The sequence below is a fragment of the Micropterus dolomieu genome, linkage group LG16 (genome assembly GCF_021292245.1).
Source record: "Micropterus dolomieu isolate WLL.071019.BEF.003 ecotype Adirondacks linkage group LG16, ASM2129224v1, whole genome shotgun sequence".
Classification (NCBI taxonomy): Eukaryota; Metazoa; Chordata; class Actinopteri; order Centrarchiformes; family Centrarchidae; genus Micropterus; species Micropterus dolomieu.
The window spans coordinates 9,169,594-9,236,301 of record NC_060165.1 but is presented as its reverse complement, the minus strand read 5'-3'; the positions used below and the strand labels follow the sequence as shown (position 1 = coordinate 9,236,301).

The 66,708-nt window shown below is 41.1% G+C and overlaps 4 protein-coding genes and 1 non-coding gene across 12 annotated transcripts; 3 read left to right on the top strand and 2 right to left on the bottom strand.

Moving 5' to 3' along the window:
• Positions 1-28,694: 28,694 nt before the first annotated feature.
• On the bottom strand, positions 28,695-33,294 carry creld2 (cysteine-rich with EGF-like domains 2). Its single transcript, XM_046071589.1, has 10 exons — positions 32,983-33,294; positions 32,723-32,805; positions 32,215-32,325; positions 31,899-31,990; positions 31,552-31,728; positions 31,291-31,389; positions 30,512-30,595; positions 30,254-30,349; positions 29,314-29,454; positions 28,695-29,061 (listed from the first exon to the last, which is right to left on the bottom strand). The coding sequence occupies exons 1-10, from the start codon at positions 33,121-33,123 to the stop codon at positions 28,988-28,990; spliced, it is 1,098 nt and encodes a 365-aa protein (XP_045927545.1). The 5' UTR covers positions 33,124-33,294; the 3' UTR covers positions 28,695-28,987.
• A 218-nt stretch (positions 33,295-33,512) lies between these two features.
• On the top strand, positions 33,513-37,392 carry alg12 (ALG12 alpha-1,6-mannosyltransferase). The gene is made up of 9 exons (XM_046071588.1): positions 33,513-33,813; positions 34,690-34,822; positions 34,933-35,106; positions 35,229-35,423; positions 35,516-35,619; positions 35,746-35,969; positions 36,362-36,531; positions 36,804-36,879; positions 36,977-37,392. The coding sequence occupies exons 1-9, from the start codon at positions 33,655-33,657 to the stop codon at positions 37,218-37,220; spliced, it is 1,479 nt and encodes a 492-aa protein (XP_045927544.1). The 5' UTR covers positions 33,513-33,654; the 3' UTR covers positions 37,221-37,392.
• Positions 37,393-37,520: 128 nt separating this feature from the next.
• zbed4 (zinc finger, BED-type containing 4) lies at positions 37,521-45,897 on the bottom strand. 3 transcript variants are annotated; one of them, XM_046071587.1, is made up of 3 exons: positions 44,807-45,135; positions 42,061-42,293; positions 37,521-41,862 (listed from the first exon to the last, which is right to left on the bottom strand). In XM_046071587.1, the coding sequence occupies exons 2-3, from the start codon at positions 42,100-42,102 to the stop codon at positions 38,332-38,334; spliced, it is 3,573 nt and encodes a 1,190-aa protein (XP_045927543.1). In that variant the 5' UTR covers positions 42,103-42,293; positions 44,807-45,135; the 3' UTR covers positions 37,521-38,331. The 3 variants fall into 3 exon arrangements, with proteins under 3 accessions (XP_045927543.1, XP_045927542.1, XP_045927541.1); XM_046071586.1 differs by lacking the exon at positions 44,807-45,135 and adding an exon at positions 45,805-45,897 and having other exon boundaries at positions 37,521-42,293; XM_046071585.1 differs by having other exon boundaries at positions 37,521-42,293; positions 44,807-45,136.
• brd1a (bromodomain containing 1a) lies at positions 44,691-64,348 on the top strand. Of its 6 annotated transcripts, none has more exons than XM_046071579.1 (14): positions 44,691-44,812; positions 44,921-45,019; positions 47,422-48,826; positions 49,214-49,382; positions 51,228-51,359; positions 51,485-51,613; positions 53,631-53,943; positions 54,085-54,405; positions 55,538-56,140; positions 56,593-56,734; positions 56,924-57,057; positions 60,663-60,772; positions 61,213-61,367; positions 62,656-64,348. In XM_046071579.1, the coding sequence occupies exons 3-14, from the start codon at positions 47,439-47,441 to the stop codon at positions 62,837-62,839; spliced, it is 3,780 nt and encodes a 1,259-aa protein (XP_045927535.1). In that variant the 5' UTR covers positions 44,691-44,812; positions 44,921-45,019; positions 47,422-47,438; the 3' UTR covers positions 62,840-64,348. The 6 variants fall into 6 exon arrangements, with proteins under 6 accessions (XP_045927535.1, XP_045927536.1, XP_045927537.1 ...); XM_046071580.1 differs by having other exon boundaries at positions 44,716-44,812; positions 44,924-45,019; XM_046071581.1 differs by lacking the exons at positions 44,691-44,812; positions 44,921-45,019 and adding an exon at positions 45,507-45,734.
• trnak-cuu lies at positions 52,803-52,875 on the top strand. Its single transcript has one exon. It is a non-coding gene; the product is annotated as a tRNA-Lys (tRNA).
• Positions 64,349-66,708: the final 2,360 nt, after the last annotated feature.

The window sequence follows — 66,708 nt, the reverse complement described above, 5'->3', positions numbered from 1 at the left end:
CCAGCATTTTGTTTTTATGCTGTCTCCGGTCTGTCTGCCTCACTGCCCCATTAACACCAACTTGGACTTGACTTGGGACTTGTTGGTATTGACCTGAAGCTTGATTTTCCAAGACCTGAGACTTAGTTGTGACATGCACAGTTCAAATGACTTTGTCCCAACTCTGGTATTTACCATTTACCCGGTACTTCATTTTCGTAAAATCTTTGACATTACAAACTGACAACCACTGACCACCTGAACGCACCATTAGCTTTATGCTCTATAAGGTTTGGCCAAGAAGCCAACTGGGAAAAAACGTTCATGTCCCTTGTTGTAATTCCGAGTTGGAGACAGTGTTAACAAACCTGTGGCAAAATGGCTGCAAGGCCAATATTGTTGGCAGTTACATCTAAATAAAATCCAAATTTTGCACAATTATACAGTTGATTCAGCTAAATAAAATTGAGCTATAGCTTATTTTGTTTTGCCAGTCAGTACCAAGTTACATACCCATCCCGCTGATGTCATTTTCCAATGACACAGAGGCAGTGGTAGCAATTAACATTTTTAAGGGTTGTTATTATTGAAAATCCATGTATAATGAATGTAGTTAACTAGCTAACTAGCCATATAGGAAGACGACATCCCCATTCTAAATCCACCAACTAAGCTTGGACTATTTGATTGTTTCTGTTATGGGCGCAGCACCATATCTATTCTGTCTACATGGCATAAATGCAGTGTGAAGACCAATCAACATAGAAGCCCATTTTGAAGCATTTTTGACGCCGAGGTCAGTGCTGAGCGGTGGAGTTTCACTCACACTGCTGCATAGAAGCCTCAGCCATTCCTCCAGCTCCACTGCAGCCGAGCACAAATTCCCACAGGCTGTTTTTCCTGCAACCCCAGTGTACCACAGGAAGCCGAGCTGGGTTGCAAATGCTGTAGTTTTATAGGAAGCCAGTGAGTGCAATGCAGAATAACCTGCAGCAGGGAACTCAGATGCTGGCCAAACAGAACTAGGTCACATCCAGCGTCATAACACACAACAGCAAAGTGGAAATATGGTTGAGCAGCAAGGCCACTGATTATGGCCTACTTTCTGCCTCTTTCTGCAACCTTGCTGTTTTTGAAAGTTATATAGCACACAAAAGAGGTTTTACACAGAAAATATAGTTCAATTACATTTTGAACAATCCCTTTTGATGCACAAATGATGTTTTATATGTGGGCTTTTACCAAATCCCTCACTGACACGCACACATTTACAGACCAGAATGCTATGTTTTACAATGTCTTACAGTTCATATTTGTATTTCTTTCATAAAATAGTTATATAAAAAGGATTCTCCTCTAAAATCCAGAAGGTTTTAAGTACACAATGAAAAACAGAAGGGGTCAGCGGATCAATATAGCCTCCTCGAACACGAGGGCGCGTTTTTTTTTTCATGCGATCCTTGTATTCTGTTTGGAGGTCAAGTGAGAGCGCATAAACTCAAAATACATTTCTACAAACCACCTTCCTCTCCTGTTCTCTGCCAAACAGGAGAGAAAAAAACACACAGAGAGACAAAAAGAGCCAGAGTATTACAGGAAAACTCTGGAAGTCAACCAGAGAGAGATACTAATGTGGGTGTTCAGGTGGATGGCATAGGTCCCGGGACACTTTGTTACTCAACAAGCGATGATGCTGCCAGGGCTGTGGACACTTCCAGAACTTTTTGTTTTTAAGGGAGATGAGGAAGCAGGCCAATAGCTTAGTAGCTAAAAGAGTGCTTCAAGCGAATGGTGAGCATTGTTTCTGCTCCACTGACTGTCATGCTAGAGTCCAGCATCACGACAACGTCCCAGTTTGGAGGAGGAGGGAGTTCAGTTATTTAACAGTACAGTTTAAACCCCTAATAAATCTACTGCAAGTGTAGTGGGTATAAATGAGATTGGCACCCCCTCCACAACCGTGTACAATGTTTCTATGTCAGTTCATTCATGCCCTTGTTTGCATTCTTTCTATTTGCCCCCGATTATCACTGAGGCCGTTGTGATGTCACCAACACAGCTCACCCGCCAGTCTGTCAATATAAAAAGGTTATACGTATCAAGTGTTCCGTTTGTTTTTGTGCTGGGGCTTTCCGCTGTGCATAAACAATGTATTTAAACTAGACCTGCGCAGGTCTGTGTTGACAGAGATACGTGATACAGGTCAAATTCACAGAAAGATGACAATTATGTTTCTGTGACATTTAGGCTGAAACCTGAAGAGCCGAAACTCTCCATGATATCATACACCACACAGATCCAGCATTGACTTTACAAAAATGTATTTTTTTGTGGGCATGTGCACATTAATACTGCTTTTATGACTATTATTACTAAAGCAAAACAGAACAAATTTAATAGGAAAGCTTATACAGGTCAACTAAATGTCCAATTCAAAGTCAGTACAGTAGCTGTTCAGCTTGGTCTCTTTACCTGTTATATCAATTTTTTTAAATCCCCTTTGTTTTGGATTTTTTGGGATTTTACACCTTACCATGGCTGATTGTGTGCACATAAGATTGCAGACGGTGCAATTCACACCCTGCCATTGGCTTCACACTGTTTCAGTGATCAGTTGTTGCAAAAAAAACGTAGCAACAAAAGCCGCCAAGAAGAAGACTGCTAGCTAGCAAACATGGATGTAAGCAATGCACAATTTAAAAAAATCATCTTTGCTAATGTATTATGAGACCTCAAGGAGACACACAGTAGTCACAGTTGGTGAGAAACACAGAATGTAAAAGTGACTTTTTGTTGAATACAGGATGAAGGCTGAATTAAAGAAGGTCACTGTTTAAGACTTGTGCAATAGCCCAACAAAAAAAGAGAAACATGTCAGTGACAACTACTTATACAACGTGATGAGTGAAATACTCAGCCGCTTGCCTGGCAACCCTACAATGATGACAATACTTACAGTAATGCGCAGATAAGAGAGTGGTATTGAACTTGTCATCTAACTCAGCAAGAAAAACCAACATGCTTATTTCCCAAAATGTCAAACTATGTCTTTAGATGCATCTGCATTAGGCAAAGCAAACATAACTGTTGCCTTTTTGGTGATGGTGGTGCAAAGATTAGGTTTATTGGCTTGATGTCATGGATCAAGGAAATGATTTTCCTTATCAAATATAATTACCACTGTTGGCGAGGTAATAGGGCAGCTGGTGAACTTGCTAATGTGTTCTCAACCTGTTCATTATTTCAGATGTCCGAAAATAATGAGTGGGTATTGCAGCTTAAAGTAAGGAGAAACTGTAAACAGGTTGGGAATAAAGGGTGTAGTTGATGAATATAGAATATATATTTGTGTCTTCAGAGTGAACTAGATGAGAGGTCGCTATCTCATGTCCTTTTATTTGCTTTGCCGTCTGGCTCCAAGTGAGTGACATCATTCCTGGTAATTTTTCCGATGGTGACTTTGGTATGCAAAGAGCCAGCTCTCAGACCTGGTGTCACGGAGCATACTGATGACGTCACGGAGAGGCAAATTTTATGGGTGTGTGTGTATTTAAGACGTTTGAGTGTGTCAACATTCCCTGTCACATTTTCTTACATTCCCATGTCTACCTAAAGCACACACACACACACACACACACACGCACACACACACATGCACTTTTAACCGCCCACGCAACATGCTTGCACGACCGCATACGCACTCCCTCTGTCTCTGTGTCTCTCTCTTTTATCCTGAGACTCTCCTGAATGTGATATTCCACATGAACTGAAACCTCCACAGCAGGATGATAAGACATGATACGACATAGATTGTGCTGGTTACTGAAGCGGAGAGGACAAAAGCAAGGCAAGGTTGGGTGGGGTGGCGGGGGTTTACACTGAGCCAGGACTTGCTAAGAAATCTATATATTTTTAAAACCTATTTATACATATATATATGTATCCATCCTGTGAAGTCAGCCAATCCCAGCCTGCCTGGCTGCTGGGAAGGATGCTTACCCAGCAGGCTTTGGGGGTTCACTAGTAGGCCAGAGCACAAATGCAGGTCACAAGAAGCTTGAGGGATAAGAATATCTACTTTGACCATATATTATGCACAGTCCTATAGTTCACAGTACATGCAACATTATCTTTATGATAAAGTGATTTCCAACCTGTTATGGTTAAATGTATTTCTTTGAACATTGTGCATACAACAATGAATTAATCCCCATGACATTGTGCAGTGTTCTTCAGCGGAAAGAAGAATATTTAAAGTGCATACTTCGGTTAATGTGTATGGAGGAATTCACTGCATAGGGAAAAGGCTGTGACCATGTTGTGGCCTTCATCAAAAGCTGTGTCGCAGTCGTCTTTTATATATATATATGTATATATACAAGGTATGTTTCATATGTTCTGTGTTGCATTGTATTAACTGGAAATTGTGTCTTAGGCCTTTAAAAGTAGGCATTGTCTTGCAAATGTAAAACATTCTGCATTCGTACAAAAAACAACACGCGATTACATTAGCAAATGGACTTGCAAGTAAATGAGCCTTTTTATAATGTGCCTTTTTCAAGGAAGATATTTTGTTTTGATGCAGTTAGATGCGAAGATCAATACGACTCTCACGAAGCTCTATTAAAAGTTAGACAATCTGCCTAACCGTCACATATCTCGTAATATGTACAAAAAACAAAATGTAAAAATTATCATTTGCTGTTTTGTTACCTTTGGACAATGCAAGGCTAGTTGTTTCCAGTCTTTATGCTAGGTTAAACTAGCTGCTAGCTGCAGCTTCATGTTTACCATCCAGATATGGTATCGATCTTCTCACGAGACTCTCGGCAAGAAAGCGAATTACAGTGTTTCCCCAAATTGTCCAACTACTCCTTTAATGTCGGCTGAATTCCATGTAGTGGCTTCAGTTTCAGGCTGCTAGTATTGTGCTTGCTGGCTCCCTGTCACACTGTCACGGCTTACTGGGATTTCCTGGATCAGGTATTAGCTTGCTGAGTGTGGGCTCCAACTGTTGAAGTGCGACCTCTCTTCTCATTACCCCGTCCCTGTTGACAGCTGGGTGGGGAAGGGGTTAAGAGAACACACAGTCGCCCAATGCAAGTTACACACTGAGATGTAAAATAATAGAGGTATTGTTAATAAAACAAATATCAATAAAATGAATAATAGTAATAATGATGATAAGAATAAGAATAATAATAGGACTATAATATTGCAAGCACATCGGGGCAGCAGGCAGCCCGCAACCACAGATCCAGACTCTACAGCTCCAGAGGCAGAAATACTTGCATAAAGTGACAGAATACGGTGGCCCTGAGAGGCCAACACACTGCAATTTAAGAAAATACATTCAAATTCATCACAACACAACACATTTAGACAACATAACACATTTAGACAACACAACATATTAAGACAACACAACACATTAAGACAACACAACACATTAAGACAACACAACACATTAAGACAACACAACACATTTAGACAACACAACAGAAGTGTTTCCAGGGGACCCTTTTAAGTGATGCACACAGCATGGTGTTTTGGTTGAACCTGTATGTGTACAAATGTGTTGCGTTGTCTAAATGTGTTGTATTGTCTTAATGTGTTGTGTTGTCTAAATGTGTTGTGTTGTGATGAATTTGAATGTTTTTTCTTAAATTGCAGTGCGTTGGCCTCTCAGGGCCACCGTAACAGAAGGAGGAGGGAGAGTACAAAACTAGGAGAGAAGAAGTCGAGTTGGTAACATGCATGTTGCAGATGAATTCTTTAAATGAACACCATAAACAAAATTACATTAACTGTTATTGCATTGGGGTGGGGGCAGAAATTTCGGCCCACATGCCAAACCTGGGCAAATACAATGTAAGTGAACCAACCCTTTACTCTAGGATCATCAATCTTTTGTTCAGCCTGGTATTTATTGATTTGGTGAAGCTTATTTCAGAACAAAGGGATATTTGATAAACTCATCCAGGAAGATTCATGACTTGTTCTTGTTATGTTTGATGTTAGGCTTTGGCATGTGTGGCTCTATGCACGCAGATATGATGCAGGGGAGAGAATCGGTGTGTGTGACCGGAAAACAAGATTAGATTTCCATGTGTAAGGGTATATGCTTGAATGCAAGTATCCATACGTATGCATGCTTGTCTGAGTGCTTGCGTGAGCTCCGCCTCTGATGTTTTGATGAGTCATGACCAGCCAGCGTTGCTCATGCTGATTAAAATTAGAGCTTTAGTGATCTGCTCAGTGAACTGCTCAGAACTGCTTAATTATTCAAAACCTGGAAAAGGCTGAGGACCGCCATTTTCTCCCTCTCTCTTCCTCCTCTGCTGCATTTCGTTTCCAGGACATGAAGTTGAAGACTGATGAAAGCCCCTGCGTCACTGCTGAGTGCGTGTCACTGTGTCATTCACTCGCCGCTGGATGATAATAATATCTTCGAGGCTTTTCCCCTCATCATGCTGTGTGCGAGCGTGCATCCACGTCCACGCTGTTCGTGAACAACATCCAACGTCATAGGAGTAGGAGGTGTACAGTGACATGCTCATTCACAGGAACTCTCTCTCTCTCTATCCCTTTCTCTCTTTCTCTCTCTCTCACACACACACACACACACGCACAGTTATTCCCTTGTTTACTTCTGTTATTCCTAAAATTGACACACTATTATGATACACTATTAAATACCTAACTTTTGTTCTTTTAAAAGCATTCATTTAATCATATTTCTGATTCTATCTGGAGGTCTAGTAGTAAAAAAAGCTACAACAAAATATCTTACTGGTAGATGCCCTCCATCACTGGCATTTTGTAATTGGGCTGCAATTTGACAGTTGTCTTGTTTACTGTACCTGATTTTCAAATAAAATGTTAGGCTGACAATATTCAAGATTTTAGTTATTATCAACAAATCCCATGTATTTACCCAATTACCAATTTGCATGTGTAGCCAAAAGCTCCACACTAAATATACGCTCCAAATATGTGGCTAATACATAAATTAGCCACATATTAGTGCTAATATGTGGCTAATACATAAATTAGCCAAATATTAGTGCTAATATGTGGCTAATACATAAATTAGCCACATATTAGCACGTGGTGACATGTTCCTTCATTACAAAGGACATTGAACTGTAGTTTAATTTGAGCCAATCTCACGTTATGACACATTTATACAAAATCTAACTTATTTGACCGCTTGAACCTGCATACTCTGTTGCCCTGTCAGTAAACAAGGCATTTGTTCCTCTCTGTTAATGCAACATGGAGGAGACTCTCGAGCCGTGGTGAAAGTGTAATCATGACACCACCAGCACTTTGTGAAAGAATTTTGGATTCAACACTGTGCATGGAAACGTTGTTGAATTTCTGTACAGCAATGTTAGCAACAAATCTGAAGTCTGTTTTTCACAGACAAGTCAGGGAATTCAGAAATGATTGAGAGTTTGAGAACATGTTAGTTTTGGTCTTTTTATTAGATTTGCTGACCAAAGAAACAACGTCATGCAGTTCATATACATCAATACACAAGGAGAATATCGAATGGCCCCTGAATGACGGAGCTCGATGTCACTAGCCTTCCCTCTTCATCTTCGGCAGGCACTAAGGTTAGAGGTCGCTGTCTGGGGTGACGATTGTGTGTGTTTCTGTTTGTGTGTGCACCTGCACGTCACATCCACTCACTCCATAACACCTTCTGTTCCCTGGCTGTCACCTCCTGTAAGTCAAACACTTCCTCCATCACTACACACTCGCGCTTTCTTGGTGTCCTTGTTTCCCTCTCTTGTCCTCTCTTTCATCCAGAGTCCAGCCCAATTTGACATCAGTCTTTACCATTTTATAAGTATGTAGTATGTCTCCTTTTCATCATTAGAATTATTTCCGCAGTACAAAAGAAAGTACAGATTAATATAATTCTTTCAGAAAATTATTATATTAAAAACACAACTGAAACTTTGTACTTCAGCTCTATTTTCCACCTATGACATTTTGTTTTTGTGGCCAGCTAGGAGTGTGTATGACTGTCAGTTTGTGTGACTGAAGCTACATGGTTGCTTGTTAAAAAAAACTAGTTCGTCTGGTGTGTTGTTTGACCATGTCTTAAGGAAAACATATTTATACCTAATCCAAATGGCCACAATCAAAGGCAGCATGAAAACCGGTCATCATGGCCAACTGCATCAGGCTGCTTCCTTAATCACCTTTTGACTCATGTGTGTCGTTTTTGTTTTGAGACCAAAATCTGTATGAATGGGGAAAGCACATTTAATATGACTTTGATGATGTTGTGTTTGGTTGTACACCCAATGGGGGACAGTTGTAGCTGTGTGAATGATAAAAACAGAGACTATTTCGAAAAGTTACAAAAATAGTTTCCTGAATTCCGCCATCAGAAAGGGTGCCGTGCCATTGTTCCGACGGCCCGTTGTTCTGAAAGCCCATTTGTCCAACAGCCTGTTACCCCGAAAATAAATGCCCACTGCTCCGAAAACACACACTCTCCCTGCAGTTGTTAGTTCAGTGACTGCCAGCCCTCTCCATGGTGCTGAATCAGTGAGGGTTTGGCCCTTAATAGACCCTTATCTTTAGCCTTACACGATACAAAATTTAAAGCAATTTTACTGTCACAGACAAATTTCCATTCCATAGCTTGTTCATTTGTTGAGTCCAAGAAAGCTTTTTCTGTTTTGTCAGAGAGAGAGAGAGAGGTGGGTGCTCACAAGCACCATGGACAGGGCCAGCAGTCACTGAACTCACAACTGCAAGGAGAGTGTTTAGTTTTGGAGGAATGGGTCTTCGGAGCAATGGATGTTTTTTTTCTTGATAAAGGGCTGTTAGACAAATGCGGTTTTGGTTTGTCGAGTGTTGTGGTGTCGGAATAATGGGCCGTTGGCATAATCCGCAGTCCCCTAAGAAAGACGGTTTAAGAAGCTGTTAGATTATCCAACAAGCACTTTGTTTGATGCATACCGACAACACTTGATTGGGTGGTGTTTTGTCATTTTACAGTGGTACAAAACGATTTTGTAAATGCAAATTCATATTTCAGCAATTTTAAAAGGTTCATTGTCAGAATATCTGTGAGGTTTGCACTGTGGATGGTTTTACTAGGTTACTAAATTGCATAACATAAAAAATGCAAATGCTTCCATACAGGGTACGAGGGGTCACTAAATTAGTTTAGCTTAGAAAAAGATGTAAGTCATTTGCTACAGCCTTCCCAATCACCAAATATCAAACAAATTAAACACCTATAGGACACTGACATGTTAAGACAGAGCTCTCTCCTACCACTATCAAACACTAAATCAGGTAATATCTTTTTGAAAGAATGGTGTTTTCCCCTCCAATACAGTTCCTGAAACGTGAGAATTGATGGTGTCTTGGACAGGGGCGCCACCAAAGTGGCGAGACAGCCATGCAGATCAATTTGATGCAGTATGGTCTGAGCATTGACAGCCTGACCCCCCACCCTGATGACACTGAGCTCGTGCACTCAACTTCTTTGGCTGACCATGGCAAGGCGTGTTCTGAGTGGAACCTGTCCTGTTGTACTGCTGTATGGTCTTGGCTACCGTGCTGTAGCTCAGTTTCAGGGTCATGAGGTGCCATGTTGAACTTCCAGTGACCAGTATGAGGTAGTGTGAGAGTGATAACACCAAATTTAACAAAACTGCTCCCAATTCACACCTGAGACCTTGTAACACTAACGCGTCACATGACACTGGGGAGGGAAAATGGTTAATTGGGCCCAATTTGGACATTTTCACTTAGGGGTGTACTCACTTTTGTTGCCAGCGGTTTAGACATTGATGGCTGTGTGATGTGTTATTTTAAGTGGACAGCAAATTTACACTGTTATACAAGCTGTACACTCACTACTTTACATTGTAAGTAGTGTCATTTCTTCAGTGTTGTCACATGAAAAGATATAATCAAATTATTATTTACACAAATGTGAGTGGTGTACTCATTTTTGTGAGATACTGTATAGTGGGTAGTGCAGTAACTTGTGTGAAAAGCAGTCATTGAGTTCACTCAGTCCATTCGCTGGCACTGTCCATACCTCAGTCACAAGCACACACACACAAATGCATGAACCCCCCTGAACCCCCTGCCATATAAACAGGCAGGCATGTTAGGAATGCCCACGTGCATTTACAGACATGTTTTGTGCCACCGGTGGCATTTGTTTGGTTAATCAGTCTGAGCAGGCAGCGGGGTCTTTTGTTATTGGCTGGGGCACAGGGCGGGGCCTGCTGGCTGAAAGAACCTATGAGCATCAGCAACATCCTGCTTTCAGCAGGGAATACACGATGCATTCCTGAAACATGGCAGCATTGTCATCTCATATAATACCAGAGAAAAGGGAGGAGAAGGAGGAGAGAGCCCTCATCTGTCACTGTCAGCTTCTCTCTCCTGCACAGACCTCGATATTCTATCTGAAAATGATCTGAGTAAATTTCCCTTTTAAGGTAAAAATGGAAATTCAGTTTTCCAAGGACATGAGAAAAGATAATGGGGATCATATCACATATAACAACAAGCAACATACAACACATTTCCAAGTAAATAATATTCACAGTTTATAGATTGGTGGGTGAACAAGCGCCAACTAAGACATTACACATTAATATCTGGCATTTCACTTCAAAAGTTATTTAATCATTATCAAAATCTTATACTGTAAGATCATGTTTGCTGCTTTTTACATTAATGTTAATTTATATGAACGATTTTCAAGGTCTTTAGATTGATTTCCTGCCTTCCAGGCTGCCACTTCACTCGCTTCACTCTGGAAAATCAGTTTAAAGAGACCTCAAGTTTAATCTAGATTTATGCATTTATTATTAATTTATCTCTGTAAAAAATGTGGTTGTCATTGCATAGTAATTTAGTTACGTAGTTAACGAAAACTGATTGGTGCATTCAAGTAAACTCTGAAATTTAAGATTTCAGTATTGGCTGTCAAAAAGCACTACATTCATAGAACATTTTGTTGGTAAACAGTAAAACAGTAAAGACCATTACCTTTGTAAAAAGAAAAATGCAGATTTGACAGCTATTTTGTTGCAGTTGGGCAACAACAAGCAAATGTTGGCCATTTTAACTTGACTCTTCTTACTATTACTCGGCTGATACACTCATGCTGACGCTGTAATGTTTACAGCTTGCCTCTCAGACAGGTTTGAAGACAGCAAGTTCAGAAGGCTGTAATACAAAAGGAAAGTTTGTAATCCCTTCATGCTACACACACAGAACGGAACAGGTAATTAAATGTGTAATAAAATATTGTTGTTTTTTTTTATGTAGCTATAGGCTGCTGCCTCTACATGCACTGCCGGTATTTTCTTACAAATCCTCCTAATCTACCTCTCTTCATTTGCATCTTCTTATTTGGGATTAACATACATTTAATGGAAATCAATAAGGGATAATGACAGGTCAAAACAACTGGACTTGTTTCCTCTGCTGTCTACAGGGGATTCCCGGACATTTTACCATCTGTTGGCCAACAACACTTTGATGTCACATGAGAGTCATTGAGGTCAGATCTGAATCCTTAGGGTCAGATGGCACTCATGTGAAAATCATCAGAGTGACAAAATGTCCTCACGACCAAACAAACCAGTGAAAGTCCAAGTTCAATTCAAATGGCTTTATTGGCATGATTGCATACAACACAACATTGCCAAAGCATACTATACAACACAAACTATAGGACCTGTTTTTTTCTTTTTACGGCAATGGCAAATCGTGGAGCTCTCTACATGGCTCTGGATTGCCCTTGGGAATGTAAAACGCATAATTACCGGTGCACCAGTGTGGGAATGTCGCCACAGACACCCGATTTAATAACTTTGGTATATGAATACAGAGAGATTTACTTGGCAGTTATAGGCTGTTAAGCATGGCATTGTGTGAACTTGTTTGGCAAGGGCATGAATCTAACAACGTTCATTTACATTTAAAAGTTCCCCACTCCAACTTTTATTAAAAGTAAAAGATGTAAATAAAGCTCCTGTCACTGATATATTATTATCTATTATATTTTGGGATTATTATTATTACTCAGGCATCAGTGTGTAAACAGCATTTTACAGTTGGATGAGGTGGAGCTAATTTGAACTATTGCTGCAGCAGTAATTAGCAGCTAATATTTTTTTTCATTATGGATTAATGTGCTGATTATTTTCTTAAACAATCAATCAATTATTTGTGACTTCCATCAAGTGACTTGCGTAATGTACTCAATTTTCCTAAATCTAACCAAGTCGTCTTGCTACCTAAACCAAACTACGACTGTTTCACAATGTTAACCACGTGTTTAACGTCACTTACGTAACGTTGTGTTGCTGGACTGGTACTTTCCAACGGTCCTATATGTTGTTTTGAGAACCGGTCATGAATGTCTTTGTACTTTTCAACGGTTGTATTTTTTGTTTTGGGACAACTGACAATCGGACATGTTGACTAGTAGTCCAAAGCTCAAAACTATTCAAAGTAAATTAATATTATTAAAATAATTAAAAGGAAAAGAAGCAAATTGATTCAAATCAATCAACTGATTATTTCAGCTCTGTTTGTCTACACAGTTTTCTAACAAAGCATCATCTGTTATAAGCACTTCATATGTTTTGAATGCAAAAACCTTAACTTCAACTTAAACCTTAACTAAAGTTATAAAGTACAAGTACCTCAAATTTGTACTAATGCAAATCTAGTTACTTACTTAAATTCCACCAGTGTCTCTAAACAATGTCTTTCAGGTGAAATGCAGAGACAAGAACGGCGGCAGGGCTTGAACCTTGTATTTGTCATATTTGTCATGTCGTCTAAGTTATGTGTATATGTTTTTCATTCATCAATTCAGTGTTTCCCGTTTTATTTTGTTACCCACCTTTCCTCTCATTTCAGACCACTTCTCTTCCTGCTCTTGTGTGATTCCCGCCTTTGAGATTGTCATCCCCCACCCAGATAAATTTCTTCTGTCTCTCATAATCCTCTTCCCTCTCGTGTATTTAGTTTGTGTGCTCCCCTCAATCTTTGCCAGTCACCTTAGTACTTGTATTGTTTAGCGTTCATTATCTCAAAGTGTTTAGCTTTTATGTTTTTTTTGGAATGTGTGTTTTCTAACCTCTTTTAGCAAGTAAGGGCTGTGTCTTTTTAATCAAGACTGTGTTTTCTGACTCACAATCTACGAGTTATCAGGACGCTGCACCACTGAGCTGATAACATAACAATAAATGCCCAAGGCCAAGAAAAGGAGCATAAACACCTGAAGCAGGTGCTTTTGGATATCCAAGCTGGACCTTTGTGAAAACAGCCACAAGATCCAAGAAGAACACCAACAGTATGGGTGATGAGGAAAAGAAGAGTAAACTCAACAACATTCTGATTCCATATGTATCTGGAGTATCAGGGAAACTCTGGGATTTTCGGCAAACACCACATTTCTGTATTTTTCAAACCGAAAAACATTCTAAGATAGATACTGGTCCACCCAAAAGACCACACACCCAAACACAAGAAAAGCAATCTAGTGTATGCTGTCCAATGCAGCGAGGAATGTGCAGACTTGTATAATGGGGAAACAAAACAACCACTACACAAACGCATGGCTCAACACAGAGGGACCAACTCCTCAGGTCAAAACTCACTTCGTTTGAAGGATAAGGGACACTCTTGATGACAACAATGTTCATATTCTGGATAGGGAGGAGAGGTGGTTTGAAAGGGAAGAGAAAGAAGCCATTTACACCAGAGTAGAGAAACCATCTCTCACCGTGGGAGGTCTGCTACACCACTTTCCCCCCACCCACAATGCTGTCCTTTCATCCCTTCCCAGGAGACTGAACACCACTCACACTTTCCCTCCTATGACATTACCAATGACAGTCATTCAGACTTGGCCTCAGGTGACTCCAACAACCATAACAACTGCTGTTACAGCAACCAGGAGCACTAACAAACCAAGTGGTACCCATCACCTTGATAACAACACGACAGAGGTTAGAGAGCTGAGACTCCCTGCCAATCTGTCAGAACTGATGAAGCCTCTTGGATGAGAGGCGAAACGTCTTCAAGTTTCTTCAACCAAGTCCAGTTGCCCTTGAGAGTCTCTCCTTCCCACAGATAATCCCACATTCTTTGCCTGTGTCGCCCAGGTCGTGGTAGTGCTGGGTGAGTGGAGAGTCACCCCCGTCCACCCACCCTCAGTAAGCCCTGCTGCGCCCACACAGAGTGGCCTGTGTCCGGTGGAGGAGCAAAGTGACGCCAGTGGGCCACACTGAGCCTGTTGTTGAAACCTACATGTTAAGAGTTGGGGGTAGCGGGTAAGAAGAGGGGCTGGGGTGTAAGATGTGGTGTTTGGGGAGAAATGTAAGGGAGATGGGGAATAAAGAAGTAAAAAGGGGAAAGGAGGTAGGCAATACTGAAAACACGGTCTGAGGGGAGGACAGATGTTCAAGAGAGATAGGGAGAGCAGGATTAAGAGGCGTGTGTGTGTGTACGTGGCATAAGTTACATCTGTTCCTAGTTACCCCCCTCACCTCCAACCCCCTTTTCCTCCCCAGCTTATAAATGGTAGCATTCTGCCAGCCATGTGGGGCTGTGAGGAGCAGGGGTTTCGCTGTTTGACGGGAGATGAGGCAAGATGCACTCAATTAACAGTCAAATCTTGTTCTCTCACAAACTCTAGTTGTGTAACCACCTCCTTGACAGGGTGAAAGTTCTAAATCATTATAAATCCTGCTCATTGCAGTCAAAGTGGAGACCAGCACAGAGTTAAACATTTGCTAAGGAGGTTTTAATGAGTCATGGGTTTCTGTAAAGTCAGCTGAGGGAGACTTCTCTGTATTCTGGATGCACTTTGGGCCCTTGTTGAGAAGAGTTCTAAAGCAATGGTAGTAGTTTGTTGGTAGAATGAAAAGGAGAGGTTACAGTTTTATTAGCATTATGACTGTTACTATCATGATCTGTTTTAGGGCTTACATGATTGATTAAATGATATTTATTACCATTTGAGTCATTATTTGTATCTGTAATAATAACATTGTAGGCCTACTCATCAACTTAACTGGTGAGATCTGGGAGCACAGCTAAAAAACAATGTGGCAGGAAACATGAGTGGCCAGAGGATCGTATAGCTTTTAAACAAATCCCTTGGTTAGTTTAATTTATTTGGAAAAGAAATTCAATTTAAAAAAAAGTCTGACCTACAAACAATGGACACTATTCAAGGCGCAAGTAAGCTAACTTCAGTATAGGGTGACCAGACATCTCCGTTTTCTGGGACAGTCCCCGGTTTGGGTGGCCTGTCCCCATCTGAAGCTGTCCCTGGAAATTTCCCAGTTTTTAAGTGTGTGTTAATCATAGACTGTATAAGGTGTTAACAGACCTGAATTTAACATTATCACCCAGTCTCTTTATGTCTACATCTGCCTTTATCTGGTTCAAACAGACAATAAAATAAAAAAATAAACATCACTTTATGTTGCAAAGGTATGTCTTTGTGATACTTTAACGTTTCTTTTAACGGGATAATCACAATTGTGGCCAAACAAGTGTTGTGCCTGACCTTCATGATTATAGGCAATAATAGAAGCCTGTTGTTGCCGTTGGAATATGAGTTTGGTAGGCCTACGTATAATACCCTTGTTTACATTTAGAATTTTTTTTATTCCACCTGCCAGAAAGTGACTGCAGCCTCTGCTTATTGACTGAAAGCTTTCTGCCTCAAAATGACTTGATTTCTTTCAGAAGAGTTATGTTTGACAGATCATAATTTCATATTTAATAACGTTATTAAATTAATGACGTACTGACCACCAAGCCAAAAATGTCCCCGGTTTTCATTTCAGAAATCTGGTCACCTTACTTCAGTAGGCTAACAACTACCTTGTCTAGCTTGCGTTGTGAGAATGGGTAAAGAACCATATATGCCTAACAATAGTCCTTGAAAAATTGACAAACAGTACCTATTATCTGCAAACAGTGAGAAAATTAATAATGTAGAGGGCACAGCTTAATGCAACCGTTTTTATAAAAAATAAATAAATAAAAGAAATTAATCAAATGTTTTATATTTCGATTCCTTCTGAAATATAGACTTATAGATGTTTTTTACATAGACAACAACAACATCAAACCCACATTCTTGTAAGATAACGCTGTAATAATAATATCAGCCAGCAGTAAACATGCTAACAGATTTGCTGGCTATAGTGTTAGAGCTAGCTTCGGGTACTTTGAGCTAGCCAAGTTAGCGGAAGTTTAGATAATGTAGTGAAACTGTTAGCTTGTTCCAACTTGGCTAGACTGTCTTACTGATTGTGTTTTAGCAATGTCAAAGTTCCCAGATCTCAGAAATTAGTTTTGTTAGTAGAACATGATAATGATCATCACACGGTGGCCAAAATATATGGCCCAAGTTGTAATAAACTGCAATAATACAATAACTTACCGTTATAGAATCATTACAATAGTGGTTATTTTCAGCTATGGCGAGTAGGCTTACTATCAAAAGATGGCAAACATGCATTTATATGGAGCAAAATCTCAGAGTGTCTCGCTGTTTAAGTTTAAAGTTTGGAGTTTGAAACAGGCCTTTGTTACGCAATTCCTGCTCTGGTAGTAGTCCATCTGGGAGTACTCTATTGGCACATACAAACATGTGAGAGTGTGTCAGTGTGTGGGCGAGAGCAAGATGGAAAGAGTCAAGTGAGTGAGTGTTCATGTGTGTGAGTGAGCGTTGTGGGTGTGTGTGTGTGCCGGCTTTTTCCGCAATTATTGCAATCGATTCAATCAAATTCATGGCAGAATTTCATTGTGTCATTTCTATTTTTTCCACCTGATAATTTGAATAGAATGACAGTGCACCAAAGCCATCCTTGTTGCCAATAAGCAGGCGTCCCTGAATATGCAAAAGTATTTGTGTGCATGTGCACGTCTGTGTGCGGGGGCAGCAGCAGGCTGGTGAGTGGGCTACACACTGCCTTCAATTCTCTCTGCAATCAGATACACTTCCACACCGTTTTCTACCAGAGCCATTCACAGCCACCACTAAAGAGTCCCAGAAACAGGATGTAGGCCAAGCTGGAGCTGCTATTGCTTGGCCACAGGAAACCGACTCAGTTCCAGCATTATGTAAGCCTGCCAGATCAAGCTGTGTAGTCATTTGGTCACACGGTTAATTTACATTTTCAGTGGTGGAATGAAACACCGGAAGCCCTTCTTTTCTTCTCTTCTCTTCTCTTTTCAACTATAGCATGTTGGAAAAAAAGGGGAAATACCTGAAAAAGCCTGCAGATCAAAAACAGAGGGTGTGTTATGTCACCATCATTTCACCTCTTACTGGTCAGCTTTCAGGCCAGTATAACCTACCACAATGCCCTTCTAACATCCAGGGGGAAAGGAAAGAAGTAGAGACCAGAGAGCATTGTTGGGAAGGTGGAATATAATCGGACCAAGTAACTGAACAACCCCTCTACATGTATTCATGTGTACCAGGCACCTATAATGCCTGCTTTACTGGCCTGCAGTAAGAACACACCGGCAACCTTAAAACATTTTGTGGCTCAGTCTCCTACAGTGTGTGCTATTTGATACAAACAAGACTGATCTGACTCAAGATCATCACCTGAGGGTATATTCCACCAGTGAAGAACATAATAGGGAGGCATGGTGGTGTTTACGTAACTACAGTGAGGAGCAATGTCTTTTACTGGCCTGTTGTAAACTAAAAGATTCAGGTCCTGGGGCGACAAAGCTCATGCAGGCACAGACTCAGAACAGTAAAACAAAGACAGGCTGCCTGGAGGAAAACGCTCTGCTGGATGATTTCTGTCTACACCTGTGTCCAGCCTTTGAATTGCCCATGTGTCCAGATGTTTCTGGCTATTAACTCAATACATGTGAGGGCCACAGTGGGACTGACTGATTGCCTCTTGCAACAAGGTCGTCATCTAGTGGCCAAAGGTGGGATGACAGGAGGAGAGTCGGTCAGACAACCCCTGCCAGTGCTACCTAAAGTGTGCCATTGATAGTGTCAGTGATGAAAAGTAACTAGATACTTTTACTCAGGTACTGAACCTAAGTACACATTTGAAGTAGAGGGAAATATTGTACTTCTAAATTGTACTGCACCGATGTGATGTTCATTAGGAGTAATACTCAGCCTGTTGCCTGTGGCTATGGAGCGAGTTTTCCAAAGTCTGAGAAAATTACCCCTGATGATGTCATCTTGGATTGGGCTTGATACTTAACAGAACGTCTGTGTTAAAAACCGGGGGAATGGAGTTTTAAAGAGGCAGTGAAGGTCTAATGAAAGACGCTATGAACTTGCATTATGGCACCTTTAATCTATCACTCAATCAATTAGTCCATCAGTCAGTACACATTTGATATGAGAGTTTTCAAGCTCCAAACAGGCCTAATCATTTGTGCCCAGACTGCAAATGCATTATAAAAACTTATGAAATGTTGGGGAAACAAACATAATGCTAAACATTCCTGGCACTACACAAATGGCCTTGGTAAAGTTAGCTCGTTATATTGTATGTAAATGGCTAACAAGGGACAATTCAAAAGTCGAGGACCAAAAGTAATCATATTTTTAATAATAATAAATTCATTAATTAAAGTCAATACTTCAGCTGTATGAAAGTAAACACACTCAATGGAATGACCAACTTGTGATTGATTAACCCTGTAAATCATTTAGTCCATCAGTTAAACATCCATCTATTACTTCTCAAAGCTGTACCCTAGTGACATTCCCAAGTCTAATGGCACACCCTTCTATAATATATTATTTTGGGCCTCAAAAACACATAATTTACTCCATTGTTTCTGATAATTTGATTGTTGATTCTGATTCTGTAAGTCAGGCTCACCAACTCCAAAATTGGGTTTATTGTTAACTTGACATTCTGAAGAGAAAGTTGAGTGGGTTTTAACCAGTTCAGTGCTTCATTGCTGCAATTCTGCCAATCCTACATTATATTATAGATATTGGTGTAGTCAGTTCAGGTGGTGTAATACCTACAATAAAACAATACAGAGCTTGTTTAATTGGACACATTTTTGAGTATGTAGTGTTTTGTGACTGAGGGGATGTAGGAAGTGAGAAGCTTTAGCAGAGCAGGCTACAGTGGGGAACGAGTGGCATGTCACTGGTCCAGCAGCTGTACATAGCAGATATATGACCAAAAGTGCTGAGCGGACAGAGAGGTGACAGGCAAGGCTTAGCTGACCCAGCAGTGCTGCCCCCCGCCTCACTCTGTCTGACTCATCAGCATAGCATTTAATGCGAAATGCACCCTCTTCCCCGGATACCTGACTATCCGATCCACACTCGCTGCCATCGCGAACGAAGGGTTTTGTTTTTACCCCGAGGTTGTTGAACTGAACGTGACCACCCCTTGCTCTGACCGAAAGTAGCCTTGTCAGTTGCATAACTGCCATCAGTGGGGTGGTCAACGTGGCTAAGCTGCAGAGCCCTCCTGTGATCGCGGCTCTCTCTTTTCTAGGGTTCCGGTCCAGAAAAAACAAAGCCATATGAACTGATAACAGCCAGGAAATGAGTTCCACAGAGAATGACACAGAAGCCCAGGCCTGTTTCATATCCAGGCGATTATAATAACGGAAAAAAGAATTGATGCCTGTTGTTTTTGTTGTGATAGGCTGCTCTTTGCTTTCATGTGGCTGTGTGGCTTTGAAGGTTCATAAGAGACTCATGTCCTTTCTTATTAAGTTGCAATGAAACACATCCACTAAATTGTCCAATAAAACGCGGATTAGACCGAGTCAGGTTTAGGAAGCTGAACCAAGATGTGAGAATGTTTTGATGACCCAGCAGTAGCAGGCTGTATTTTGACTGAGCAGCTGAAAGAAATTGAGATTGAAAAAAAAAAAAATGACCGCCATTTAAGACTAGACTGTGTTGCAAATTGAGCCCATTTGAAACAACAAAAATAAATACCACAAATTACAATTGTAGAGTGAAGCTATATATACATATATAGTCATTTGCAACCCACTCGTCAGCCAAGAGTCAGTCTTCCACTTCAGCTCCCAGAACAGCATGCGAGTCTGTCACAGCTTCCAACAAGAAGACAGGGTTTCAGTCTCACATACATCCAGCCTCTTTCACACTTTCAAGCTTCTTTTAAAAAGAACAATTTAGACACCTCAGTGACGTAGAATTATAGACCCATATCAAACCTCCAATTTCTGGGTTAAATCATCGAAAATACCTTCCTGGCACTACACAATTGTTTTGATGTTCTCACATTTTCGAGTTCAACCACACCACAGCACCCACACTGCTCTCATGAAAGTCTTAAAGGGCACCTATTAAAATACAGACAATGGTAAAGTCTCTGTCTTAGTACTGCTGGATCTCAGTGCTGCAGCTGACCACAAGATATTACTGGACAGATTGGAAAAGTGCGTGGGGCTCCATGGCACAGCCTGTAACTGGTTTAAATCCTATCTGCAGGATAGAGACAAAAGCAGATAAAAATCACTGATTTGGAGTTCCCCATGGGTACATTCTTGGTCCTGCTCTATTTAACATCTATATGCTCCCACTTGTTCACATTCTGGAAAACAACTAAATATCCTACCATAATAATGTGGATGACATGCTGATTGACATAACAATAACAATAAAATACAGTTGATTATAAAGCAGTACAGTTACTGAATAGGTGCACTGAACAAATCAATGGTTGTATGTGCCAGAATGTTCTCCAATTAAATAAGAATAAAACTGAAACAATTATTTTTGGCTCCAAAAAAGAATGATCAGATATCAGTGCACATCCCGAAACCTAAATGTTTAAGACTTCAAACCATGTCAGAAATCTTTGTGTTGTTCTGGAAATTTCAATACCCACATCAAAAGAATTATTTATTAATTCCTTAAAAATGTAGCAAGATTGAAAGGACTCACATCTTAACAAGACTTTTGTCTTGTTCATGCTTTTGTTTTCAGTAGGCTTGATCATTGTAATAGTAAAGAATCAATCAGATTGCTGCAGTTTATTCAGTACACTGCTACACGAGTCCTCACTAAAAATAAGAAAGTGGAACACAATTCCCCTATGTTTTCAGAGCTCTGCGCTGGCTTCATATACATAAAATAATTGATTTCAAAATACTATTATTGACTTACAAAGCGCTGATTGGTTTGGGGCCAAAATACATCTCTGATATGCTGCTCTGTTTCGACCCATCCAGAGCTCTTAGATAATCTGGAACAGGTTTGCTCAATGTCCCCCGGGTCAGAACAAAACATGCAGAAGCAGCTTTCCGTTTCTATGCACCACGGATCTGGAACTCCCAGAAGACATGAGGTCTACACCAACCCTGTGTTCTTTTTAATTGAGGCTTAAATCATTATTCTTTGCCACTGCATTTCCTGGGGAAGATGTTTAGACTTTTGCACTTCATAAATCTGCTGTATTTCAGATGTCCTTATTTATTCTTTCTTTTAGAATTTTTTTCATATATTTATGCTTTTTATGCTTTATCTGAAGCACTGAATGAATGACTTTAATTACCTTTGTGTATGAAATGTGCTATGTAGATAAACTTGCCATGCCTTTAAATCAACTATTCTTTATGTACACTGCCTTCCATTTTGGGGTGTTGGTAGAGACCAAAAACAGCTAATAGGAAAGTGAATATTGGGCTTACATTTGTCAGGTAGCCAGAAACATGATTCCAAATGAATGCTAATGTTGCTCTGTGTCTATTGGATGTGTAAAAAGGTAAGTAAAAGTAAAGTAAAAACTGTAAACACTGCGCTTAAAACATGTTGCTTTTTCATAAAGCTTAATTAATAAAGCTTTTAATGTGAAGCAGGAAGAAAAGTGCATCAGACAAATTTAAGTCTGTTTCTTAAAGATGTTTTAGTATCTGAGTTGCTGCACACCTTACAGTAAAGGTACACACAGAATCAAAACTGTGACCTTCCAGTCTCACTGAACACTTATCCTCCCCTGCCGCAGAGACTATGTTGTCATTCTGAGCCTGTGTGACCTCCTCTATCCCCTACACACCGACACCTTGTTCCCTCTCCTCTATGTCTGTTTACGCCCTCCAGTGTCAACACTGCCTGAGCGCCAAGGCAACGCACACAGCTACAAGTACAGGCAAAAACAGGGGCCTCTGCTTCCACCAGGGTTTTACAACTGCTTTTAGAGAAAAGGTTCGGGAAATAATTTGAAGTTGCGCCCAACAGTGAGAGAGAAATATCTCTTTGATGTAGGGAGCCAGCTGGCGTTTTACATTACTGCAGGTGTTAAAACAGGTTACAAAACAAAAACTGCCTATTCATGCCACAAATTCCAGTTTTACAACCACAGTGTGAAGTAGGTTGTACTGTCACATACACTATCGCTGATACACCTTGTTTAGGGTTAAACTCCTAACTTAGACCTTAAAAATAGAAATAGGAACATGAAAAGGTTGTTGGCATGGTTTGAACATGGCATAGGTCCTGACATCAGGGTTTATCTAACCAGAGATTGGACATCTGCCTGGTAAGGTTATGTGTATGAATTTACTCAGGTGAGGTTTTTGTAAGGCTCTGGAGATATTCAAAGACAAATCTTTTGGGTCTTGGAATCTACATTTCAAAGTTTATTGCCTGCAATCTCACAATCTGTTGCACATCAACATCTGGTTGGTTAGTTACGAAGTGACGGGGTGGAGATTGTCCTGTAACTGAAAAACTGCTGGCTTGATCCGCACAGCAAACCTTTCAGCGTAAAGTATACTCCAAATGAATTTGAATTTGGCACATTCACAGAGAAAATCTGATGAATTTATGGTAACCAAACATACTGAAGCTGGCCAGCTACAACTGCAGCTGCTGCAACTGTTCATCAGTGGCACGAGGCAGGGTGCTCGCTGTGTATTTGTTTTTAAAATTCATAGAAATGTGCAAAGTGTAAATGTTTTGTATAAATCTGTTTATAAGTACATGTTTTGAGGAACTGGCACCAAGTGTATGCTTTTATTCATTTCATTGAGGCTCCTTCATGCCGCAGGGACATCATTTAACAAACAGCCTGCAAAAACATTATAAACTCATATTAAGGTCCATGTGAACATTACTTACAGAATGTAAGAAACTTACTACAGGCTCCTTAGCCACAGTGGTGCTTTGAGCTAAATGCAGGATTCTCACCTGATCACAATGAAAATGTTAACATGCTGATGTTTAGTAGGTAAATGGTTTGACCTTCTTAGTATAGCATCTTAGCATGTCTTGGGTTTGATGGCCTAGTATGGAAGCGTATAGGGGACTATATTAAAATCATAATGTAAACTTGGAAATGAAAATGTAATTCCACAATAGCATTATAAATATCCACATATGTATGCATTTTGAGTGAAAATTTAAATGAAATGCAATAATTCAATTTGCATTTTCGTTTCCACGTACTCGATCTATGACTATGTTAAAATGAAAATGGAAAAGCTTTTTGACATTTAATGTTCAAAGTCCTACCCTGCTGTACAGTGGACAATATTCAAATAGTAATTCAAATTTGAAAATGAAAATGCAAAATGAACAATGTAACCTGATTTTCCATTTATGCAAGCAATATTTAAGTCAAAATGAAAATGCATTTCAATTTGAAAATGAAAATAAAAACTGGGTTTGACACTTCATTTTCAAAGACTTAAACCGGCTGTACAGTATACAGTAATAATATTCAATATTTTGTTATTTTTCAGACTATTGCATTGACATTTACATGTCAACATGCTCTTTTGGGGTCAATTTCAATTAAAATGAAATTTTCTAACCATTTTCTAACAGCATTTTACATTTAATTTTCAGACTTAACCTTTCTGCCTCCGGTGCTGTGACCATTTTTCTTTTGCGGTACTTGCATCAAACATTTTCCAATGTACATAATTTATAGGGAAATCAGGTTTATTTAATCCCCTGACCCAATTACAGAACCCTTGCTTTGCGTTCATATAATGTTCAAGTAACCCAGTTACTCAAGAAAGAGACTGTAACCTGGTTACTTAAGTACATGGACATTCACTGAGTGAGTTAACCTAAAAAAAAGTTAAACCCTCTAGCTGTTAGTTGAACTGGATTAGAGCATGTCTAAAATACCAAAGATTTCAGAAAGGAAGACTGCTGCATCTCTTTAGAGGGAGATGAAAGTCACCCTTCCTGTCTCCTCTCATTCCTCATGGGTATAAAAGACCAGAGGCCAGACGATGCAGTCACACTGTAGAGCTGTGCACACACACACAAGTTAAATCTCAGCACACTGTCATGCAGGCACCTACATACACACAGATGCCTTCATGTGCAGACAGACCCACACGCAGACATGGACGCTGGCTGTAATATCAAACAAAGGTGGGTAACATCAATCCATCCTACCTGTCTGCGAAATTTCTGTGCAGAAGAGAGCACGCCAGCTAGCACCTCGCCACTCCCTGCCCCCTTTTAATGAAATAAAATAGCAGATATGTTATGTAGGACATTTTAAGAGAAACAAACAGTGTCTTATTCGCTCCCAGCGATTTTGTGTTTATACAGGAAAAGTACACACCATCTGAGCCTGTCACGGCGACATCTACTCACAAGAAAAAAGGACACTGTTACAATGAAAACAGAAGCAGAAAGCAGTATTTTCTCTCTGATCTTTATTTCCAGCACGATGAACCAACAGGGGCCACATAACAGGCTGAATAATTAAAAATGTTTGTATTGGATTTATACTCTTATTGAACAGAATACCCCCAGGTAGACACATTACACATGAGAGGAAAACACTCGTGTTATTGAATGTTTTGCTGAGAAAAAAAGTATCATGATCCCATGCCGTGAACAATTCAGATTCACGTGATGTTTCCCTGTCTGCTCCTATCAAAAGTCAATTGAAAATCTTGTAGACAGACATGTTCATCAATCCAAAAACATGCTCAGTGAATGCAGACTCTGCAGAGCTGCTTGATTCTTGATTTTTCCTGTTATACAAAACTATTGTTTAGCAAAGAATCAATACTAAATTGCCCTTTGATTAAATGGGCTTAAATATAAGTTAAATTTGGTACCTATGAAGCAAACGTTTGTGCCACAATTTAAAATGCTTTACACGGTGATAATATGTTGGTGTTGTGTTTACAGGTTATTCCGCTGTGATGACAGTGGACAAACAAATAAATAAATCAATGAATATTGTATCATTTCACATGCGTGTTTTAACATTACACTTGTATGGCATTTTATAGATATAGATACTCACAATTCAGTTTTAGTGAGTGTTAGTCAAGTGCTCCAATACAATCACTGAGATATAACCAGGTGAAAACTAGAAAATGGAGATACAGATCCATGATTCCACACTTGTGTGGATAAAGGCCTGGACTTCAATTTATCTGCTTCAAATATAGTGCATATGTGCTCTGCTTTGTACCCTCAGATACAAACTAGATAAGAAAATAAAACGCCTCTCTGGTGATAACCAGCATTTGAGTTCATCTGTGTTTTAGGGGTCACACATACTTCAAGTCAGTGTGCTATATCTCTTTCGCACACAACACAAATTTCCAATTTCCCCTCCTTAACCTCAGGCAGTCAGCTGTAGCTACACATGCAGCCCCAGCTGCTCCTCTGTCCTCCATCTAATGCTTTTACTTCCCGCCAAAGTCTGCATTTTACAAAGCATCTTGGAGATGGAGTGCTGGTATCCGCTCATTTACTGAGGCTCCCTGCACCTCTTTTTCAGTGCCCTGAAAGGAACAATTCCCAAACAGCACCTTGAGGATCTATATTTGAGTTTCACTTGGGACTGCTCTGCAGAGTTTCCAATTTGTCTGGCTTAATCATTGGTGGTTGAACGTCCAGCTGGGTGAAAGGAAGGCAGACACAACCGCATCAGAGAGGACAGCAAGTTTAAGGAGTGCCTAACATCAGAGGTGGTGCAAGCCAATGACAGCTGAACAAAAGCACATGGTGCCACATCTGCCTTCTAGTTTAGCATACAGTTTTCCTCAGTGTACCTCAGCTCTATGATTATCTCTGTCCCACTGCCTTACAATGGAACAAAGAGGATTGTTGTCTAAGGATAGCTTTGGGAAACAGCAGTCCTGAGATTTAACTGCTGATGAATGAGGATGACGGGGAGAATCGGAGTCACAATTTGATGCCAGGGAGAAGAGGGCAGGGTGGCGTGGCCTGCTAAAATAGAAAGCATGTCTGAATGGAGGAGATTACAGTGCTATCAGCTCAGTGTCAGTGCATTTTCTTGCTCTGCATGCTCCTGGGTTTCCTCTGTGACCCTGTCAGTGTCCTCATAGTCACCCTGCTACAGCTGGACCATGTGCTTTGCAGCTGAGGTTTACTGGCAGATGAAAACCACCACAAAGTCAAGAGAAAAGAGCAGGGTGCCCCTCCAACCACAGAGTATTTGTGCACGTGCTGCTCTAGTGTGTGTAAACACATGCATGAGCAATGCTGTGCATGTGCGGAACAAAGAGGATAACCCTAACCCCTAACCCTAACACCATCCACTTCTTGGTGCACGTTTTATGGAACCCGATCATGGGAGGAAAGCATGTTGAATAAACAATACTCTAATTTCAACAGCAGGCAACCCAGTGGTTAGAGCTGTCCCAGAAAGGTCACAAGTTCAAAATACTGAAAATTGTAAGCAAATGACCAGTCCTAACCCTAACCAGCTTAAAAGGAACTTCTATGTTATTACATTGCAATGTGGTTCTTATATTCAAAGCTAGGTCATGCTAACTTTACACTCATGTTGCTGCTCTGCTTGGGTATGAGTGTAGCACATAAGAAAAGGCCAGGTGAATCTGTGATTACTCATGGTACCCAGTCACTCAGCATCAGCTTGCTGTGACATGATCCCAAACTGTCCTGGTGGAGTTGTGCTATTACTGAGGTGGTGAAAGTGGAGAGTCTGTTTTGTTTCCAACCGATGCAGCATCATATCAAATATTTCTCCACTCTGTCATTGCTCTAATAAAGGCTCAGATCACCTAGACAGGTGTTGTAGCATCAATAGTAGGTAAGGGAAATTGACTCACATATTAGTCAGTATGCTGACTCATGCTAATGCTCACCCTTGCTATCTGGGCTGTTTGGGTTCTCATCTTACTAGCCCCTCTCATAAAGACAAACACAGCTATATTGATGATAAGTTAATTTTACAGATGACCCAAGAGCTTTATTTAGCCGCTTTGGCACTGTTGTGCTGTGTCTTGCCCGTATTACATTGCTGCTTTACTTATGGTAATAAAGATATTTTAAAGGAATAGCTTGATATTTGGGGAAACATGGTTATTTGCTATCTTGCTGACAGTTAGATCTGAAGATTGACACCACTCTGTCCATTAGACATACGGTTAGCTTAACTTAGCATAAAAACTGGAAACAGGTAGCTTGGCTCTGTGTAAAGGTAATAAAAATCTCACAAACCGCCCCTCTGAAGCTCACTAATTGACAGGTATCTCTCACATTTGTTTAATCTGTACAAAAAACACCAAAGTTGTACAATTAGTTGGCTTTAGAGGTACTGGTAGGTGGATTTTGTTACCCTTGGAAAGAGCCAGGCTAGGTGTTTGGTCCATTTTTGTTTTAAGCTAAGCTAACTGTCTGCAGGTGGTAGCTACTGTGCAGTCATTAAAGTATATGGTCTTCTAATTTAACTCTTCACAAGAATTAATGTGTGTAAATAGTGAAAACTTATTCTGCTTCTGTGCTTTTATTAAATCATTCTGGGCATGTTTTAACTGGATGGTTTGATGCATGTGTTGAAAAAATTACACATTTGTATTCTTGACACAAATGTGATTTATTGGGCCTAGATTATGTCAGGATTACTAATCCTGGGTTTTACATTTTACAATACACATTTGGTAAAGAACCTCAGAATTACACTTCTTGGCCAAGTATGTGTACACATACACAGGAACCTTTTGCCATCCTCCCTGAAAAGACCTTCCCGTATGCTGGGAGTTAACATCCCTGAGTGAAAAGTAGAGGGGTGGCTTGGGGGGAGTCTGTGTGATTGCATCTCTGCTGCCTGGCGACCAGTTCAGACAGGTCTCTGCTGGCTGCTCCTCAGCTTGGCAAGCCAGTGAAGTCAAAACAGCTGACATCATCCCGCAGGAAGCCTTAGTGCTAGGTGAGACCCTGGTTAGAAAAATATGCTTTGATCCAAATGGGGCCAGAGGAAGGTCTTTCTGAGGATAAAGACTGAGGATATACAACTTCCCCACAGCCCTGTACGCAGGATAAGCGGTTGACAATGGATGGATGGATGGATGGATGGATAGATAGATAGATAACAACTTATAGATATGAAGATATAGAATATACAGTGATATACAATGATTCCCTATGGTATAACACACTCAAATGAAATATGTGAATAAAAGATGAGTAAAAACAGTGGGCCCCTTTCTAGTCCTTTACAGATGCATATAAGTAAGGCACTTGTCTTTACACAGCAGTGAGCATCCATATTTTATATGGCTAGACTGACACCGTGTGGCCATCTATGATGACTGCAAGACAATGTAAACAAGTGTTCTGACTTCTTAATTTAATCCACTGCACTACATTTGCAGCTCAAGAATAATAAAAACAAAAATTGTGCAAAAAGATATATACACATTTTAGGTTTAACTTCAATTCAACATAATTAACCTTTATTGAAACACCTTTGATTTTAAAACCATACAACAAATAAAGACAAGTGGTGAGCTCAGAAGAGAAAAGCAACAATGACCAGCATACTGAGAGCATAAAATGTCTCTTTTTTTGTCCTTTAATCCACGATCCACTGCTGGAAAACACTGTCTTGGCAGCTTTTGTTGGTTCTAAGTGCAGCTGGTACATTAAGTGCATGTAGTCGATAATTAAATACATGAGCGGCTTCAGATGTGCAGAAATTCCAACCATTCTTCCTGTTTTTTTGCATCAAAGCTCTCCATGTGGACTCGCGGTCGTCTCGGATGCTTCAGACTCTACCTCTTCTGACTCTTCCTCTTTTTCTGATGAGAATAGAAAACTTTTAATATTGATGATATTATTGTGAAAAATGAACAGTAGTGAGCAAAATTTCATGTCAGCTGAACTGTGACCTTTTTGAAATTATACAATTTACTTTCAATTTGTTTCATCTGCTGTAGTTTCATTCAACTTTATAGTGGACCATGTGAACGGTCTGTTCAAGAAAAATAAAAATATTTATTCAACTACAATATATTTTCACTACTGTGCTTGATCATTTTATAGAATCTCACCTGGCTGTAGTGTTTGGACACACTCGCCATCTTGCTCCTCATATCCAGTCGAGCAGATGCAAACATAGCTGCCTTTATTGTTGACACACTCCTGGTGCTCCAGAGTGCATACCGACTCTGGCTGGGAACACTCATCGATATCTGGAAAACACAGAAACACTGAAACACCCACCTTACTGAAATAAAGTTTTGTCTTCACACCTGGCAGAAAGCTGTCATCACCAGTAAGTGGTAACATACTAGTGTGATAAATTCAATGTAGTAAAAGCAAAAATGGACTCCAAAATACAAGTTAAATTAATACAGTAGGGCCCAATGAAATACATTAAATCTTTTTCCCAAATTCCGTGTTTTCTGTTAGTTGCAATAGCAATACATGTATTGTGAATTTTGCCCTATTAAATAGGTTATTACTTGACTACTGACAATTTCTTCCCACAGATCTTCTGCAGGACAGCCACCACATGCTGCTTGAACAGTAATAAGTGGGTTTGATGGAGGCTACTCTCACACTCTCTTGCTTCTCCTTGTTTGCAAAGCTTGACCAGGCGTAGCTTTTAAAATTTTTCCAACCGAAAATCTGGTTCCGGCACAAAGTCTTCAACAAGCTCGCGTCTTGCTTTTAGAGTGTTTGTTAAAGTGATGAGCTCTTGGATATGACTTTGGGTGTGGGTGTGTGCGCGTGTGGAGGAGGCGCTGAGCCCCACCCATGGTAAAACACAAACACAGAGGGGAGAGAAAAGAAGCAGAGTGCCTGTAAATTACACCAAAACATAGCAGTATAGTTTTTTTGTTCCAAGTGCTGTGGGACCCTGATATTTATAAATGTTTAACAGTTGATTCCGCGATTCCATCCTTGTCCAGCTCAACAATTCTTCTTGAATTGATGTATAGCATAAAGAAGTGAAACCTTTCAAACAGTTAATCATGTGCATCGTACCTGTGCAAGTGCCCTCTGTGTCTTGGTACCCGCTGGCACAAGCCTGGCACTTATCAGGACTGGCTCCCGTGCAGCCGGAGCACGCTTTGTCACAGGCTGTCAAGGACAAACACATAAACAAGTTTCTATTAGACAAATATCACTAAAATAATATTTAAATGAAGAGGAAATGACTTTCCTGTTTGACAGCTGTACATCAGTGAAATATCATGATGCTGATGTACAAAGTGGACACCTCAATGGCATATGTCCTCTTACCCTTGCAGGAGAAAGAGCCTTCCGTGTTGAGGCAGTACTCATCTTCTTCACACGGAAAGGAGTCTTTAGAGCACTCGTTTATATCTGCAAACATATGAGATGGGCTGCAGTGAGGGTAACCGTGTGTGGACAGAGCATAATGTCCTTTACATTCGTCATGCCTTTGATCACATCAGAATGAAAAATACCCAGCGTCAAAAGTGGCAGTCAGGGATCACGCGGTATTTCAGTTCTTTGATACTGACATGTGTCAAATATGTAGAAAAGCGGGCAGATTTATGGATGTGACTCAGATGTTCTTTTTATGGTTGGAGCGCTGCATCAAATTTAAGTGTTTCCTATTTAGAAGTAAAATGACAAATCACAGGGTTTTGTTTGATTAACTGAACTCTGCTTCCCAAATACAGCTGCAGCAGCAGGCACAGAGTATTTCATCACACAGACAACCTGCAAAAATAAAAGATTCTTTCTATTTGGGCCGCAACTAACGATTATTTTCATTATCGATTAATCTCGATCATGTTGAAATGTCGATCAGTGTTTCCCAAAGCCTTCTTTTGTCCACAACCCAAATATATTCAGTATATTCAAAGCTAAGAATCAATTATCAAAACAGTTGCCTATTAATTTAGCTGTTGACAACTAATCGATTACTAATCATTGCAACTCTGCATTTGATGCAAGGACACATCCTTACTGTGCTGAATTCAGTTTTAAGTTGCAGTCATTTTTCCTTAACACTCAAACTAAAACACAGAGACATTTTACTGGTCCTTTACCAATACAAGCCTCCTGGTCATCCTCCTCCCAGCCTTCTTTGCACTCATCACAGTCCTGATTGGTTGCTCCGGTGCAGGTTTTGCAGGAGGAGTGGCACTCTGTAGGACAAAAGGGAAGCCTGAAATTAGAATCATGCCACTCACTCCTTTTTTTCCCCTTGTGTGTCTATGAAGGTAAGTGATGCATCACAGAAAAAAAAAAAATAAATAAAATAAAATAAACAGCTGGTGGGGCTACAGCAGCCGCTTGTTGAAGAGTACCTGTGCACAGAGAAAAGGTTTCGTTCCTCACTTCGTTGAAGTAGCCATCGATGCAGTCCAGGCAAAAATCCCCTTTATAACCGTGGTCACAGCTGCACTTTCCGTTCCCTCCACGAGTCCCGTCGCCATCACACATCCCGTTTCCATGACAAGGTCTGTCAGAGCCCCCCACACAGGCTTCAGAAAGTAAAATCAGAAACACAGCACAAACACAGAAATATTTAAAGCTTTTAACATCCGTGCTCTTGACACAGGTTATTTGTTTAAAATACATTACCTTTTAGCTACATTATATGTAGCCTGCCAAAAACAGAACCAATGTATACACTACACACTATTTTCCTCACCATTGCAGTCCGGTCCAAATGTTCCCTTTGGGCAGCACACTTTGATGGTTTCAATGCAGAACCACTTATGCAGATCAGGATGTTTCGTTTTCCTGCATTGCAACAGGAAACAAACAGGAAGAGATGAGGTTTCCTACATTTTACAGAGTGAAACACACAAATAACTCCGCGGGCAATACCTCCATCAATGTGCCTAGTCATGCTGGCTTGGCATCAATCTGTCTGCCTTTTACTGTTTGAATCCAACTAAATTTGCCGCTGGGGCTGACAATGCCGGCGTTATAGGTTCACAATATTTGCATTAACACACACTCACCTCTTGAACCACCAAGTCTCAAAATGGTCTTCGTGCTCCTCAAGCATGCGGTTGCACTCAAAGCTGCTGCTGTCACACAGCCCCTCCACGATCTCCATCAGACGAATCTCGCTGTAAAAGGAAACATGGGATGCAAAACATCCAACGAGATGAATGGATAGACGTTTGAAGAGGTAGGGGCAGAAATAAGAATATGCCACCAGATAAACTTTTGCGATAAAAAAGGAAGTGTTGCATCAAAGTTGACAATTGCACACGTTTGTGGAAATGTTACATCATGTAGACCATGAGTGGGAAATCAACGGCCTATATCTGCCAAAATGCTGCAGTTTAAAAGTTTGCCTATGTTACCTGCTACACTTGGGCACACAGTCTGCAATTAATTCAAATGCATATTGCTTATCTTAAACTTTGATATGCTTCTTGTGTAAAGCAAACACAGCTCTGATGGCTGGTCCCTGTGGCAGGGTGACCTGTAGTTTAGGCAGAACATGATGCACTGTCTCACCTGGTCTCATATTTAGACAGTTTTCTCTCCTCCCATGCTGTGTTGCCACCGCCGAAATTCTGCTTTGCTGTTCTGTCAAAGCCCTAAAATACAAAAAAAAATAGTGTCATTGCTTGCGCAGAAAGAATGACTTTAGGACATTTCAGGCATTTGGCAACATTTAAAGTAACGTTACAGCATGAAAACATTCACAATATTAGAGCATGATATGAATACAATTAAAAACAACAGAAAAGAGAGGTTTAGAAATGTTCTCCTACCTTGTTGAAGTTATCAGTAATTTGCCGACAGGTGGAACAGGCATTTAAATCTCTCTTGGTGTCAGTGACTTGAAAAAGTAAAACAAGAGTTACACAAGACAATAGCCGCAGTAGCCGCAGCTCTGGACCGGTGGACAGCATCTCAGCCGACCAATTCAGACACTTTCATATCAGGACACACACTTAAGCCACTCGCAAGCAAGCTTTCAACTAATATTAAAGTCCTTCACCACACGGTTCGGACACACGTAAATGAGCTGTTCTTAACATTAAATCTAAGTTAGCGTTATCTACTCAAAGCAGCAAAGTAGTATTTACATGCCGGTGTAGAAAAAACGATGCGGTTTTAGATTTCCGCGTCAGCCTCTTGTTCGAATTGTGGCTAACGCTGATTTGCTCGGGTCACCTGTCAATCAAATGTAAAACCAATCACAAGCCGCCACGCGCGGGACAAAAAGCGCCTTCCCCACGTGGAAAATTCAAGAATTCTAGTTGTAGTATATTAAAACAAAATGTGTTTTTCATTTTGGATGAAGTCTTCGATAAAATGTCTAAACGCCATCTTAATCCCATTGCTAGAAATAGCATATTAACATTTTTAGCAATTTGAAAACATGTAGCGTCGATTCGCTTCCTGTCTTGACCGGAAGTGATACAAACATTTCAGCTGTCATGGCTGAAAAGGGGATTGTTTTGGGGCTGCCACTGCTGTTTTTATTAATAGCTGTGGCTGCCCTGCATTTATTCATTTGTCCATTTACTAAAGTTGAGGAAAGCTTTAATTTACAAGCGGCGCACGACATTCTGTATCACAGACTTAACTTTGACAAGGTAAGCAGGTGTTATAGATGCAGGTACTGGAACTAGATGTGCTAACAAGCTATGCTAACTATCCACAGCATCAGTGAATGAAGTCATTGACATTTTTAAATCAAACATTTGTGAATACGTCACATAAACCATACAGACAATATTTACTTTAAGACAGTCGGTACGTTTTTTTTAGAGGTTCATCGTTTTAGCTTTGTCATTTGTAGAAGGGGGAATGTGTTTAATGGTAAAATTCAGTCCCAGAAAGGTTACATTGAATGGATTTTTGGTTAATTCATACTGAGTGCAAGACAAAAACATTGTGAGATTAAAACAATAATATGAGAGAGAATTGTGTAGTCAGCTGACTTATTCCTGCTGAACTTGAAAAATGTATTCTTACTGATCAAAAAAGTATTCTAAATCACTACTATATTAGCTAAAAATATTATATATGACGCTTTTATTTGTATGGCCCCAAATCATACACCAGTGGTTTTACAGAACCATCATATAACGTTACATGTTGTATTTGTTTTCTAAAGCATGTAGGCATTTATTGAAATTAATACATTACCAAATGAAATGAGAAAACAGTTGGCAAAACAATCTCAGCTCAAGATCCATTTGGTAGCTGGTTTAGAGCTTTCGATCATGATGATCTTCATCAGGACATCAGTTCAATGACAAATGGGCAACTCCATCTGCTTATGAAGACCATGCGATATGATAAAGAGCTCCAGATTGGCGACCAAATAGACCTGTCTGAGATGAGAATGTTTTGTCAACTGCTGTTTCCAAAGTCAACAATGAACTTTGAAAGTCAAATTTAAAAAAAAGCATTTAAGATTGGGCTGTATTAGTGTTGCTGAGACCAGAGCCTGTCCTGTCTTTCAGTATGACCATCATGAGTTCCCTGGTGTGGTGCCACGGACTTTCCTCGGCCCCCTGTTTCTCTCCATGCTGTGCTCCCCCGTTGTGTTTCTGTCCTCACTGCTGGATGCACCGAAATTCTACACACAGCTGACAGGTAGATCACTAATATCGCACTAACTGATTCTTTCCAATCCACTTAGATGTTAAAAACAATGTTGCCTCATTGGTTTGAACAAGTGCGCTATGTTGATGTGTTCTGTACAGTCCGAGCTTCCCTGGGAGTGTGTGTTATCGCTGCACTGTGGCACATGCAGAGGGAGGTGAGGAGGCAGTTTGGCTCCACAGTCGCGGGACTCTTTTGTCTGACGTGTGCCTCTCAGTTTCACCTAATGTTCTACAGCACCAGAACACTCCCTAATGTATTTGCACTGCCACTAGGTATGTATGATACATTGGTAATAATCATCATAATCCAGAGACTCTGGATTAAGCTTTTCTGTTTTCCTGAATTAGTGAGTAAAAATACAAGTGATATGACGACAGTACATTTTTCTTCCCAGTTCTGGTGGCATTTACATCTTGGATAGCTCAGAAATACGGCCGGTTCATCAGCCTCTCTGCTTTGGTCATCATTGTTTTCCGGTCGGAGCTCTGCATCTTCCTGGGTCTCATGTTGCTGATATCACTGCTGAGCAGAAAGCTGGGACTGCTGCAGCTGCTTTACTATGCTGTTCCTGCTGGGATCGTGTCACTGGGTAAGCACTGAATGTACAGTATATGAATAGTACACACTCAATAAACAATTCATTGCCCCTGCTGTCCAACTGGTTTTGATTTCCTTTGACAGCTCTGACGGTGGCCATTGACACCTTCTTTTGGGGGAAGTTGTTGTGGCCTGAAGGTCAGGTTTTGTGGTACAACACCATTCTCAACAAAAGTTCGAACTGGGGAATATCCTTGCATTTACTCAAGTACACTGTCACTTGTGCATTCACTTGCTCATTAACTATCACTGAAAATCATGATGGATGAGCTCCACCCCCCCCCAGTTCTCCTTGACTCTCTTCTCCCCATTAAACCTCTCCCTTTCTGTGGTACTTCTACTCTGCTGTGCCCCGTGCCCTGGGCTGCACGCTGCTCTTCATCCCCCTCGGCCTGCTTGACAGGCGGATGAGGCTGCTGCTGCTACCCACAGTGGGCTTCATCCTCATCTATTCGCTGCTGCCCCATAAGGAGATGCGCTTCATCATATACACGTTCCCTGTGCTCAGCTTGGTGGCTGCCCGAGGTTGTTCTTTCATGTAAGTCAATTCATATTACCCCAAATGCTTACATTCAGAAATACAAGGCAGATGAACCAACACTAGTGTCTGATGGATACCAACACATACCAGATACTCGCACAGCTTTATAAGCCAATAGAGACCTATAGAGTACTGAAATCATTTGGAAGGTAAGAAAGATGATTTTCCAAAGCGGCAGTTTGGAGTGCATATCCAGCAGCAACATACTGCATATTTTGGACTTGGCTGATGGATGTTGATTATTTCTCTTAAAATAAATACGAAGCAGCTATTTCCCAGACATCGGTGCCATCATAAGAAAGATGACTTGTGTCAACAGTGTGCGATATTAGCTGTTCTTTTATACGAGACACAGCAAAAGCTCACTTTCTTTTTCCTTTGTGCTTTAGCTTGTGCAACTACCAGAAATCCTGGATGTATAAACTCGGCTCTGCAGTGGTGGTTGGCCAGCTGTTGACCAATGCAGCGTACACTAGTATTTGTCTCTATGTTTCTCACCACAACTACCCAGGCGGCCGAGGACTACAGGAACTACACAGGCTGTTGCCAGTCACAGCAGGTTGAAATCACTTTCAGCACATTTGTATTTGCAGTTTAAGAAAGTCTCATACAAGAAATCATGAACACAATTAATTCTTGCCACCTTTTAAAAAGAGCTAATAAGATTTAATCATCAAGTATCTCAACTAAACTAAATGTATTTATTTGCAAATCATTTTATTATTAACTAATTGTACAAAATAATCTTGTGATCAATACAAAATACTGTATAGTAATAATCAACCACTGGAAACTTTCAGAAATTGTTACACAGTGCCTTTGTTCCCTCAGATGTCTTTGTTCATATTGACACCTATGCTGCTGAAACTGGAGTTTCTCGCTTCTTGGAACAGAACAGAAAATGGAGGCTAGTGTATTTTTTTTATTGTTCTGAACTCTAATTTGCCATAAACAGTGCACAGATTATCACTTTTGTAACGCTATCACTTACATTTTTTCAACAGATATGACAAACGTGAGGACCTGAGCCTCACAAACCCTGACGTCAAAATGTACTCTCACCTACTTATGGAAGCTAGCGTCACTAAGATACAGCTACTCCAGGACACTCATCAGCCTCTGGCCTTCATAGAAGGTTACAGCAACATTGCCCTGAACATGTCTCACTTCCCTCCTGTCAGTGTTCGATTGGAGAGGAAAACTGTGCTGATGGAGAGAAAGACTGCAACTGGGCAGCAAAAAGAGTGACTTTAACAGGAATGATGTGTTGGTTGCGTTTCCCATGAATAGCAAGGAAACAATTAAATGTCTTCTTGAAAACTCTCACATTCTACAAACAATTTGCTATCATTTACCTCAGGTTGTGATTTGTGCATTTTTTGATAGATTTATATATAAATAAAGCTGAAACTGAGTGGAAGAAGCTGTTTCCTATATTGGACTTTTATGTTTCAAGCCTGGTGACTGACAACCCTGTAAACTCCACGGTCTGAATATATAAAACAAATTTCTAATTGATAACCAAAAAAAACAAAACCCTGGGCAATATTGCATAAGGAAAACCTTTATTTACAAATGACCGCAAAATTTGCATGGTTCCAGTCTCATTGCTAAAACATTTATCAAATTAGGTTCAGAAGTCATTTAATATAAAAATGTACAGTACATTGTTTTACTTAAACCCATAATTTAAACCCCTGGACATAAACTTAAATTGTGCTTAAGAGACAAATTGTATATTCCAAACAAACTGCTTATATTGAAAATACAGCAATATTATACATGATCTTATTAAAAACATTTCAGTAAGTTAAAAAAACAAAAAAAAAGGCCTATTTCTAAATGACAGTACCATGAACCACAAATTCACAATGACAATTAAATAACTTAAAACATCTTTCAGTCACAGCATTTATTTTTGGGCCATGTTTTGATTCAGAAAACAACTCTGCATCTATCTTTAATACATAATAATCAAAAAGCATCCGGACATGATCTGCGCAATTTAACAAAAATATTTACAGCATTTTGACCTGAAGTAGTTTTGGATAAGGCACAAGGAGAGAGTAGACACAAAACAAAAACATTGATTTACAAGCAAACACGTTATCACCAACCCCTACAGCTAGAAAAACCCTCCCTCCCTGATACACTTTTGACTGAGACTCGTCACAACAGCTCCAAAGTGTTTAACAGTAGTACACAGAATACGATAAAACCTCCAAATCTGGCCTTTGCATTGAGAATCAATCAGAATATGAATTGATATTTTACATTTTGCCCAACAGAAAACCTCCCATTTCACAGCTATGCAACTTGGTCCTTGATAAAGGGTTTACAAGTTAATGCTCATCAATAATCAGTACTGAAAATAAATCAAAGGGAGGTTGACCTTGAGGAACAGCAGACCCTCCATGTTTTCCAATAAAGGCCTGGGCTGATTTAGGGCACAGTTGACACTAGCTGTGCTGAACAGTGTCTCTGCTGGGACGATGCTGGGAGGGCAGCCCACGTAACGGGCAGCTACTTTGGCAAGATCGGGCCACAGGAACTTTTTAAGGTTCCAATAGTCGAGGGGGTCACAGCTTTGATCGAGTATGTCTTCCTCAAGGTACTCCAGCACTGCCAGCTCTGAGGACTTTGGCTTCTCCTCGTGTTTTATCTTTTGTCGGATATCAGCCATTAGGGACCAGAGGTTGTCCTTGTTTGAGTGGGAGGTGTTGGATGAAACGGGGGCCTCGCTGCAGCCGTTGGCTAGCGGAGGCTTAACTGCCGCTGAGGTAGAAGAGTCCAGCTCCCGGATTAGTTCTTGTTTGCATTGCTCAGCTTCTTCCTCTGTGAACAACGAAGTCTTGTATCGGGGGTCCAGCATGGTCGCCCAGGTGTATCGTGGGTCGTGCAGAGTTGCGGACATTCTGCTCACCATGGCTTCCTTTAGAGATTTGAGCATGTTGTCTATGCCCACAGTTTCATCAAACAGCAGGTCTATCTTTCTATTGAGGATGTGAATGAGCGGTATCACTTGTCCCAGAGTGGCAGTGCGGTTGCTCATCTCCCTATAGGCGACTTCGAAAGGTTTCAGTGCATTGCAGACCGACAGCATCACCTCCCACTGATCACAGCTGATCATTTCCCTGAAATTGCACTCGATCGACATCTCGTCAATGGCTGTCTTCTGTTCCACCAGCCGCTCCAGCATGAAAAAGGAGGTCCTCCATTTGGAAGGAACATCCTGAATCAGTTGGTTCTCTGGCAGCTGATGGGCCCTCTGGAGCTCGGCCAGCTTCTCCTTGGCCTTTGCTGAGCGGTGTACACGTTCACAGATCTTTCGTGCAATACTCAGAAGGTTCTGAACCATTCTCTGGCTCTTTATGGCTTCGCTAACAATGAGGTCTATAGTGTGTCCAAAACACTGCATGGTGACATGGCCATGGTCTTCCAAGGTGTTTCTGATGGTGTTGTTATCGGTTACAGTGAACCCCATTTTCAGCCCTGATGAGGTGATCCAGGAATCCCACAGATACTCGAGCTGCTTTGGGATGTCATGCATATCTTGATCACAGTCTATTTGTGAGACACTTAGGAGAGCGGAGCAGTGAAAGTCCTGACCCTGGGGTCGGACACTTGACTCGTACGATGCCCAGTGGGCAGTAAGGGTTAGGTATTCCCTTGTCTGGCTACTAACCCAAATACTAGTTGTGAAGTGGACAACACCACCTTCAGCCTCTTTCAGGTGGGTCAGCACAACATCCTTCACCCTTTCGTACATATCTGGTATGGCAGTGCTGGTAAAGTAAGAAGAAGTTGGTAAAGAATACTGAGGCTGGAGGTACTCTAGTAGTCTGTTCAGTCCAGCATTCTCCACCATGGCTGATGGCTGAAGATCCAGTGCGAGCATTTCTGCGATAAGTTTGGTGATTTTTTTGGCAACCGGGTGGTGTTCATCAAACCTCTCACGGCTCTGTTCCGTTTCGTAAACAGAAGTGTCCATGAGCTCTTGTTTCACGTGAATTTCAGCAGACGGCACATCACCTGAGATAGCTTTGTTACTTTCAAGAACATGTCCATGAAACCTCTGCATGTGCCTGAAGAGGCAGCTTGTGCCAAGGTTTGTAGTCTTTTTGCCTCTGCTAATTGTGCGGCTACAGTGCAAACAAATCACTTTTGTGGGGTCAGTAGGTGAAATGGAGAAATGGTTCCACAGTTTTGACGTCTTTTTGCTGAAAACAGGCAGGGTTTGCGGCTTTTTCTCACTGGCAGGGCTCTCAGTTTCTTTGGTTGAAACTGTGTCCGTTGCAGCGAGACTGGTGTAGGGATGAGGGGAAGATTCCTTCTCATCTGTGCTTTTTTGGTTTTTGAGGACGTCTGGGTGGCGTCTCATGAGGTGCCTCATCAGGCAGCTTGTACCAAAGTCGCCCCGTTTCCCCCGACTGATGACACATGGACAGTAACGGCACAGTGCTTTTAACTGGTCAACTGGCGACACTATGAAATGGTGCCACACTTCAGATTTCACCCGTTTCATGATCATCTTGTTTTGCTGGAAAACTGAATGATCCTGATTGAGGCTGGGGCCCTCTGAGACATCGCATGGTGAGGAAGTTAGGGGTGTATCCTCCCCCTGAGTTTTGAAGGAGAGATTGAGAGAGGACTCCTGCCCTGAGAGATGCATCACCTCATCAGATTCCTCTTTTATATCCATGCTGTCCTCCATGCTTTGGGGTAATTCTTCTGATATGGTTTCTGGTGAGGATGGCAGAAGGGGTGATTCTTTTTTTACTTCCAGTGGTTCCTGTAGTTGTGTGCGGGACAATAGTGAGGGCGGGTTTGTATAGGGAGGGGGAATGTGATTGCCCTGCCCATTTTCCTCAATGACAACCTCTTTGTGGGCCCTCCACATATGACGAATAAGACAGCTTGTCCCTAGATCCTTCCCATTTTTACCTCTACTGAATTCATTCATGCAGTGGATACATACTGCTTTGGAATTGTCAGCAGGCGACAGGTAGAAGTGTTTCCATACAGCTGATCTCCGACGGGAACTCGAGCTTTTAGGGGTCCCAGGAAGGCGCTCGGGCCCTCCGTCTGACATGTCTTCATGGTTGTTTTCAATGGAATGTGAGGATGAGAGAACGCTGCAAACAGTGTCAGCATACGGTTCTAGTTTTGGTTCGACTTTGGGTAACACTTCTTTGGATGACAAGTCAGAGTTGTCAGCTGAGGAGGTGGACGGTGAAGTGTTCTTTGAGGCAGAAGAAATAACGCTATTTGTCATGTCTCCGTTTTTTGGTGAGTTTGGGGAGGGAGGTATCAAAGATGAGGCAGGAGAGCTAGTCAGATTATTTGAGGATGCATCTGCTCCGTCTTGTAAAAGCACAGTGGGGTGAGCCCTTCGCACGTGCCTCATTAAACAACTTGTACTGAGGTCTTTCTCATTCTTACCCCGACTGAACTCTTTCATGCAATATAAACAGATTGCTTTGGTACTGTCTCGTGGAGATATGCAGAAATGATTCCATGCAGGGGATTTTTTCCTTGGGTTGGTGTTACTCCTCATAGATGACAAAAGGCTCTGAGTGACAGCATCCATGGCAACATCATAAAGGGTGCTTGTGTAGCCACTTAGCAAGTTACTATACTCATCACCATCTCTAGTTACAAAAGGGCCAATTGAGCTACCAAATGCTAGCCTTTCGTCATCCTGGGTTTCCTCCTCCATTCCATTTGCATCCCCAGTCTCCTCTTTGATATGTTGACTTTCTTCATTGCCATTTTCATACTGTTCATTCTCCATATTCGCCTCAGTGTCATTGTTTAGGCATTTGTTTGAAGGAGCAGGAGAGGCTGGATCAGTCTCACTTGCTTGGTCTGACTCCAACTGTTTGTCGCCCTGAGAAGATAAATCAAAAGAAGGGGGAGAGTCTTTATCCAGTGTTATTGAGGAGCAAGCAGGTGACTTTGCATCCACAGTGTCATGAGGGGTAATGCTGTATGATTTGAACACGTAGCCATCCTGGCCCTCAATTTTCAAGCAAGTCCCTTTTGCCTCCCTTTTTTTACTTTCTATGGAGCCATGAGGTTCACTAACCATATCTTCACTCATGTGAGAGACCTCTTCCTCCCCATCCATGGCAACAGCCCAAAGGTTTCTGTAGAATAGTCAGGTCTGCTTTGTCAGATGTAATCAATGTTTTCAGATGTAGTCATCGATACTACAGCTCTCAAGCAGGTGTTCTAATGAGTGTGTGGCTGTCTGGGACACAGGGTTCCTGCTTGTCTCTCTCCATTTATGACTGAAGCGGTTCCACCTCTCCACACAACCTAGAGAGAGAAAGAGAAAGAGAGAAATGGATCAAAAGGGTATTCTTAAGAAATAACAAGACAAACGAGTAATACAGGTATTACTTTTTAATTTCATTGACAGGTTCTTTATACAAGGTTTGGCAGCAACAAGTTGTGTGTCAAAGTTACAACTCCTGCTGTAAAATCAAGTTGTGATTAACGCAGTATTAATTTTAGTTTCTGTGAGGCTACACAGTCTCATTTACATGTCCAGTTTCAGCCCTTGGAGGACCCATATTCATGGCCCACCACTTACGTATGCAAGCAGCCACCTGGGAAATGGTAATTATCCATCAAGAGCAGGAACACCTCTCCAAGCTTCTTCCAAGGGAACTGTTGCTCAATTTAGTCAGCTTTCTGAATAAATGCCTGTGCACATTTATTGGTACCATTTATGGTAATTTAGAATGATCAGTTTTCAGACTTTATCTGTATGCTCTGTAACTCCGGTAACTTTTTTGTTGTGTAATGGTACAGTAGATCTATGAACAACTGAAATGTGCTAAAACTCTACACACATGGCGCTTAAATCTTTAATATACTCAATGTGGATCTTGCATAAAGTTATTTCATTATTGTTCACACTTAAGCAGCTGATAGCACTGATTAGTACATTTTGAGGAACTAAATGACAGAAATCAACTAGGGGGTAATGGTTGAAAAAGAACCAACTTAGTGACTCACATTTTACAGTCCACCATTTTTGCCATAAGTATGTCATGTATCAATACATTTCATTACATTTCTTCATTTTATCCAAAGCGAATTACAATTGCTATATATGTCAGAGGTCGCACGCCTCTGGAGCACCTAGGGGTTAAGTGTCTTTCTCTGGGACACATTGATGTCTCACAGTGGATTCGAACCCGGGTCTCTCATACCAAAGGCATGCGTCTTATCCGCTGCCCCATCACCACCCCATAAACATGGTAAAATGTGCCAAAAACATGAATATTTAGCTCGACCTAGCTAATACTAATGCAGTCTACTACAGCCTTGCGATACACTCTACTTGGATGAGCATTATAAGATTCACTTTTTTGTTGAAACTGTTTCAGAGGCGTTTCTCATATTTAATTTAGGCTCACTGGTATAAATGGGGTGGTCACAATATTACAGACACCTCTCAATATAATGCAAGACAGTTAAACAGCACCACAATCTACAGCCTCCAAAATGACCAGTGAGTTGAATCAACAGTTCAAACACAAAATTAACATTATAATCTTCATGAAAGCAGTCTCTATTGCAGGGATGTTCTATTAGACTGCATTAGTTTTATCTAGGTGTACATAACTGGGCGAAGATGGGGTGCATTTTGTTAACAAATGTCTCTGATTCTGAACCCCGATGGAACTCCCTCCAGTACCTCTATCTGCACTGAAAGTTAAGTTTATGTACCATTTATCTTCCTAATATCAGTTAAGTATTATGTTACTATGGACCAATGCAATCAAGATCAGTCAACGATGTTGTGCAAACAGCATAAAAGTAGTAAGAGAAAATGTTGTAATAAAATGATTAAAATTGTCATTTTACCTTTACAATGCATGAGCAAACAAAACAGACAAGACCTTTTAGAGGGTTAACGTAGCACAAGATACAGTAAGTGTTCATACAAGACACATAACTTAAGCTCTGAGAGCATTAGCCTAAGTAAACAAGTATCACCCAAATGCGGTTGGGCAGTTTTAACAATCTAATAAATAGTCATAAAAAATAATCGTGCTTGCATCTTAATGTAACCTCGTGAATGTGGTCAACATACTCAATTATATCATTAATTATTATTAATACATGACTTCGTGTAAGTACGCATCCAAAAAAACAAGAAGCGTCAAGCCATTTCCTATTAAACAGTGACAGCCAGTTTTTCCGGGTTTGGTTTAAGTGCTAGTCAGGAAGATGCGAGAGGGCAGCAGAAAATTGCCTACGCTGACTAGCTTTCATCTTCACACAACACACCAACTTGTAAATGGGCTCTACATACCCGGCTTTCGGCTTACACTCGTCGAACAACAGCCAACACAAATCCTGAAACTTCTGTGACCCTCACACCAATGAATATTTAACATTACAATGAAACACTGCTGGCAGTTAGGCTACATCATCAATAAACACCACGGTTGCTATCCTGGTGCTAACTGGGTTAGCCGCAAGGCTAATAAACACACAAAAACAACCTAAGCACAACACTTGTGTCACGTGGATTTTTAGTACAAATATTCAAGACAATGTAACTTCAAAGACTGTCCCATTAACATTGTAATGGCCTTGGAAAGCCGTTTAGTAAATTTCGGACCACACCACGACTGCTAGCTGGTTAGCTGCCAGCTAGGCCACACACAGGACATACTAGCTAACCTGGCGAGGCAGAACCCAGCCGTGGCAACACACGAACCACACGGGATCGGAATCAGACCGACACTCACCACGACGTCCTGGCCACATTAAAGCCTCCCCAGACGTGTACATGTGCTCAGGATACTTACTGTGAGGTGTGACGGTTTGATCACTGGGTTTCGGCTCCTAAACAGTTAAATATGACACATTTGATTGATCCGGAGGGGGGTTCACTTTGTTGCTTTTGTCTCCTGGTTTGCTAGCAGTTCACGTTCGGCCGAAGCAGCTCCACACAGCGACGGACGGAAGGAACATGTTTTAATGATGTCACCGGGCGCAGGGTCTTCAGTGTGGCGAAGGGGGTAATACGTTTAAGCAATATGTCACTTTACACCCGGCTTTACTTTGACTTTCCACACTTTTAAATCAGATATGCTTGTAATAAAATGACAGATTGAGGGTCTGATTGGCTTTGTTGCGGTGCACATAAAAAGCGAAAATATATTTTAACTGTGACAGTTATGGAAGCATTTAAGTAATTAGTAATATTAACAGTTGCAAAGTTGTAGTGATGGATTCTGTTCGCATAATAGCCAAACAAAATTGTCTTTGGCTTCATGAGAACTGAAGAATAATGTTCATGTAATTAACGAGCTTGTTACTGCGACATAATTTGCGCTCAATTCTAGGACTTATGCTGTGTGTTGCATTCACGGCCTGGGGCAACAGCTTGGATGTCAAGCAGGATGAAACATAATATGTGGTTTCAGCACCACAACACGTTTACGTTATTACTGCTTTAAACCCGACGGGGTTTGTCGACCTCGAGGATCTCGTCTGGGGCGACCTGGCATATAGTAACGTTACACGGTTTGCTGTTGTTGTTGTTATTATGCCCGTGTCCTGACTGTCCTCTGTGACTAACGGTAGAGGAGAAATGCTGAATCAATAGCCCAGACCATGACAGACATACAAATCTAACACTACGAGTGCAGCCAAAACAGAGAGAGGTCTCAGCTCTACCGAGACAGTGCTACTGCCCTGATTCGCGCTTTGTTGGGGCTTTTTGTACGGCTGGTAAGGACTGACAAAACGCAATACATTGAGTTTGTGACAGATGGGCTTTTGTGTGAAATCTACGACTCACCACCAACATGACCTCCAGCGTCACACGTAGAGTAACGTTGGTGCGTAACGTTACGGGTGGGAGTTGTCTGGTGAAACGCATTGTTGTGTTGGGGGATGAGCCGTTCGTAGTGCTGCTGCTGTTAGTGCTATTTGCTATCTGGTCGACTGTGGCTAACCAGTAACTCTAGCTAGCCTATGAATGGCCCACAAAGCAAATAATTGTGTGTTCTCCGTAGCATTTAATATCGAAACTCCACAGACACCAAGCAGGCATCTTTCTCTTTTTATCAGTATCTGAAAAGACCCCAGTACCGCCCGTTGGATGAGAACACTGTGTTCGGAATTAGAGCCACTTAGCAGGCCGTATCGCCATTGCTTTGTAAGGCTGCTGGCTAGCTACCGTCTTCAACTAGCAAAACTGTTGGTGATTCCGAGGTACGTATCTGAGGTGCTCAGGTTTCTTTGCTTTTCTGTGCTTTATGCGGCGACGACGAGAAGGCATACGGTGCATCTGCAAAATTTGTGTTTAATGTTACACATTGAATATGAATTAACACACGTTTTTGAGCTCTTGTTTGACGCCATTAGCGCCGTTTTGGGGTGGCTAGTTAGCTGACCAGCTAATGTTATTGTTAGCAACTTGGCCACTTTATGAGTCCTTAATGGAATGGCATTTGCATATCTGCACCAAATGGGCAAGAGCTAACTCTTGCGCAGTCTTTTTGAAAGTGCCCTGTGTTGCCGCCTCCCACCGCATTTAAATGCCCCAGCTCATTGACAAAGCTGTAACGTACAGCTGTCTACACTTCACAACATCGACTGTCACTGTAGTTTGAAGCTGTAACGTTAACGTCAATGAAAACTGCACGTTCTTATTGCTCTCTTAATCATTTGGCTAACAATAACGTAATTAAAGCATAATGCAATCAAATCGTAATGTTGATGTGTTTTGTTTTTGTCCAGAGGACATTTGAATTAGAAAACCTTGTTTCTCAGTGTGATACATCATCATAACAGTCAGTTATAATAGATGTTATTACTTGGGAAAATGTCGACACGCTATTTTGATAGCCTTTTCCTGTGCTTACCTTTTGAACACAATTTAAGCTTTGTCAATCATATTGCTCTTAGAATGTATTACAATGAAATCATGCATATCCTAATACTTGAGTTAATAGCCCAGGCTTTAATTTGCTTCAGTCCCTGAACTCACCCTGCCTATATTAGGGACAGGTGTCTATATGGGATAGGCCTTTAATTCCTTTCATACAGAATGGGGAATAGGCTACTATCAATGTTCATTTCAACCAGGATGAATTTTTTTTGACTTTTTTTGTTGTAAAAATTAACTGAACAATTGAACTGTGGAAAATCTTACCAATCTTACAATGTGTAGCATGTCCATATTAGTAAAAGTTTAAACATTTATTTTTGAATGCCCAATTTAAGAATCTTAGAACAAGCTCAAGCAGGTGGCCCGGTGGGCTTTAAGATGTTTTATATGTCCAAAGAACTTTATTTGTCAAAATGTGTAGCCACACCAGGCTAGTAAAAGGGACAGGGGTCTATTTGGGACTTGGCTTTTAATTGAAGTTAATTAAAGAACTAATATTTTGTTTTCTCTGTGTCATCACAGCAACACGGAGCGTCAAGATGAAGAAGAAAGCTCGGCAGCACCGGGTTGCGGTGCCGCAGAGGCCACCATCTCCCATCAAGCCTTCCCCCAACAAGCAGATCTTGACTTATGCCCAGGCGCAGCGCTTGGTGGAATTCGATATCGATGGCCGCATCCATCGGATAAGCATATATGACACGCTGGACGTGATCTCGGATGATGACCCCATGGTGCAGGAGATGATGGAGTGTACTAGCAACAAGGAGAACGCAGAGAAACCACAGCAACAGGTCCTCTTGAGGTCAGTGAGACTAAAAAACAACCAGGAAAAGAGAAACGCTGCACTGGGCATCACAGGTCACGGAGAGGCAGGTGGACGTCATGCCGGCGTTAATGCCGGTCCAAAGCTTCCAGAACCTAAATTCCGTACAGTGGAATATAATCTCCCAGCAGTTCCTAAGCGTCAAGCTGCCTTTTATAAATACACGGAGAAGACGGAGGAAGAGCTGGATGAGGAAACAGAGTATGACATGGATGAGGAAGATTATGCCTGGCTGGATTTGGTCAATGAAAAACGAAGAAGTGAAGGGGTCGGTCAGGTCTCTCACAACGTCTTTGAGTTCCTTGTTGACCGCTTCGAGAAAGAGTTGTACCTGGAGAGTCTGGATAAAGACAGTGAAAAGCAAGCTCCTGTTGATGAGGATGCCGTCTGCTGCATCTGCATGGATGGAGAGTGTCACAACAGCAACGCTATCCTGTTTTGTGATATGTGCAACGTGGCTGTGCACCAGGAATGTTACGGTGTGCCCTACATTCCTGAGGGCCAGTGGCTTTGCAGACTCTGCCTCCTGTTACCCACCCGGCCCGCAGACTGCATACTTTGTCCGAACAAGGGTGGAGCAGTGAAAAAGACAGATGATGACCGCTGGGGCCATGTGGTGTGCGCCCTCTGGATTCCTGAGGTCGGCTTCTCCAACACCACCTTCATCGAACCCATCGATGGTGTCAGCAACATCCCTCCAGCCCGTTGGAAGCTCACCTGCTACATCTGCAAGGAGAAAGGTGTTGGGGCGTGTATCCAGTGCCACAAAGCAAACTGTTACACCGCCTTCCATGTCAGCTGTGCCCAAAAGGCTGGCCTCTTTATGAAGATGGAGCCAATCAAAGAGGTAACAGAAACAGGAGAGCCCACATTCTCTGTGAAAAAGACAGCCTACTGTGGAGCACACACACCCAACGGGTGTGTAAGGAGGCCTCTTACAATCTATGATGATGCCAAACCCAAAAATGGACTATGTAAGAAAGGCCGAGGCACTGGTAAAGGACAGTCAAAAGGAAAGAAGAAGAGTAAGAGTAAGAAGCCTGAGCCTGATTCTGAAAGTGAAGCTGCAACCCCAGCTACTGTGCCTACTTTTCCTGCTCACAGGTATACTTAAGAGATGTATTAATGATGGGAGATGTTGTATTTGGTTAGTTGGGATGGCATGTTCAGTTACATTTATGACATTGATGCTTGGTGAGTGAGTGGTGATATAGGGAGAGCTTTTTTGTTTGATGTAAGAATATTAGCTGCAAGATTTGAGCATGTGATGTCAATGTTTGCCTTCACAAATTGAAGATTCAGCGATCTGCTTGCATGTATTTGGTCTGTATTGAGTGCTAGTAAATGCTGGTTAACGTTTGTCTGTGGCTGTTAATGTTACTCATGCCAATAGTCATGGATAATCCTGCAAGCAGCTAGAGACTTTTGCTAGTTTTCGATATTACTACCTGGTTGCATCCTTCTAATACCTGTCTTCCTGGCTCCTCCTAGGTTACAAACCATTTTGAACCAGGTGTCAGTACAGAAGAAGAAAACATTTGTGGAGCTGGTCCTAAATTACTGGACACTAAAGAGGCAATCCAGGAATGGGCTTCCCCTCATCAGACGCCTTCAGACAAGCCTGCAGTCTCAGAAGAATGCACAGCCGGTTTGTTCATCTGTCAGTCAACCACAGGAGACTTTCATGTCTTCATTCTGCCTTGTACCAAAGTACCAGTAGATTTTTGATTTAATTTTCCATACAGCCATTTCACAAACAAGCCTTTTACATCTAAATGTTTTGCCTAATATGCTTTTCAACACTTAATTACTGCTGTTAACAAGGTGTTTGACAATACTGTGTGTATACAGTCCCTTCCAAAAGTATTGGAACGGTAAGGAAAATTACTTTTTTTGGTTGAGACATTTGGGTTTAAGATCAAAAGATGAGTCTGATACAAGAATTCAGAATTTCAGCTCTCATTTCCTGGTATTCACATCTAGATGTGTTAAACAACTCAGGACATATCACTCTTTGTTTGAACCCACCCATTTTTCAAGTGAGCAAAACTATTGGAACATGTGACTGACAGATGTTTCTTGTTGCCCGGGTGTTGCCTTTTAGGTTGATTGTCCAAACATTAAATAGCTCTGCACGACTAGTCTAAATTTTCATCCTTGGTTCGAAACCTATAAAGACTGCATTTCCTGTTAAAGAGGATAAACCAACATGAAGACCAAGATTAATCTCTACCAAAGTGATGGAAAGGCCAAAGTGTGGAGAAAGAAAGGAACTGCTTATGATCCGAAGCATACAAGCTCATCTGTGAAGCATGGTGGAGGTGATGTCATGGCTCGGGCGTGCATGGCTGCTTCTGGAACAGGCTCATTAATATTTATTGATGATGTAACTGATGATGGTAGCAGCAGAGTGAATTCAGAAGTGTACAGAAACATTTTGTCTGCCAATTTACGGAGAAATGCATTGAAACTAATCGGGAGGAAGTTTCTCATGTAGCAGGACAATGACCCAAAGCACACTGCCAACAAAACAAAGGACTTCATCAGTTGGAAAAAAGAGGAAGGTTTTAGACTGGCCTAGTCAGTCACCTGACCATAACCCAATAGAGCAAGTATTTCACCTCCTTAAGAGGAGACTGAAGGGAGAAACACCCCGAAACAAACAAGAACTGAAAGAAGCTGCCGTAAAAGCCTGGGATAGCATCACAAATGAAGAATGCAACAGTCTGGTGATGTTGATGGATCGCAGGCTTGAGGCAGTTATTGCAAGCAAGAGTTATGCCACCAAATATTAAATGTTATTTACTTTAAGATTATTTGTTCCTTTTACTTTTGCTCACCTAAGAATGCTGTGGTCTAATACAAACAGTGAAATGTTTTGAGTTGTTTAACACATCTAGATGTGAATACCAGGAAATGAGAGCTGAAATTCTGAACTCTTGTCTCAGACTCATCTTTTGATCTTAAACCCAAATGTCTTCAGTGAACAACAAAAATAAAGGAATTTGACTTATCGTTCCAATACTTTTGGAGGGGACTGTACATGCTAGTTTAAAATCTGGATCTCTGTTAAAGGGTGACATGGGAGCGCATTTTCCCTTCAGTGCTATCAAAAATAATCCTGTCCTGTGCCAAACCCGGAAGAATGACTTCTGTTCCATCCCGTTCCTAATAAAATAAAAATCTGAAAATAGTGTTTATTCATATTAGAACTGCACATTTATATATAAAAACTGATCTATGATTCTCGTCCTGCCTGCTCCCATTTTTTTTTTTTTTCTGTCCCGTCCCAGTCCCGTGATGAATAGTGAAATTGATTCCCATCCCATGGGAACCCCACAGGAATCCCGTGACCCATAGGATTCCCCAAAAAATGTCAGCCTCTAATCTGCGTGCCTCAAGTAATAGAAGATTTGATTCTTGCGAAACATGTACCTGCTATGCAAGTTGATAATTTGATTGCATTCTGTTCTTTCATGAAAGTATTTTTCAATTTCTTCTTCAGAGACAGAACGAGGAGGAGAGCAGGGCACTGAAGGAGCAGTTGAAAGAATGGCATCGCCTCCGACACGACCTGGAGAGAGCCCGCCTGCTGCTGGAGCTAATCCGCAAGAGGGAGAAACTCAAGAGAGAAGAGGTAGGAGTGGAGGAATCAGCGAGTAGATGGACAGACATCTGATTTAACCTGTGGTCAGAGACATTCTGCTAAATAAATGAGACAACCTGATCATCTAATGATTTCCTTTCTGCTTTGTGTTATAGATTAAACAGCAGGAAACCCTCCTAGAGATGCAGCTGACACCCTTCAGTATTTTGCTCAGAGCCCTATTGGACCAGCTCCAGGCAAAAGACCAGGCCAGGATCTTCACCCAGCCAGTTGATGTCAATGAGGTGAACTTTAGGAGACACTTTTTTTTAAGTTCTCTTGTTGCGTTTGTCCACACAGAATCTTGCATTGTTTTTTCTGTGGATGCTATAAATCCATCCTAACCAGTGACCTTTGGAAGAATTTGAATACTATGAGTACAACATGCTGCAAAACAATTTTATTTTTTGTGCACAGGTGTTGCATTTCTTGCGGCATGATTTTGTTTTGTTGTCAGTCTGTGGTATGGTTATTTATTGTGTTCAAAAGTTGAAATTGCACCAAGGGGCTCATTGAAAGGTACTCCACCAAGGAACACGGATAGTTCTGATTCTGGTTCTACCTTGTGCACCATGTGTAAGTTTACATAGTTGGTAAAATATCTCATACTACTGTATCTACCTTGTAGTGTTGTGCAGATTTGTTGTTTGGCTCTCTGGCAATGAGTTGGAGAATAAAATAACTGCAGCTATAATGAACTTTTTACAATCTGACGTTAAATAAATACAAAGACTTACGTAGCCATCCTGAAGACGTCCTGTTTGATAAGCCTTCAAACCGGACTTGCTGGTTCATTTGTCAACACAGCACTTTGCATTTTGCCGTTGTGCTAATGTCAGGATGAAAGCCCACTAATGACTGCACAGCTGGCCTGTTTTACCAGTTCTTCTGCCTTATTGCCAGATAACTGCTCCAGAAATGTTGAAATAATAGCAGGAATTATGATGTGCATTTCTATAGTAGTCATACAAACATACAAATTTACACCCTACATCAAATCTTTTTGTGTTTTACCAAAGCTAATTGTACATGGGAATCAAGGGGAAGACAACACAGAGTGTGTGATCTTGTTAGACATCAAATAATTGATATGAGTTTCCCTAATCCCTAAAAACCCAGACACACAAAGCGGACCTGAAAGAAATTACCCCTTGTAAAGGGAGAATAATCACATAATTTGCTTTTCCTTGTATCACCACACATCTTTTAAAAGTTGTACTCGAACACACTACAAAGACAACAGCCAGCAGACAACTGCTCCCTCTGTGTCACATGTTCTGATCATAGTGACTCAGGTTACAAATCAACCCCCCACCCCCTCCCCGTGTAAGACAGTGTTGAGCAATGTGACTTCTTTGTAAGTGGAATGTGTAACTTGAAATGAAGGTCCACTGGCTGCAGTCTGGAAAAGGTGAAGGGTGTCTTGACATATTAGCCCGGCTAGCTCAGTCGGTAGAGCATGAGACTCTTAATCTCAGGGTCGTGGGTTCGAGCCCCACGTTGGGCGTAGCTTTTGATTTGTTTACTTAACTAGTAGATTATTCATTTTCTTGGTTAGCTGAGCAAGTGTGGCTAATAATCTGTACAACTATGGATAGGCTTGATGTTGAATACAGTCTTTTTAGATACTGCTGTCATCATGTATAACAGGGGGCGGCAAATAAGTCTGGCATCGTGCCAAATTTTTTTTCAAGCTGTTACATGGCGGGCCAGATCAAAGTCAAATGATTTCAAATCCTTGGCTATGCGTGTGGACGTTTAGCTCAGTCAGTAGTGTGCAGGACGTTGGGAGGGTTTTATGATCAATCCCCACATACTGCGAATATATTTTTTCTCCCTTGTTAAACAAATTGGTTGTAAGGACACTTTTGTACATTCACAATATACAATAAAGCATATGCTGCCTTTGTTCTGCATTCATAAATCTACGGACGCTTATTTTCATTTCCCTGAGGAAATTCCGGGGAATCCAATCACTTGTTTACTGATAGCTTTTTCAGAGGCGTGTCAAGCCAGCCAAAGACACTTTTGAATGTCCTTCTGAACTTATAAAAGTAAAAGCTCTCAATAAACACAACATAAAGCATTGCTGCAAAAAACGTTCTCGTGCTTTTATTTTGGAGGCACACTCACTTAAGAGGAAGTGATTATGTGAGTAACTGTGCAGCATAAGTGAAATTTACTTCATATTTGCATACTGCTATATTGTCAAATGGTCTAAGAAATTTTAAATTAATTCATTATATTTGCTGTGTCCTGTAGGTGCCTGACTACCTTGACCACATTAAACACCCAATGGACTTCTCCACCATGCGGCAACGCATAGATGCGCAGGGCTACAACAACTTGGAGCAGTTTGAGAAGGACTTCAACCTCATTATTGATAACTGCATGAAATACAACTCAAAGGACACCTATTTCCACCGGGCTGCTGTTCGCCTCCGAGACCAGGGCGGGGCCCTGCTCCGAAAGGCCCAGCGAGATGTGGAGAAAATCGGCTTCGATACAGAAAGCGGCATGCATCTGCCAGAAGCTCCTGAAATTAAAGCACCTCCATCCTTTTCTTGGGAGGACGGTAAGGGCAGTAGCATTGAAACGTGCATCTGTGACGTGTCCGCATCATTAGAGTCAGGGCAATCGAATGAGAAATATTCACAAAATGTGTTGAGCAAAACTGTGTTTCAGTCTCCTGCTGATTAATTAATTCTCTCCTTAGTGGACCGCCTTCTAGTGCCAGCCAATCGGGAACATCTGTCTCAGGACAAGCAGCTGCAGCAGCTACTGGAGAAGTTTGACCTGACCTGTGCCATGAAGTCCAGTCCCTCCCGCAGCAAGCGCCTAAAGCTGCTCAAAAAGACCATCAACGATGTGCGCAATGAAATAAGCCTAAAGAGAGTCCTGCCCTCCCACCATAACTGTTCTTCCTCCACAACTCCCTCCACATCAGCATCATCTTCATCAGCTGCCTTCCTCCCTGAACTGGGTAAACATAAAGAAGAGACAGAGAAGCCCAATGGACTTTTTCCAGACGATGAGGGTATGTGTGGATTTTCTTTGGCTTTGTAAGAAAGTGAATTTTCTGGTTGACAGCCTTTGTGATTTTAAAGAGAATCACATGTCCTTTATATCCTGAAGCGCAGGTCAGAGGTCAGAGATTAGCCCAAAACACCAACCTCACAAAGCAAAGTCACATGCTGGGTCCCATTGGGGTGTTGAAATTGATTGAAATGAGCTTTTGATTTCGACCTTCGCTCGCTGTCCACTGTCGCTACAGTTATTGTGCTGGCACTGGGAGAAACTCACTTCCACAAGAAATCCGCTATGTCACATGTTAGGGTTCAGGTTACCCTGAATGCCACCTTCCTTAAAGGGCTGGTGGCTTTTTGCAGGAAAATCAAGCTGTTGTAAAGTAGCGTTCTGCCATCTAGTGAACCCTTATTTCCCAAAACTAGAAACAAGTGAGAGAAATCATCTTTATTGTGTCACTGGTAATATTATTTCTTAATGTCTAATAAGTGACATTGGTACAAGAATATTTATTGCACCAATAATGTCTTTTTGACAGAGAGAGAATTGTTCCACTATATTTCAACAATAAAAATTTGCCCAGCCTCCGTGTAACTGATTGTTAAACTTAAAATTGTTCAATCATAGAACCAGACAGTAACGACTTGAGGATTACACGGATGTGATGGTTGAAAAAATGTCACTGGTAAATCCTAACAGCATTCTTATGTCTCTCTCTGGAACTGATCCCTGAATAGTCATAAAGAGGTCTGTGTTATTTATTAAAGTGCCTCAGTGTTATTCTAAATAGTGCCTTGTTTTTCTTTTATGATAAACCCAAAAGCCATATTATAATGTGCAGTGTCAGCATTTCTGCACACACAAGGACAAAGTGTGGTTGTTGCATTACATTACTGTTGGTAATCGTGTTACACGGTAGGTCATATTTCTCTCTTTGTTGTGACGGGATGTTATATTGTTTATTTTCTCCCTTTTCTGTAAGGCTTTTTTTTGTTGTTTTTCTTCCACAAGAGTATGCCAAAGATTTCACTAATGAAAAAATAAAAATACAGTACTATAAATAATAAAAATCTAACTGTAAAAATGTACAAAAGTACAGCTGTAAACAGTTTGTGTGCTTTGTCTCTTCTTCTCCCCTACAGGAGACAAGTCTCTTCCTCCTAAACTGGAGCTTTCAGACTCCATCCCTCCCCTCATCCACTCAGACGCAGACCCCGGGCCCCCCACCCTCAAACCAATCGATGACGCCCCGGACTGCCAAGACGAGACACACAGCAAGCGTGTCAAGTTTGACGGGGAAATACCAGACCTGCTGTCCTCTACGCCGCGCCTCAACGGCTACTCCCACGACAGCCTCCAGAGCTCTCTGTTGGACGGAGATGTGAGCGTGGTGGCCACGTCGACACTCGCTGAGCCCACGGGCATGGTGAACCGCCGGACCGCCGTGCTCTTCCGCAAATCGAAGACAGCCAGTTCCTACAAGCCCCCGAGGGTCGGGGACCAGGGGGCTGACGAAGTTAAAGAGGGCGAGGGGGAGGAGGAGGGGGAGGAGGAGGAGGGGGAGGAGGATGAAGACGGCGCGCAGCTGGGCTCCAAATCCTTCCTATCAGTGGTCATACCCAGGCTGGAGACGTTACTTCACAGCAAGAAGAGGAAGCACAGCGGCAGCAGAGACAGCGAGGAGGAGGGAGGAGAGGGAGAGCATGAAGAGGAGGGAGAGGCTCCTGTGAAACGACTTGACACTGGTAAGAAGTGCACAGAAAAAAAAAATGACATTCAATGCCATCAATATTTTCTGTTGTAGAGTAACCTTTTTTTGCAAGCATTTTCACATTTTTCTGCATGGCTAAACATTTCTCTGAGTTATCATATGTTAGAATATGAATGACAGTTCCTCAAGGCTCTGATTAAATTAGCACAGCAGTATTTAGCTCTGCTGCCAACCCCCGAAACTGGCAGTGCAAACATTGCAATGAGCTGTTACACTGCCTACAAGTCAATTTCCAAACAGCACAGCAGTAAGTAACAACAGACACTTGTTTACTCCTTTGCATCACTTTACTGAAATTAGACCAGAGGTTGCTGCAGCCTGTAGCAAATGCAGACGCATTAACATTTGACATGAGTGGCCTGGGTTCAGATTCTGTATTTGTAAAATATGTATTTTGTACAACTAGCCTGTTGTGTCTCCCCTCAGGCCTGTCGAGAGGTTTACTGGAGGTGGAAGAGGAGAAAGAGCTACAAGACTCGAGTAGAGCCAGCAGACCTGTGGAGCCACGAAGACGCTGTGCCTCCGAGTCCTCCATCTCCTCATGTAGCAGTCTGCCTGGAAGCACCAGGTAATCCACCAGATATAATATGTTTCATCTTGTGGTTTGATTTAGATTTGACTTAGAAGCGAAAGCAGTTTCAGCTGGTCTGTCTGTTCTTCCATTAGCTGCACATTCAACACTTCCAAGCCATCAACAGCACCTGATGTGTTCTTTCTAAAGTTGTTGTTGTTGTTGTTGTTGTTGTTGTTGTTTTAGGACAATTCTCAGTCTTCCAAAATGTGGGAAGGGGAAACCCGCCTTGGTCCGGAGAAACACTGTGGACGATAAGAATGAATTAATCGCCTGCATTGAAACTGGGAACTTTGCTAAAGCTGCACGAATCGCTGCCGGTAAATGTCAAAAAGAATCTGCATGCACGTGTGGGGTTAGGTCTGGACATCACAGACTACCTGTTTTATTCACCCTTTCAAATAGATATCAAATAGATAAAATAATTGTGACAAAGATATGTACCTAGGCCCGAGATTTCATCAAAGAAAACAATAGTATGAGAAAACAGTACATTTAGAACTAGGGATGCACAATAATTATCGATCCGATATAATATCGGTAGATATTGGGCATATTTTCATTATCAGAATCCTATCAGAAAATGAAATTTTGGCCGATGATTTAGCCGATGAGATTCAAACAATGCTGTAATGTGCGCCGCTGCTGTTGTCGGCAGCTAGAGCCAAATAAAACAAACATGCTATTGATGGTTCGGATGTTTTTCACTGTTTAAGAACAGACAGAAAAGACAGCTGTATTGCAATATGGCACCAGTCCGTCCTCCTTCCCCCTCTCTCTGCTGTGATCCACTGCAGGTAACAATGTGCCAAGTTTTAAGCTACCTGACAAACTAAACTGAACAGTTAAACTACAGACAGCTTTCAATTTAGATGGGTTGTACATTTGGCTAATTGCCACTCGCGATGGTTTTATTGCACATACTTGCACTATGAGCGCTGCTGTCGTGAACTCGAGTAGTTTGGAGCCAACATTACCTACACTTCAACGTCTCCACCGCGGCCGTGATCTCTGCTGGCCACGGTATGTCTGTGTGCACCAGCATGTCAGCAGCAGAGGCTGCAGCCTGGTAATAAACAGTACATCCCCGGGCCCATCTAATACTGCGTTTCGTTGCCCATCACTAAATAAAATTAGTTATTTTTATTCATTGCATTTCAGTCAGGAGGAGGATTGTAGGACATTTTAAGCACTCTCAACTTGCCATCTCTCGTCTAAAAGAATACATTTTACATGGTGAAGAGTTTGCTGGAGCAGTGTGAACAGCTTACCGTAGATATTAGCTCAGCTACTGCAGCAGACGTGATCCCCTTCACCAGCAAATTTTTTTTACCTTGTTTGTTGTGCTTTAAAGCATATCCTAAGGACTGAGGTTTTAGGTCAAGACACAACACCTGCTTTTATTTTGTACCATAGACAGCTCACTGTTGCAGTGCTGTTTACAGCTCAGCAAATAAATGGAGCTTGTTTGTTACGGTTTTATAAAAAAAATTAAATGTGGCACTGGCATATAATCCTCTCCCAAGTCAAATAATTCATTTATTTTTCAGGGGTGAATGTCTGTGTCTACATTTGTAAAATTATATTTTTTGTAGAATCAAATGTTATTTCTCTTGTTTAATATATACAACAAATGAGTAATAGGGTATAAATAGCAGAGGTGGGACCTAGTCATCGTTTTACAAGTCCGAGTCAAGTGCAAGTCTTAAACTTTGAGTTTCGAGTCCTAAACAAGTCATAATGCACTCTTCACCAAATTTAAAAACCATTTCAAAAGTTTTTATAACTTAAAAATAAAAAATATTTATTGAATGAAGCATTAGCCTGTACAGAAAGGAGGTAGAGGTGTAGTTTCACACAACAGATGTTCTATAATTTTATGAATTAAATTAAATGTTCGTGTAGGGCTGCTAATTATTTAGGTCAATATTGAGATCACAATTATTTAAACATTAAACTATTGAACTTCTAAAATGTAATACTTTCTTTTTAAAAACTATTATATGCATAACTCCAAAATCTCATATGGCCCATGAAATAAGAAACAATAATCCAACATTATTAACTTTGCAGCATCTACAGTGCAAAAGGTGGCAGCACAGTTTCAGCTTTGGGTGACAGATGGGTCACTGAGGGGGCTCTGTGTGTGTGTGTGTGTGTGTGTGTGTGTGTGTGTGTGTACGGAGGGGAGCAGAGCAGGTGACAGGTGAATTACTCGAGTTGACGCAGTTACTTACAGAACGCTGAAATAAAACCGTGGTGTTTTGTCAGGAGATGCAGTGACAGAAACCAGCGGTGAGAAAACTATAAATCGCTATGACGTTAGAAGACGCAGACACTGGATATTTTACAAGAACCGATCAGGTAAAGCAACACTGAACACAGGGAGGGCCTCAGCTGTAAAGGAAAGAGGTGCGCTGGATTTATAAAACAAAACGAGTGTCGTTTTGAAACAGCACCCGGCGTTATTATCGTTTTATCTTAATTAACTTGTTTTTATAATTAGTGGAAGCAGCTTCACGCAACAGCTGCAACAGTCTCTCTACACTGTTTCGACCTGACCTTTCTGTTCTTCGTGAGATGGAGGAATTTAGAAAGTTGTGTGGCGCTGCGTCAGGGCCCCAGCTATTGTGCATGATTTATGCGTAAAGTTCATCCCGCCAGAGGGTCTGATCACAAACGGCTCACAGCGCGCTGGTAGTAGGCCTACTACACAACCCATTGAAGGTACCGGAGAGAGAGTGGGTCGCTGGGGCATACAGGGCCAGAGACAAGAGATCACGGTACGGCCGGCCGCGCTTTGGATGGTCGGTGATTGTTCCCTCTTGCTGGAGGAAGCCACATCTAAATGTTGATGCGCTGCACAGTTTTTTATATCCTAATTTATATTCAGGCACGGGGAGTGTCAAGTCATCTCAAGTCAAAAGGCTCAAGTCCAAGTGAAGTCACGAGTCATTGGTGTTAAAATCAAAGCCGCAAGTCTTCTTTAATTTTGTCATGTCGAGTCTAAAGTCATCATTTTTGTGACTCGAGTCCACACCTCTGAAAAATAGTACACGAGAGACTTTGTTTTCTTTTCAGTGAAATAAAAAATAGATGTGTAAATATCGGCATCGGCCAAAATGAGTTTTAACATATCGAATATCGGCCAAAATCCAACATTGTGCATCCCTACTTAGAACAGTAAAACCTCTTTGGACTTATATACATATACTTATATGCAGTTATATACATATATACATTAAAGCACAGCCTAAAGAACAGTTATGTGCTGCAATTTCTTAATGTACATCAGCCAAAATATACTAAGACACTGGTGTGTGTGTGTGTGTGTGTGTGTTTGTTAAGCCAGCGTCAGTAGGTGATAATGGCTTGCTGTTACAATGAATTCAACATTTATTGTAGCCTGTTGCACTTAGTCTTGTACAGTAATCAGTGTGGAAAGTAAGGAATAGAGTATAGTATGTAGTTGAGTATATTCTGGGATGTTACAGGTCCTGTAAAAAGTGCAGAGTTCTTTTACTTTTCCTGTTGAATTGGCCTATTAGCCTTAGCATCAGTTAGGTCTTTAAAGTTTAACTTGATTGAACTTGCAGACACCTGTTATTCGTGCACACATAAAAAGCAAGGTTGGAAATTAAAAGCAGCTACCCGCCAACTTCTTTTCACTTATAGTGGTCTTTCTACTCTACCTGCCATCATGGCATGTCACCAGTCAGCATCTGGAGACTCACATTTGGTGAATAAAATGCCTGATAGCTGGTGCATTTTCAGTTCACTGTGGCTGTTAAAGGGGGGGGAAAAAGTTCATTTCCCACCCTGATTTGCTGTGTGCTCCTGCACTTACAGCATGGCTTTGGAAATGTGTTTCTGCCTGTGTTTAAACCCACACGTAACTTGTTTGGTGTTGTTCCTGCTTCCATAGAGGTTGGCAACAGCAATATTTGGATGCCCGCTAGTGCTGCAACAGTTGCCTTGGAACCCCTAAAGCTAGTTTGGGCCAAATGTAGTGGATACCCTTCCTACCCTGCCTTGGTGAGTGTTTGTGGGAGAGAAAGCATGACAATCACTGACTTAAGTCTTTTTTTTTATACTCTGAAGTTTCCTTGTCCTCTCTTCACGTTGGGACATATTGTAACCTGATTATGACACTCTTGTCCCACAGGATGAAGCAATAGTTTTACCACAGCTGTGTTTTTAGGTGTCCAGTGGACTGTTGGAGGGGTAGACAGATTGCCCACTCAACATTTCCTCTGTTTTCCTCTAGGTGGCAGCCTTTCACTGTTAACCAGTTTAATTTGACCTTAGCATGAAAGGACAAATGATGAAAGGAATCTTATTGCCACAAGTTGGTAGTGTGCATGCATATGTGTGTGTTAGATAGTGTTTGTACAGTATAGACCTCTGTACCTCTGTGGGTTTGCCATACGTTTACGTGTGTGTGTAACTCCCTCCCCTCTTGCCTCTGTGTGTAGATCATCGACCCCCACATGCCGCGTGTGGGCTGCCAGCACAACGGGGTGTCCATCCCCATGCCCCCCATGGACGTGCTCCGCATCGGAGAACAGATGCAGTACAAGGCCGAAGAGAAACTCTACCTCGTCCTCTTCTTCGACAACAAGCGCAGCTGGTGAGTGCCGCTATGTGGAGGGATGATTTAAGCTGAGGCGGGTTCCTGCAAGGGTAAACCTGTCAACCTGTCCGTCAGCTGATCATTATTCTCTTGCGGCTGCGTGACATTAATTGTCAAGAGAAAACAAATGGCCCTCGCCTCAGTCTTTACTGGTGATGATGGTACTGCCCTTGTGTCCCACGGGAAACTGGCTTTTTATCTGCTGCTAGCAAAGAGTATTCCACATCTTGGAGTGACCACTGTGGAACTGAAACTAACAAAATTTACTAGAAGGAAAGTAAAAATATAACAGAATACACCAGTAAATAATAGTGTTGTTAAATAAAAAAGTGAAGTGTAAAAAGGCCTTTTCATTTTTCTTTATCTTCCAATCCGTTTTTTTTTATCCTTTACCACCAATTAGTTGATTACATACTCCTTAGTTCTATTGTAGACATTTGAGTCATCTGCAGTGTCACAGGAGCATAGTAGTATTTTAGGACTGTTGTTACGTTTGCTGTTCCTGCTACTATTGTAGTTGAATACCAGGAACTGAGGTTGCGGCATTTATTCTGTGTTTTGCCACAATTTGCTCCCTTTTCCCTGGAAACATACCTGAGGAAAACCGGTACAACAACTCCAAATGAGTGCTGGAACAATTAACCGAGGAACTGAAAGAAAATTGAGTAATGACATTGTTTGCTGATCCCAGCTTTTCAAACGTGAGGATTTGTTGTATATTATTGTACATTCACAATATTTGGACTGTTGGTTGAACAAAACAAGTGAAAAAACTATTGGAAGACCTCACCTTTCGCTTTCAAAACATGTGATGCCTTTTTTAATATTTTGTGGAGAAAATTGTTATTTGAAAATTTTTTACAGATTAATCTATAATGAAGATAATTGTTTATCTTCAGATGTCAACACTTCCACACAACTGTGGAAACAAGTCAGACCTTACAATACTGTCATTATTGTAGTATAATTGGATCAAGTTTTGCAGCTGCAGTGTTTTTTTCCAGTTAAGTTTCATGCTCAAATGGTTGTTGTGTGGCAAAAACAAAACCTCTGTCACCAAGATGGATTATTTTTCATTGTTTTTTCACCTCAAATATGAGAATAATTACCATTTTATGACAGATTATCTGTAGTTCTTTGTTTAAAATGAAACCTATTTATTCCAAGAAATCTGATATATTCCTGGGAAGTGATCACTTTTAGAATCGTGGAAAAAACAAACATTCAACCCTAGCTTACTGTTCAGGTGTTGTAATGCAGATGGTGTTTTTTCCTCCTCCCTCAGGCAGTGGCTTCCTAGATCCAAGATGGTTCCTCTGGGAATGGATAAGACCATAGACAAAATCAAAATGATGGAAGGACGCACATCCAGCATCCGCAAGGCTGTCCAGATCGCCTTCAGCCGCGCCATGAACCACCTGAGCATAGTGCAGGACGAGCCAGTCAGCGACCTCAGTGACGTGGACTGATGCCATTCGTTGACTCCCCCCCACGCACACACACATACACAAACACAAACACAAACTTGTACCTCGCCTGTACCAAATCCCCCCCCCCCACCACCCCCCTCTCGGTCTCTGCAGGAGACTCAAATGTTTACTGGGCACCTGCTGTAACAGGTGGTGTCTCTTCCTCATCCATTCCTACTCGCACACACACCTCCCATGTGCCGATGGGATACGGCTGCTGCTGATATGAATGTGTCTGAATGTGTCCTCTCCACCTCCCAGGCTTGTAACTGTGCTTAGAGTCTGCTCTTTTGGTCCACCCGCTTCCCTCAACTGCGCCAGTCAAGACATATCATTTTCGGTCATTATTTGAAGGCAAAAAAACCCAAACATTAGCGATTGGCCTTACCAAATTTGTCTGTGGTGTCAGGACTTTGTGGTAAGACAAAAGAACTTTACGCCCACCGTTAAATCTTGGCTGCAGCTGATACGTTTTTCAACTCTGTCCTTTATTTTGGCAGGTAGCCATTCATCTTTTTTGCCTACATGAGGGCTTTGCAATTGTAGCCAAAGCCTACGTTTATGTCAAGATCACATTTAAGTACTGGTCATCTCCATTTACAAATACCTTCCTTTGTATTTAAACTGTAAATAATCTGTACAGTTGCCTGACACTAACTTATTTTGTAGTTTTGACATAAATGAGTACTCTACAGGAGTTTTCTTAGTATTTATACTTGATGCATTCTTGCCACTTAAGAGTGAGTGCTATTTTGACAGTGCTGTGTGATAAAGAAGAATAAAAAAAAAAGTGCTAAAGCCTTAGAATTGAGGAGATTAGGGCTAAGATGTCATGTATGAAATAATTCCCTTTTTTCATTTATAAGTTATTGAAGTTTATAATCGTAAGCTTCCATTTGGCATTAATCCCTTTTGTATTAAACAAAGTTTTCGTATATTTTTGTTCATATATATTTATATGATTTGAATACACAGTCTGTAAGTCTCTGAAGCTCATACGAGCAGTCTGATGTCGCAGACACAGAACGTATATATTGTTCTCAAGAAACCAAAAATGTTGCTACCCAGAAGTGTGTTACTGATTAATTTTTCTGTGTGATGTGTGAAAGTGTTGCCAAAAAAAAAGACAAAAAAGTAAATTGTATTTTTTACATGATACATTTGACTGTTACTTGGTTTTGCTGTAGATGTAGAGAGATGTGCCTGCATTAACTTATTGTAAAGTATTTGCATTACTTTATAGTCAAGGAAAGACGTGCAAACTGATTGTGGCAAAGTGGCACATTTTGTGCTGGATACTTCCCTCTTTTTTAAGTAACCTTTTCTAACTTTTTTTTGTAGTTGTAGACTTCAAGACATTTCATTTTATATTATTGCCTATTTTATTTCTGGGTAGCATTGGGTAGTTTTTGGTTTTTTCATTTTGTACTTAACTGTAGTAGTTTTTTTAATCAGATCATTTAAAATATTGCTTGTAGCAAAGCAAAAAATAAAAGATACAAATATGAACATGAGCCTCTTTTTTTTTTTTTTTTTTTTTTTTTGGAATTTTGTTTTTTATGAAGTTGGTTTTTTAAATGTCTTTCAGTGGCATAGTGCAGTATTCAAAATGTGATTAATTTGTCACGTTCCTCTTCATTGTTCAAATAATGTTTCAGGCATCCACAAAGTCACTGCAAAAGGGTGTACAAATTGAGGTGTAAATGACCAAAAACTTCATATATAATTAGTTAAAACATTTTGAGCCATATCTGATGCACAAGAGGGACTCACATTCTCCTCAATGTCACTTAAAGTACTGGACTTCCTTCGTGGCTGGCAGAGGGCAGACCGTTTTTCAACCTCCTACTTGCCATATGGCCCTCTACCCTACTCACTTAAATTGCAAACTGTGTCCTATAATTTGCCAGCTATGCAACGAAGGGTCGGCTTATGACCTGTGACAGAACATGTTGCTATATTGCATGCACCAGACAAGATCTTGCTGGGCTGTTGTGCACTTTGCATCAGCTAGTTAACGGTGAGGGCAGTACAGCAAAAGTCTAGCATAACATTTCCAAACGAGTGCTGGCAGAAGGCCGTTAACCTTACCCGCCATTTTCGCTCATTATTATTTTTATTCCCTCACTTTTTTGGAATCAAATTGCTCCTAGACTATTTGTGCAAATAAATAAATAAAATCAGTATCAAATTGTGCAGCTCATTGAGCGGATGTGGGCTTTTGGTATGTCAAGCGTATTACAGCGATTTTTATATGAATTTTTGAAGATCATGATTTTATAATGGAAGTCTATGAGAGGAATGATTCGACTTGATTCAGACCTACTCCACTTTGACGGTAAACTGCTGTGACATAAGTGCAGCTACAGAATCCGTTCAAACTTTAAAATGCTCCTGAGACTTTTGAGGTTTGTAAATTGTGATCTGTGTTTTGATGACTGGACCCAAAAAGTTTGGAGACTCCTGCATGTCGTGAGTGTGGTAGCAGTGTTTTTTCTAGACCAGAAAAGAAATTCTAAACTGCTCTCAGTCCCAGAGTTTTAACTGTACACGCACACATGATTCCTTAATGTGTAACCAAAAACATCTAATCCGTGGGAGTTGTAGTTGTTGAGATACCTTAATTGATAGGTAATGCAGAACACTGTCAAGCTCTCATTCACACATTGCAGGAGGATTACTTCCTCACCTTCCCCTTTCTTAAAATGAAATCCGCTCCCTTAATTTTAATAATGTGTAAGCATGCAATAGGTTTGCAAAAGGTTTCCATATTCTAAATCTTAGAGCCACAAGTGTTAGTTTTTTTGTAAACAAACATCTCAAGAAAACGTGAACTTGTGCGGGTTTTTTCTTGGGATACCTGTCGGCTCAGTGGTTCTCCCCATCGGGGCTCTGTGCCAGATCATGAGGTTTGGAGAGGGCAGTGCTCCTTACGACACTGTTCTGATCATTTAGGTTGGTTGACTAGACAAAATTCCCACAAGAGTTTTTGAGATCTAAACCCTAATTAATAGGTAAAGCACTGTCAGGCATTGATTCGCTCCTGTATAAGCTGCAGGCAGACAGTCTCCTTCTTTATCTTCCCCTTTTCTTAAACTTACAGAATCTCCATTCTTGTATACGCCGTGTTTACTTATTGTATATCATCATGCTCAGCTACTTCTGCTGCCTTTGGTATTGTTAAAACATGAGAACTACAAGCCTTAGTTTTTGTGCACTTAAAAGCCTCTATATTAATATTTGATCTTGACAAAGATGTCCCGTGGGAGCCACATTAGCTCAGTGTTTAGCAGTGTTGTCTTAGGTTCTGAGTTTGAGCCCCACTGCAGGCAAGTTAAACTTAGTTGACACAGATAAGCCTTACAACTGCGTTCTGGTAATTGAAGTTGGTTGATTTCACTCAATTTCCTGCTTTCTCAAGACCATTTGGCCCATACATTCAGTGACTTTTAGGCTACTGATGCAGCAACATGTAGCAGCATTTTACTATTTTAGCCAGTGGTGGACAGTAACTAAGTACATTTATTCAAGTACTATACTTCAGTACAAATTTGAGGTGTATTTTACTTGAGTATTTTCTTTTCATGCCACTTTCTACTTCTACTCCACTATGTCTCTGAGGGAAATATTGTACTGTTTACTACACTACATTTATCTAACAGCTTCAGTAGTTACTTCTTCATTTAACATGCAGAACATATGGAGAGTTCATAAAATGTTTTTATACTACTCAACAGGTTTTACAAGTACAGCTGAAACAATAAGCCAGTTGACAGAAAATTAATTTGCAACTACTTTGATCTCTTTTATAGTCAATCAGTTGATTATTGGAGAAAAAGCAGATTCATTCGTAATGAAAATAATTATTA

What these genes read in the sequence shown, in the direction of transcription:
- brd1a (XM_046071579.1), top strand. Translation starts at nt 47,439, where the DNA reads ATGAAGAAGAAAGCTCGGCAGCACCGGGTTGCGGTGCCGCAGAGGCCA. An exon ending in ATCCTTTTCTTGGGAGGACG is followed by an intron (nt 53,944 to 54,084) that starts GTAAGGGCAGTA and finishes TTCTCTCCTTAG; the next exon opens with TGGACCGCCTTCTAGTGCCA. An exon ending in ACCCTTCCTACCCTGCCTTG is followed by an intron (nt 60,773 to 61,212) that starts GTGAGTGTTTGT and finishes CTCTGTGTGTAG; the next exon opens with ATCATCGACCCCCACATGCC.
- alg12 (XM_046071588.1), top strand. Translation starts at nt 33,655, where the DNA reads ATGGCTGAAAAGGGGATTGTTTTGGGGCTGCCACTGCTGTTTTTATTA. An exon ending in TGTATTTGCACTGCCACTAG is followed by an intron (nt 35,107 to 35,228) that starts GTATGTATGATA and finishes TTTTCTTCCCAG; the next exon opens with TTCTGGTGGCATTTACATCT. An exon ending in ACAAAAGTTCGAACTGGGGA is followed by an intron (nt 35,620 to 35,745) that starts ATATCCTTGCAT and finishes TCTCCCCATTAA; the next exon opens with ACCTCTCCCTTTCTGTGGTA.
- zbed4 (XM_046071586.1), bottom strand. Translation starts at nt 42,102, where the DNA reads ATGGATGGGGAGGAAGAGGTCTCTCACATGAGTGAAGATATGGTTAGT.
- creld2 (XM_046071589.1), bottom strand. Translation starts at nt 33,123, where the DNA reads ATGCTGTCCACCGGTCCAGAGCTGCGGCTACTGCGGCTATTGTCTTGT. An exon ending in TTACTGATAACTTCAACAAG is followed by an intron (nt 32,806 to 32,982) that starts GTAGGAGAACAT and finishes TTTGTATTTTAG; the next exon opens with GGCTTTGACAGAACAGCAAA. An exon ending in ATTTGGACCGGACTGCAATG is followed by an intron (nt 31,729 to 31,898) that starts GTGAGGAAAATA and finishes TACTTTCTGAAG; the next exon opens with CCTGTGTGGGGGGCTCTGAC.